Source organism: Girardinichthys multiradiatus, chromosome Y (genome assembly GCF_021462225.1).
Source record: "Girardinichthys multiradiatus isolate DD_20200921_A chromosome Y, DD_fGirMul_XY1, whole genome shotgun sequence".
Taxonomy (NCBI): domain Eukaryota; kingdom Metazoa; phylum Chordata; class Actinopteri; order Cyprinodontiformes; family Goodeidae; genus Girardinichthys; species Girardinichthys multiradiatus.
This window is the reverse complement of record NC_061818.1, coordinates 7300943-7373031: the sequence shown is the minus strand read 5'-3', so window position 1 is coordinate 7373031 and position 72089 is coordinate 7300943. Positions and strand designations below refer to the sequence as shown.

The 72089-nt window shown below is 39.5% G+C and overlaps 1 protein-coding gene across 2 annotated transcripts; it reads left to right on the top strand.

Annotated features, from left to right (window-relative positions):
* The first annotated feature begins 28977 nt into the window (after window positions 1-28977).
* Window positions 28978-59608, top strand: LOC124865009 (SEC14-like protein 1). Of its 2 annotated transcripts, none has more exons than XM_047359995.1 (17): window positions 28978-29187; window positions 29432-29513; window positions 32988-33137; window positions 33250-33381; window positions 33806-33934; window positions 34058-34250; window positions 34917-35026; window positions 38393-38582; window positions 39342-39430; window positions 39506-39576; window positions 41298-41469; window positions 42065-42199; window positions 43807-43941; window positions 44122-44373; window positions 44487-44665; window positions 46260-46361; window positions 57621-59608. In XM_047359995.1, exons 2-17 carry the CDS (start codon window positions 29451-29453, stop codon window positions 57658-57660), a joined length of 2142 nt encoding a protein of 713 aa, XP_047215951.1. In that variant the 5' UTR covers window positions 28978-29187; window positions 29432-29450; the 3' UTR covers window positions 57661-59608. The 2 variants fall into 2 exon arrangements, with proteins under 2 accessions (XP_047215951.1, XP_047215952.1); XM_047359996.1 differs by lacking the exon at window positions 57621-59608 and adding an exon at window positions 48108-48238.
* The last annotated feature ends 12481 nt before the right edge of the window (window positions 59609-72089 follow it).

The following is a 72089-nucleotide window of genomic DNA, read 5'->3' as shown; positions in this document are numbered from 1 at the left end:
CGAGAGGCGGGGTTCACCCTGGACAGGTCGCCAGTCCATCGCAGGGCAACACACAAACAACCACGCACACACTCATTCATACACCTAAGGGAAATTTAGAGTTACCAATTAACCTAACAGGCATGTCTTTGGACTGTGGGAGGAAGCCGGAGTACCCAGTGAGAACCCACGCATGCACGGGGAGAACATGCAAACTCCATGCAGAAAGACCCCAGGCTGGGAATTAAACCAAGGACCTTCTTGCTGCAAGGCAACAGTGCTACCAACTGCGCCACCGTGCAGCCTGTCTTTATATATTATACTGGGCTGCACGGTGACGCAGTTGGTAGCACTGTTGCCTTGCAGCAAGAAGGTCCTTGGTTTAATTCCCAGCCTGGGGTCTTTCTGCATGGAGTTTGCATGTTCTCCCCGTGCATGTGTGGGTTCTCACCAGGTACTCTGGCTTCCTCCCACAGTCCAAAGACATGCCTGTTAGGTTAATTGGTAACTCTAAATTTCCCTTAGGTGTATGAATGAGTGTGTGCATGGTTGTATGTGTGTTGCCCTGCGATGGATTGGTGACCTGTCCATGGTGTACCCTGCCTCTCGCCCATAGACTGCTGGAGATAGGCACCAGCTCCCCTGTGACCCACTATGGAATAAGTGGTAGAAAATGACTGACTGACTATATAAAGACAAAAATGTTCAAAAAGTCTCTGAGAACATCATTGACTAAGGCCTGAAAAACAGCAGGAGTGTTACATAGTCCAAATGGCATTACCAAGTACTCAAAATGACTCAATGGTGTCTTGTGTACCTTCTTCCACTCATCCACCTGGCGGATCCTGACAAGGTGATAAACGTTTCTGAGATCTAGCTTGGTAAATATAGTTGCTCCATGAACCGGTTCAAAAGCAGATGTAATGAGAGGAAGTGGGTATTTATTCTTAACTGTGATTTGATTTAGGCCCCTGTAATCAATGCTGGGAAGTAATGAACCGTCCTTCTTCCCTACAAAGAAAAATGCTGCCCCAAGTGGTGAGGAGGAAGGCCGAATAATACCTGCCGACAGGGGATCATTAATATAATCTTCCATTGACTTTTGTTCTGGACGAGAGATGTTATAAAATCTGCTAGAAGGCAGAGGGGCACATTGAAGTAGATCGATCGCGCAGTCATAGGGTCTGTGAGGTGGTAGCGAAAGGGCTCTGTTCTTACTAAAAACTCCCTTCAAGTCATGATATTCAGATGGCACATGAGATAGATCTATTACTTCATCCTCTTTATTAGCCTGCACGGGAGAACTCGAGGAGAAGGCTGACTGGAGACAAGATGAATGACACTTAATGGACCAGGACTCTACATGACAATTAGACCAATCCAAATGAGGGTTATGTTTCTGTAACCAGGGAAAACCTAGTACTATGGCACCTTGGGACACTGGAAACACAAAAAAAGATATTGTTTCCCTATGATTGCCTGACAACAAAAGTTCTAATGGCTTGGTACGCTGAGTTATTTTCTGCAGTTTCTTCCCGTCTATGGCTAAGATGGCACATGGTGAAGTGAGAGGCTCTACCTCAAATCCTGCCTTGATAACCAACTCAGTCTGTCAAGTTCTGCTCGCATCCTGAATCTATTAAAGCAGACAAGGACAAAGTATGTTGATCTATTATAATAGTTGCAGGTAGGTTGAATTTGGGGGCCTTAATAGTCTGTGACTGGTCCATCAACCCCCCCTTTACAGTTGGTGGACCCTGTCTTTTGAAGGCCTGGGAACAGTTGGACAGTTAGCTACGAAATGATCAGGTGAACCACAGTAAAAGCACTGTCTAGTTGGTCTACGTCTTTGTTTCTCTTCAAAAGTGAGATGGGTACGTCCCACCAACATGGGCTCAGGATCAGATGCAGATTGCTGAGAAGGAGCTCTAGCACAGGGTGAAAAATTTGTTGTTAATAGTGGTTTGAAAACGGACCTCACCGCTTAGGCTCTTCTTCTCTCTCTTAGTCTATTGTCAACTTTAGTAGCTAAGGTAATAACTTCATCTAATGTAGGAGGTTCATCCACCAGGGCTAACTCATCCTTTAAAGCATTGTCTAAGGCATGTAAAAAAGTAGTCTTTAATGCTTCATTATTCCAACCAGAGGTAGCAGCTAGGGTACGAAATTCGATGGAAAACTCATTGAGTGGCCTATTACGTTGTTTTAGTGCTCTCAACTGTCGGTCAGTACCAGATTTATCTTCTACAGGGAAAAAGTCTGTTTAAATTCCTTGACAAAATCCTCAAAAGAACAAGCAAAATCTCTGCAATCAGAGAAACGGGCTTCAGCCCACTGTAAAGCCTTGCCTGACAATAAACCAATAATGTAAGACATTTTTACATCATCATGGGGAAAAGAACAGGGAGAACGGTTGAAAACTAAGTTACACTGGAGCAAAAATCCTTTACAATTACCCACCTCATCAGAAAACGTTTCTGGGTTAGGGGAGGTGACGTCACGAAAATGGGGAAGTTGTTGCGATTCCGGAGGTGGTGCAGTGCCATCTACCTGTACGGTGGACTGAGAGATTAGAGTTTGCTGTAACATGGCGGTAATCAGCTCTAATTGTTGATTTGTTTGACGTTGTTGCTCTGAAAGGGAACGGAGAGAACAATCATGAAATTGGATCTGATTAGCGTGTTCAGAGAGTGTTCGGCGGAGTGCTTCTGCTGGGTCTGGTTGGTGAGAGTGTTCTGTCATTGTTTTCGGAATAGTTCTGACCCACATACAGAAGTACACTCCGGAGAACAGAAATCAGTAAAATAATGTTTTATTGTGTGACAAGCAATCAGGTACAGGAATGAGTGAATCTCCAACTGTATGGAAGGAAGGGGAAGAGATCTGGTGAGACAAGGAACTATAATGAGGCAGAACTATTGAGAAGTAACTAAGTTGAATAAGTGAACAGCTTACTAAGTAGATGCAGTCAGGTCGCCAGGGGTTGAGGGATTCAGTGTCTCAGTTTATGGAGCAGAGTTCGTTCTGATGTTTCCTCTAGTGCTGTTTGAGGTAGATTGGAAAAAACATGTTGTTGTCCAAGATGCGGATGCTTACGTTGGCGGGTGGACAGGGTACGCTTAATGTCTTGATCCAAGAAACAGAGCAACCAGGAAGGCTGCTAGCCAGAGTGAAAACCAGTTGAAGGCAGTAGTTCAGAAAACGAAGTCCTCAAAAACGTAGGAAGTCTTAACCCACAGAACTTCTGAGATTGAAGTCTGTGTTCAGCGAGGTAAATCCAAGAATCAGGGTTTAGCCTGTGAAGGAGCATAAACAAAGTTACTTAGAGCACGAAAACGAAGGTTAGACTAGAGGTGGCTGAGATGGTTACCACTGTAGGCAAACACTCTTGCTTTGAAGTGCTGGCAGCCTCCTGCCTGAGAACTCCAGGACCATCTGGGAATCTGAACACAATGTTGCAAGCACAATATACACAAAACACAACCAAAAACCCCGACAGTTTTGAAGCATATGTGTTGGAGTATCTCAGACCCACCACACATGGACCTCTGAACAAACAACCAAGCACTCTACACAGTCTCCGAGTACCCCCAGGTGGTCAAATAATTATAGGCTGAAAGGATCAGAAGATAAACCCACTGGGCATTTTATTAGGTGTGCAGTTGTGCTGAGGAAAGAGATTTGTTGATGTTAGAGGGAAATTGGCAGGCTGGTTTGAGAAGACAAAAAGACAGCAGCAGCTAAAATGACTCTTGGTAAAACCAAGGTATGCAAAATACCACCGATGAAAATGCAACATGTTGAACCTTGAAGCAGATGGTATACAGCAGCAGAAGACTACACCTGTTGCGCCTTCACTCACAAACCCCGGCGGCACCTTATGGAACATGGTTAGCAGCAGGCACAGCACACAAACACACCCCAGACCCTGACAGTTACAGCCTACCTGAGTATTGTTGCTGACCATGTCCATCCCACTATGACCATAGTGTAGTCATCTTCTGATGACTACTTTCAGCTGAATAACTCACCATGTCATCAAGCTCAAATCATCTTAAAATTGCTTTTGTGTACATAACAATTTTCTTCATCCAATGTTCTGTACTCCAGTGACCTTCAAAGTCACCAGAGCTGAATCCAACAGAGCAGCTTTATGGTGTGATACACTGGTAGATTTTAATCAAATTTTGAGACTAATCCATTATTATCAAGGTGTACCTAATCAAGTCACTACTGAATGAAGGTCAGACTTCCTTGTCGTGACAGCATGCTGAGGTGTACAGACAGAGCATAGCATGGCATAGAATGAGATTAAGAAATAGTATTTTCAGTTGGCAACATTTGTGTAGAACAGATGGTGTTCAAAGTAGTGCCCAGAAGCCATTTATGGCCCTCTAGATGATCTTCTGCAATCCCTGGCTAATTCTATACTGGAGCAAATCAGGCCTACAAGCAGCCGGTTGATGTAGGTAGACTCGTTTTTATCTTTAAGAGTGACTTTTTCACACACAAAATCTTCTTTAAAAAAAAAAAAAAAAATCAAATGTTAGGTACAACACAAATTAGTTCGCATTCATTGATTAGGTTTTTGCCTTCATCTTAACTTAGTAGTAAATACAACCCCAAACATTCATCAACGTTTACTCAGAAGGAGACTTGTATAAGGAAAACAAATCAACCTAAACCTAATACAGTAACTGTATGCCCGACAATGTTTTGTGTTTTGGATCTACAATAAATTACAGATCCTTTTTGCACAAAAATCTGACTATTTTGTTTATTTCAGTATAAAAGCTTGGATTTTTTATTTCTTATTGAGTGGATAAAGACATTTATTTTTTGCATTTTTATTTTAAAAATGAAATTGCATTGCATTTGGTGATTTTGTCCCTCATGGCAAAATATTTGGACACCACTGGTGTAGAACCTCTGTAGTAGTGGATCTTATCTGTGGTATATTTGGAATCACTGAGCTGTAAATTTCTTGACATGTTCAAAACATGTGTGACAACTTGGGTTTGGTGGAGCTCCAATCACATACAGGTCCTTCTCAAAATATTAGCATATTGTGATAAAGTTCATTATTTTCCATAATGTCATGATGAAAATTTAACATTCATATATTTTAGATTCATTGCACACTAACTGAAATATTTCAGGTCTTTTATTGTCTTAATACGGATGATTTTGGCATACAGCTCATGAAAACCCAAAATTCCTATCTCACAAAATTAGCATATTTCATGCTAATATTTTGAGAAGGACCTGTATATACTACAGCATGTAGTATGTGTGACTGTCTCTTCACATTATTTTCGTCACCTTACAAAATGAAGGTCACTATTGCCAAAAAATTATAATAATAATAAAAAGCTGCATATGTTTACACCAAATGCAAGTTAGAAATGCAATAGTGTGTAATTGTGTTGCCTTGAAAAAAATAAGGCATGAGTTTAAACATGACACTTGACACTACCGTAAAATATATTTTAACATAAATTTATTTTTTGCAACAAAGTAATTTTAAAGCGCTTTGGCAATATATAAAATGGTTCACAGATAAATTCAAGGTATACCAACTGTTTTTAAATACATTTTTTAGAAACACAAAGGTGTTCACAGACTATTGAAGTTATACAGCATTGCAGCATTACCCAATGCAGCATTTTTCAATGATTTTGTGTAATCCAGTGTGCACCAACATGCTTCCAAAATAAAGTAGTGTAATATAAAATATCAGTACAATGCCACTCTGTTGTCAGTATTTTACTATCATTTTACTGTCAATTGATTTACAGAGCTTCATCTCATAGGTTCACAGAATAATTGCAGGTTAGATATTTGGAATGGCTTGTCTCTTTGTGAGGTGGCAGCTGCTGCCTAAAATATTGACCGCTTGGATGTAATAATCATGGTGTCATGTTGCTGTCATGTCCTGCTGCTATAATCTTCTACTTTGACTGGTCCAAATCAAAACCATTTTAGGTGGTTACAGCTTCGTCCCCCTGTACTGATAAACACATCTGTTGGCTGATTTGTCAGAACTAAATAACATCTCGCTGTATGGCCCAGAGTTAGCCTTTGCAACATGCGGCAGCATCACAAAATAGAGGGGAAATAGTTTATAATACCACCTCTGACATTTGATGAAGTGATCGTTCTGTAGCTAAAAGCTAAAACTAAACAGTACATCCTCACCAGCACACTCTGCTGCTTTTGTTGGTAAAGAAGATGAAGAATTGAGTGATAAATGGTGATACGGTTGCATGTGCATGTCTTATGCAATAATCTGCTTGGTGATAGTAGAATATGGAGGTGTATAAATATTGAAAGAGGCAGTTAACCCTTTGTGGGTACTTGTGTCTGTGGGAGGGAGCTGGGAAACTAAACAAAGACTGATGAGAAACATGTAGCACATCAATGGTTGAAGTTAAGTTTTTTAATATATCTTTTATGAATTACCAATGTCTTTTTGATAATCAATTTTGTAATGGAGTAAAGACGAAAATTAAATCTGGGAGACTCACCCCTCCTCCAGCTTCACCCAATAGCTTCTCTTTGCATCTCCACACCAATCAATCAGCTTCAAGTCTGCAATAATCCTCAGCCAATGATCCTTCAAGGCTCCGCATTTAAAGTCTCCCATTCATGGATCTCTCTGCTGTCAGTCGAGCTTCGACCCTCCTCCACCCCTTCGCCCCCATCGGACTCTTGGTTCCATTACCATCAGGCCTCCTCTCCATCACCAGTACCAGATCCAGGGGAAGACAATTCTAATTCTAATCCTAAAACGTTCCTGAGTTCATGCATTATCAGCATGCATGTCTTCCTCTGGGGTCTGAGCGCCAAACAAATAAACATCCATTGTGTAACTTCTCTAATCGCATGTTGTGTTTCTTATTGTGAGTCTCTACAGGATTGAAATACTAACATGTTGTTTTTTTTACACATAGCCATTAAAATGAGGATAAATAACTATACTTTTTTCCATAGATCAACGATGCCACCAGTCTGAAATGAAATATCCTCCTTAAATATTCTGAATAATATATTTTATATCTGTCTAGACTGTACAGCTGCACTGTCTTCCTCATTTGAATACAAAAGGCCACTGTAAGCGTATATCAGGATGACTGATCCTGAACAGATTGTAGGAATGGATATTTTTCACCCTGTGTCTCAGAGTCCTGAGTCACCCTTCTTCATACGAGAAAATCTACACATTAAGAGTGTATTAATTATCCGAATCTTGTTACATCATTGCGCATAAGTCACAACAGACTACCCACCAGCTTTGCATAGAAATTAAATGAAGGGACTTAAAATGGCTGGGACCCGTCAATCATCAATGCACGTATTGGGTCAAGCCTGGGTTCCTGTCATGACATATTTCTTCACCACGGAGCTTCTATTTTAATTTCATGTTGCATTCCAGTCAAATCATACACTACATATTAATACAACTCCAAAATAAAGAAATTAATTTGTAGGTCTTATTCAGCACTTCCTAATTAACATCCTTAACCATTTTAAGTAATTTTACTATTGTACAATGGTTTTGTCAAATGATCAAATCTGGTCAAACTCCGGTCACTAGGAGTAAGCTTCTTTTGAAATGCTCCAATGTAGTAAAATCTGATTTTAACTAAAATTGTCAACACAATCTTAATCTAAATCTCTGAGGAAGCAAAATATAAAACCAGGGATGTCTCCATTCACAGTATAGGTAACCACAACTGTCTTTATCATAGTTTAATTTCATTTGATTTTGTTCTACGGTTGGTATTCCTAGTTAAGTGTTTTAATGGCTATCTGTCACTGACCAGGCCAGAGAACGTAAGAGTACCTGAATAAGACTGAACATTGAAGGGATGTACAAATGTCCATCTATGTTGAACACAGTATATTTCCCTCGTAAATAGAATTTAAATTGTTTTTTTAAATGTTCACAAAGGCTAAGTGTGCCTTAGTCTAGAGGCTAGTCTAGAGTAAACATCAGCAGTCTTCCAATCTAGGCCTCTAGGATGCTGTTGTCCATGGTGCTAGACCTTATCATTATTTTTAAAACCTAATATTAAAAGATGTTTATTAGAATAGTTTTACAATAAAACCATGCATGCTTTATTAGCAATTAGTCAAGACTGTGTTAAAGTCTTCTGATAACAACTTGGTTTTATATTTTTCAGTACTTTAAAATTGACCAATACATAAGTAAATGGAGTTTTGGTCAGATTTTTCAATAAAACTAATCTACAGCTTGTAGAGTCGAGTATGTTTTTTTTTTACAGTGTAAAATGCTATAGAGATGTGCAGTGCAGCCCTGCTATCAGGCCATTTCTTAATGATGGACAGCAACCAACAGTCATGTTACTTCTCTTGCATGAGGATACCTTGTAGATTAAAAAGCTCATCAAACTCACTCCTGCTGCCTTGCTGCCAAAGGAATGCTGTCACCTGTTGTTGTACTGGATATAATCAATTACCAAAATATCCACTATCACCAAGATCTCTGTATGTCAACCTTTACTATTTTGTGGATAATTTGTAACCTAAAAATGTATTTTTAGAGCAACAAGGGATCAGAAAAACCTATCAGCATGATGCTTCAAAACCTTGAGCACTTTCTAGAAGCAGCCTTGTTGCCACATCCATTGTCAAGACTACGAATTATTCTTTAATCAGAGGGGTCTGAGCTGTGTCTAGACACACAATCAGCCATGACCATTAACTTGACTTTTAAGGAAAAAAATTGTGAGCAAAGAACAGAACAGGCAGGTCAGTCAGATTTGGTCTAGGTCAGTAGTGCTAAGCTGTCTGTGGAGAAAATGTTAGATGAATCAGGGGTTTCAATCACAGACTCACTAATAGGAAGTAACATTGGTTGGGTATGATGTCATTGTCCACATTTCATCTTTTTCTAAAACTGTCCCAAATAATTTATAAATGTTCTATTTCAATTGTAGGTAAAGGCTAATCAGCAATAAAACTGGTGCTGTGTCCTCATGACAATTTAAGGCTGGAATCTGACTTAAAAAAAACACATATGAACCAAAAGATATACTTGCAATGGACAGAAAAACTAACTCCAAAAATGTAAAATGAAGAAAATGTATAAAATACAAAGTTTTTACCTCTGTGAAATACTGTATAAAAGTAAACATTCACAATATAATAAGATGTAAGTACATTGAAATAAATTTTGATTGGAACTGAAACTTTAGTTACATTTCTTTGTTGTTTTGTGGAAAGAAAAAAGTAGACAAATATACTGATTTTAGATGAAGAACTGATGTTATAACCTTCCTTTAAGAAATATGTGTTCAAAAATAAATTGTCCAGATATATTTAACAATTACAAAAAAAAAAAGGCTTTTATGGAGAGAAAACCAATAACATTAGATGATTTGGGAACAATAAACAAAACTATAAATATTTTTTTATTACTCTCGCACCTGTCTGATATTTTCACTTCACAGAAGCACATTTCAGTTCACTCCAATTTATTTCTGCAGGGTGAACATTGCTGTACAGAAATCTTAGACCATCTTGTTAAAACAGTCTAGATCAATATCACTTTCAAAGTTTTGGGGGGGCTGCTTTTCACTCGCTTTGAGTCTCGTACCAGACCATCTTCAGAGAATTTGTTTTATTTTATTTTATTTGTTTTAATCTTTAAACCATCCATCCATTTTCTATACCCGCTTTTTCCATACAGGATCACGGTGGAGCTGGTGCCTCTCTCCAGCAGTCTACGGGTGAGAGGCGGGGTAACCCTTTGACAGGTCGCCTGTCCATTGCAGGGCAACACAGAGACACACAGGAAAAACTCATTCATACCTACCGGCAATTTGGAGAGACCATTTGACCTAACGGTCATGTTTTTGGACTGTGGGAGTTAGTCTGAGTACCCAGAAAAAACCCACACATGCACGCGGAAAACATGCAAACTCCATGCATAGAGTCAGAGTACCCAGGGTTGAACCCAGGCTCTTCTTGCTGCAAGGCAACAGTGCTTCCAACTGTGCCTCTAAGCAGTCCCATCTTAAAACCATTTAGGCATGAAAAGGCTGTTATCCAACCCAATGAAACATGAGTTAGATCTTTGTCATTAACAATCCAGATTTAAAACTGTTTTACAGATACTAAATTGTGGTTTTAGTTGACATGTGTATAACTACATGAGTCAGTGTTGACTCCATCCGTATAAGTATTCTGGTCAGTGTCAACCATTGCTGACTGCATTCCACCCTCTTTACCCAAATTACTGTATTTTTGATCCTGTATTGGATGCTTTATAAGAAATAAAAATATTTAGACAAACATGGTCATACACACTTCTACATTTGTAACATAATAAAAATAAAAATGTAAGTTTAAATTTTAGAAATGCGTCTAGGTATATTTTGTCCAAATCTAACAATAATGACAAAAAGAGGCTTGGAAAACTGATTTCTAGGTACAGAAGCTTTGGTAAGAGTTACACTATATATGGTTTTTTTGTAGTCTGCTTGCAGGTATTTACTAAATGAGAGCATTGTGGTATTTTTAATGCAATGGGGACAAACATGAAAAATATTTAAATAATACTATACATCTATCACTGCATAAAGTCCAAGCTTTAATAACACATATATTTCTGTAAAATTAAACCCACACACTATTTAAAAGGCAAGTTGCATTTAGTAGTGCAATTTTACTGCTATACTTTAGTAAATAATTGCAATGTTAACTGTAAAAAGCAAATGCAGCTTTTGTCAGAAAATATATCAATTTCAGTCACGGTAAAGGTTTTTGGGTCTTGCAAAGATAATTTAGAGTTTATTATCACAGGAAAATTCATTCTTAACACACCAATAAACAATTCAGTATTACCAATACCAGTACTGTTCAGAAGTCTTGAGCCATTCTTTGTTTCTTTATATTTTGCTTCAACGTATGTAGACTTTCTTTCAATCTTTTAAACAGTCTTAATGAATAGCTCTTTGGATTTTAAGAAGTGCTTTTAAAGTTTTTCTTTTAAAGTTTGGCTGCTTTTCTTACTCATTTAGTCTAGAATCTAACAATTTTTTTATTAATATTGATTTGGTTACTAAACAATAACCCATAGATCATTCATTTCATTTTCATTGTTGTTTTCATTTAAGATGCCATTTTGTTACTCTTTAATTTAAGACAGATGGCATGGGGATTTTCTTTTCACGAAAGACAATAATCCTTTTTTTAACCCTAAACAAGAAGTATACTTACCCAAACCAAGCAAAATAGCCATTAACAATGAAAGAATAACTGAATGAAAGGTGGTTAAACACGTTCTTAGAAAGTCTTTAAATGGTATATGTCACCTATTTACAAATCATCATTTTGTTATCTACCTTTTAGATGTCCAATTGAGAAATATGTTAAAAAAAAAACAATAGTGAAAGAAAAAAGGCAAGGACAAGCAGCCAAGAACGCAGTCGAAGGTTGCCGCACAACGAAGACATTACATTTGGGGTGCCAAAATCAACATTAAGGCATAATGAAACATTTGAGAGCAGGAATTTTTGAACCTAACAAACTGGTACACTTTGATGAGTTTTAATTACACTCTATGATGGTTCTAATCGGTCTGTAATTCACTACAGCTTGTGACAAAAACTATCATGCAAAACACTACTAAGTGTTCTAACTAACATCTTTACTCTGATGTGCACAGTAACATTTTTCCAAACAACTGTAAAACTAGAATACTTTAGTCTAGGAAGCGATGCAGTTATAGTCCAAATCTCACTTTTCTTCACACAGTCAGTCTGACTTGTACCTGTAAGAGCTTAACCCTGGTAACGTAGCAGTCACACATTATTAATAGACACTGTCTGTCAGGCTCTGTAAACTGTATCAGCCAAACAACACTTTGTTTGGCTGATACAGTGGCTGATAATTTTACACTTCAAATTAATGTTATGCACGTGGGTGATGGAAAGGATACACAGATGACTTCCAAGGTTTATGTAGTTCAGTACATAGTCTATTATATAATCAATAAAACTATCATTGAATTGCATCCTGTTTTAGAATGTATGACTCAAAAGGGATCTTTCTGGGACAGAAAAGTGCAGTTTGGGGGAATTATGAAATTTTGGTAAAAAGACCACACCCAATCTACTTCCACCCTAATCCCACCCCTCAGTATAGGAGCTTGTTATTTCAAAGAATTTACACTTAGAATCCTTGCAAATTTCCTTTCCACTTTCACCTCCGATTACCCTTGTTTTTGAACAATATCTAGAGGGGTTCAGGTTTGTCCTGCTTAGGGAGAGACTCTGATCTCCAGCCAAATATTTTCAGAGTTCAGCCTTTTATATTTTTCATCTCATTTTTACTATTATGCGTGGTCTGCATTAGCAAAACATTACTTATTCACTTTGAAATGGAATTCATGGGCAGATTTTGATTTATATTTCATACATTCACTATTTTTAAGGTTTTGTGACCCTTAAACATCAGATTTTTCCCTTTATGTGGGGTCTTATAATTCAAAGTTATGCAAAAAAGTCCCCTTTCTCACAACAGTCAATCAAATCAGAGTATGAAAATCTAAAGAATGAATGTTTTGATGACTAACACTGTTACATTTACCCTTATGAAACAATGATATCCCTACTCCTTTCATGTGGATTTCAATGCCACATAAACCGGTTTGTTGTTTACCATATAATGGTGGGAATACCTCTGATTGTGACTATATCCAGGCTACTTGCAAGGCACATTTAGCCAAAAGAATCAAGAATGTGGCACATAATGTTGTTTTGTGTGTAGAAGCAGTTCTCCCCTCTCATCTCGTCTCACTGCCTGCTGGGTCTGTTTCCTATCCTCCACAGCCTCTTAATCCAATGCTGGAATGCATTCCTCACTGATGTAATTATTTTAGCCCACTGCCAGAATGTAACATAATTTTCTGTCCCAGAGTGATTTTAGACGGCAAATTTCAAGTTTTCCTGCCGTGCTTGATCTTTCTTTGAACGTGCGCGCACTGAAATACTTTGTTTTTTTTCCTCTTAGATGTGGAGCATGGGATTTCATAAATCACTCCTCGCTTCTGCTCCGGTTCAGTTTGTAGCCTGAGGGGTTGTACCAGAAGCTGACCAAGCTTGATGTGAGGTTTTATAGAAGATGGATGTGATGTATTTCATTACCCTTTGTATGTTATAGCACCATGATTATTGGAAAGTGGGACCATGCTGATATTTGGACGGCTGGATGCCTAACACTCTCCTGAAAGAAAACTGACACAACGGCTCCCTCCTGAGAACAAAGTGTAATAGTCTGAGGTGGAATGGATCATGATCCTTTGCCACAGTAACAGAGATTTCTGCTGAAGCTAAAGTTAAATTAAAACTATAATGCAAACAGATTTTTTTTAGTATGACATTTACTTATTCCTCTTCCGTTTTCTTGGCGCATATTAAGACAAAGCAGACCAGAATTGCAGTTGCACAGTATTTACATGAGCCAACACAGTGGGTTTGCAGCCAGTCTTAATTAGGATAAAAATTTCTGCCATAAAAACTTATTTTCATTCCGTATTTGCCACCTCTTTAGTTAATGTTTTCCTCACCCAATCTGTCAGTTTATGCAGATGGACAAGTCTTGGTAGATTTGCAGCTGTGCTACACTCTTTCCATTTTTGTATGATAAATTAAACAGTGCTCTGATATTGTTTTAGGAGCCATCTTAGCTTAAATTTCTCCACAACTTCATGCCTGATCTGTCTGATGGTTTTTCTTTGTTATTCATGATGATGTTTGTTCAACCTCTGAAGCCTTAACAGAGCAGCTGTATTCAAATTGACATTAAATTACACACAGGTGTATTCTACATTCTAATTAGGTGACATCTAAAGAAAGTTAGTAGCACTGAATTTTATTTAAGCATAGAAGAATAGACTAGGCTGAACCCAACGCACATCACATTTTCAGACTTCTATTATGTGCAAACAATTTTGAAACCCTGAAAAATGATTTTCCTTCCACTTCACAATAATGAACTTTTTTGTGCTCCCATAAAAAAACATCATTCTATCCCTGGTTTGGGATAGAATGTCTAAAAGTGTAAAAACGTAAACGACATGTATCATTTCCAGTTTGTTCTAATGCAAATGTTGGGACCCACAGCCATGGATTAAAACATCAATATGCAGTACAGACTTTTCTGGAACTTTCACAATAAATTGCAATAACCGACTTCCAGCAACTTAGGAAGGGGGCAGCGGACTTCCCATGATGCCACTGCTCGTATAAAACCCCCACCTTCCCAAGGAACCGATCTCTTCTACGCGGGTCACCCTGGGGCCTGGACAGAGAGACACAGCGTGCTAATGTCTCTTTGCTGGCAGACATAAACTCTTCAAACTGGATCCAAGGGTGTCATAAGATCACGCGATCATATGCACAAAGTTAAGTACGAATGAATTACTGTCTGTGTATCCAGTATTCATTCATGAACGGGTGATTAAGGTACAAGCGTTGCTTGATTTTCTCTCTGAGATTTACAGACAGCAAACTGTTCCCAGAGTTCCCTGCAGAGACATCGTCTCTACGACCCGAGTGGAGCAGTTTCCCGATCTGAAATAAGGACAACGGCACCGCATCACCGTGGTTATGGCAGTTAACGTGCAGTGTGGTCAGCGGACAGAGCAAGCCGCCCAGCCACTGCTCCGGAGGTTAGTTGGAAGCTAACCCTTTGTTCACAGAGCTTTCTTCAAACTTTGTCGTCACCCGGACAACTCCTCCTCAGCATGGTTCATATGAGGTTCGGGTTTGGGCAGAGAGATTTGGGGTGAAATGATCTGAACGTTTTCATTTTATGAAGTTTTGTTTTGTTTGTGAAACTCTGCTATCTTAGTGCTAGCAGGCTATCTGCAGCACACGTGCTCAGTTTTGTGTTCCGTGTTTGTGTGTTTTTAAAGTTAAGACAAACTTTATTTAAAGGGTAATTTCAAACACAAAAGATCGGCCATAACGCGCCGTCCACACCTATACATTTTAACCCTTTTATTAATGGTATTTTAAAGGTTTGTGTTTGATTCTGGTGCTAAGCTATCAGCTTCTTTTGTTAGCTTTAACTGCTAACAGCTAAGAACACGTGCTTGCCTGCTAAAGAATATTTACCCAGAAAGGTTGTTAGTTTCAATCCAGTAAATTATATTTCCCTAAACATTATTCTGCTAGACTTGATAACTAAGTAACACAATTAAGCCCCATTTCTCCAGAAAGATTTGGCTCTTCTCCAAAATATTTCCTTGAATATCTTACCATTTCCCTAATAATATTTCTTTGAATATTATTTCAATAAGTAAAGGCAGCTAATGAGACCCCGTTGAGAATTAGTCATCCAGAAGGTTGGTTTTATTCAGCAGATCATTCTTTAAAACATTATTTTATTAAAATAATATTTTATCTGATCTTGCATTGTGAATGGTTGTCTAAACGTTTGCTGATTATTGCCTAAGTTAGTTCCAAGACTAACTTCACTTCATTTCCAGATTCTTCAAGATAATCCTTGGTTCTCAAACATAAACATTGCATGGTAATGTTGCATCACTCCTTCAGTCATGATTTCCAATCATCTTTAATCAACTTGTTTATATTGTACATAGCCCATTAGTCTTCCTTATTATTTAATTCTGCTTGGTAGTTTAGTTGGATTGTTTTAGCATAGTAAAGAGTTTGTTGATTGAAATATGTTTGACTTTGAGTTGACTTATTTTTGTTAATAAAGTCTTGTATTTTAAGAAATTGTGTGAATTTATTCCATGTGTGTGCAGAGTTTTGCTGTTCAATAATGTCAGAGCTTGGCTCACCCTTTTGATTTTGTCCTAATACCACCGCCTTATTGGGCTGGTATTCACAGGACAACCCTTAACAGACTGAAATATTATTTGATAAAATATTAATATTAAATAATATTTACAGATTCATAGTCACAACACAAACTTTGTGCAAACCAAATGTTCTACTAGTTGAAGTAATTCAGTTACAGGTTTTACCTTATGGCAGATTGCACGCTGGAACCTCTCTGGCTGTTACATAAAAACTGCAGTGGCTTTGAAAGGGCCTGGAGAAATATTCAAGAGGTCCTATAAATTTTAATGTGACAGCCTGGTGTTTCATCCTAAATCCTAAAGAGCTCTGACTGTTGCTGAGACAGATGGGTTATCTATTCTTAACTGTAAAGATTTCAGATATTACTGATATGTATTTCATGTCATTTTATTTTAAGAAACTGTCTTTCTCTGCTGCAAGACTTGCACTCACAGTAAAAATGCTTTAAAAGCCTTAACTATTTCAACTGGCTGTGCTGGAGAAGCTATATAAGATCTCCCTAGGGAGGTCTGCAGAACATTTTCACCACTTTTGCTACTATAGAAAATACTTTTGTCCCACCAACTTGTGCAGTCAAGGGAAAAAAAGTTTCCACTCGGGATAAGTAAAAAAGCCTTTAACAGATGTAACTCGAAGTAATCTTTTGCTGTACCACTTTGTCAGTCTCTTATATTGTTTTGGAGGAATTTCTGTCCATTGTATTTGACATCCAATCAAACGATTTTTATCAAGTTGAGCTCCAGAGTTCAACTGAGCCATGTTCAATTGTTTTGAATGGTTTTGATAGGGTTTTTTTTTTCAGCCATTCTGTTGTCAGTTTGCTGCTGTGCACTGAATCACTGTTCTGCTGCACGTTGTTCTTGTTTCAATTGTAACAGTCAGACAGATGGCTTCACATTTGACATTAGAATACATTACCGTGGTGTACAGAGGAGCTCAGAGCAGGCTGTGTGCCAGAATGAAAAAATGTAGGGGGTAACTGATATGTGAATAGACGTTTTCAGTGTTAAAATTCCCCCAAAACGAGTTTTAAGTTCAGTTAACACAGGTGAAAACTGAATATATTTATCCTTATGTACTACAGGACTCACAACATAAACAAGCTTAGATCCGTGCACCTTTCTTCAAAATGTAGATAAAGATGTCATAGGCCAATTTTTATATTTTACATGTCATTATGTAGCCTTTGCAACCTGGCCTTTGCCATCCTATTTACATCTGTTTATTTCTCTTTTGCTCTCTTTGATCACATAAACTGTATTTTATTTTGGAGAAATTCTCAAAAAGGTGCTTTTTTCACACATTTCCTTCCTTGGCTATTGGAAAGCAAAATTATTCTGAAATGTTTTTAAAAGTTTGCTCCTTAATTGTGTTGCAGCCACCCTTTTCTAGACAGATAAAGCTTTCTACTGGCAACCTTCCCATTCAAGTTGTACTTGTTTAGTCTCTTTTTTACTTGTTCTGCTACCAACTTTAACGTTTAGCAACATTTAGCACTCCTTACGGAGGGTTGCAGAGTCTGAAATAGAGCATTTTAGGTTTTTCCAATTTCTCTTAACATTGCACAATCTGACCTCAGGGTGAATTTGCTGGGACGTCCACTCCTGGGAAGATTGACAACTGTCTTAAATGTTTTCCACTCAGGTTAGAATGATGGACTTGAAATTATTTGGAAATAGCCTCCTAACCTTTCCCAGACTGATAGGCAGCAACAATTGTAGTAGTTCTCTAAGGTCATGGCTGATGTCTTGCCATCCTGACAATGTGTTAACACACCTTTAAGCTCCAGACCAGCAAACAGACAAAACAGCTCCTTTAACAGAGGTGGCCACACTTGCTGATGATCAGTTAACCAAGTGCATTTGATCAGCAGTATCTGACTGAAACTTTGCGCCTTGAATCACAAGAAAGCAACAAGGGTATTAGTTTGACTTAATGTATCTTTAAGTGGAATTTGTATCTGCCATGTTAATTTAAGACTTTTAATCCCTACCCTCACAATTATCATAAAATTACTCCCTGTACTAAAAAGGTTTTTGTTGTTTAGAAAAAAAACATTTTACATTACATGAACCGAAAATCCACAACAATAAGGTACATAAAAGCATCATTATGCGTACACAATCCTAGCTGGATTTTATAATAAAACCAGTACAGCACCAAAGGACTCATTACAAAGCTTTTCCATCCACTCATGTATATGTACAAGCACCATTTAATAGCTCTTGCACCCATACTAAGCAACCGAGTCCCCTGAGATATACATATGACTTTAAAAATGTGCAAAAAATGTTTTTGCTCTGCTTTTTTAGTTAAGTGAAATGGGTTTTAAAAAAGAAAAAAACAATACATTTAAACTTTGTAATTGAATCTAATAACTGAAAGTGAAAGCAAAGCCTAACAAAGAAACACTTTGAAAATTATCTTGTGTCGTTACTTTAATGATACTGTTTTCTGTGTTTTGTTTTAAAGATCTCTCCTCCCTTAATTAACATTTCTGTTGATACAGATCAAAACAATGACATCTTAAGACATGCCAGCCAAAGGATGACTTTCTACATGAACACCATCATTTATACAACAAACATTGATGTTCCCACAGTATTATGTTTCTTTGTAAGGCTTTGGCAAATTATTGCACTTGCTACATTTTCCAACAGCATGGTTGTTTTTGACGGCTGTTTCGGTTGTTATTGTACTGTATATCTGTCAATAAAATGACACTTCAGAGTGTAGGCTGCTTCCCAGCGTTGAATGTTTGGTTTAAATGAATGGCTACCCTAATTGAAATTGTGAAAGACTGATTTCATGTGTCTAAATAATGAGGCTTTTAGAAAGGTTCTGTGTATATCTAAAACTCTTTTCAGCTTCCCCACAGCTAATTCTGCTCAGTCTTTTTATTTTTCTAGTTGTCTTTACATAGTTCACGTTTTAATTCACCCATTTTCCACCCTCATACCCAGAGACACAAAAAGAGGAAAAGAGCAAAGTTTCAGGATGCAAATCCTGAAAATCTCATCTGCACTACATTCAGCATATTTATTGTAGAAATACAAGGCATATCCCAAGCAGAAACATATGCAAGTACAAGTTTTCCTTTTTTCCATCAGACATTTTTTTAAATGTTGTTACAAATTATAATTTAATGGAAAATTTCTCATTTTCTTTTATTTTAGTTTCTCTTCAGCTCCACTGAGTAAATATTTTGTAGAACCACCTTTTACTGTAACGACAGGCACAAGTCTTTTAGGTATGTTTGTATCAGCTTGAAACATGTAAAGACTGAAATATGTGCCCATTTTAGGGACTTCGCACACCACTGCCTTCAATCCACCTGGCAAATGTCCACTCTCTCAACAACAAGATGGACGAGCTGCTTCTTCTCACCGGTAAAAACACGGACCTCCGCAGATCAACGGTTCTCTGCTTTACCGAGACATGGCTGAGTGAAAACATCCCAGACCGCGCACTGCTGTTGCCGGACTTCCAGCTGTTCAGAGCGGATCGCAGCGCGGAGCTATCGGGGAAGAAGCGAGGAGGCGGAATCTGCTTTTATATAAATGAAGGTTGGTGCAGAGACGTAAAAGTGCTGGGAAAAACATGTAGCCCGGATCTGGAGACATTTTCCATAATCTGTAAACCGTTTTATTCACCGAGAGTTTTCCTCGTTTATAATAATCGGCTCATATTTTCCACCGCATGGCTGCACTTCTGCTGCTGAAAAACATCTTGCTGAGCTGATTACAGACGTGGAGAAAAAATACCTGGACTCTTTCATCATAATACTGGGAGATTTTAACAGAACAAACCTCTCCCATGAACTCCCCAAATACAGACAGCATATTAAGTGTCCCACCAGAGACCAAAACACACTGGACCATTGTTACACAGCAGGATATGAGTCCTGTAAAGGACTCATATCATGCTGTTACCAGGGCTGCTCTGGGTTTTTCGGATCATTATCTAATCCACCTCATCCCAACCTACAGACAGAGACTAAGAGCTTCCAAACCCAAGGTTCACACTGTTAAGAAGTGGACTGAGGAATCAAAGCAGATGCTACAGGCCTGCTTTGAATGCACAGACTGGACTGTTTTTGAAACCTCAGCCACTGACTTAAACCAACTAACTGATGTGGTGACATCATACATCAGTTTCTGTGAGGACATGTGTGTGCAGACCAAGACCTTCTGCACCGTTGGGAACAATAAGCCATGGTTTACTCCACACCTCAGGAATCTGTGCAGGGAAAAGGAAGAAGCTCACAGCAGTGGAGATTGGGTGCGGTACAGACAGGCCAGGAACAAACCAACAAAAGAGATCAAAGCAGCTAAGAGAAGCTATAGTGAGAAGCTTAAGAACAGCCTTTCTACTGGTGACACTTCAGTTGTATGGACTGGTCTGAGAAACCTGACTGCCTACAAGAGCAGTAGAAATACAATACATCCTGAACAGAGTCGTCTCCTGGCCAACCGTCTGAATGGCTTCTGCTGCAGACATGACAAGAAGCTATTCACACCTCAAATCATCCCCTCCACATCCCATTCAGGAACAAATTCCTCCCATAAAGCAACCAACCCCCCACCATCAGATCCTCTGCCTGCACTAAAGATCTCCGAGGAAGATGTAAACAGGCTCTTTCAGCGCATGAAAACAAAGAAAGCTGGAGGACCTGATAACGTCTCCCTATCATGCCTGAAAGCCTGTGCAAATCAACTCGCTCCGATCTTCACAAGGATCTTCAACAAATCACTGGAGAAATGTGAGGTCCCCTCCTGCCTCAAATGATCCACCATCATCCCGGTTCCCAAGAAACCCACCATCCTAGGATTAAATGACTACAGGCCTGTAGCCTACTCTGTGGTCATGAAATCCTTTGAGCGGCTGGTGTTGAAGCACCTGAAAGACATCACAGGCCCCCTGCTGGACCCCCTGCAATTTGCTTACCGAGCAAACAGATCGGCAGATGATGCTGTTAACTTAGGTCTACACTTCATCCTGCAACACCTCGACCGTCCAGGGACGTACGCCAGGATCCTGTCTGTAGACTTCAGCTCGGCCTTCAACACCATCATACCAGACATCCTCCACCAGAAGCTCACACAGCTCAACGTCCCAGCCTCCACCTGTCAGTGGATCAACAGCTTCCTGACGGACCGACAGCAGCAGGTGAGACTGGGGAGCATCTCCCGATCCAGATCAATAAGTACTGGTGCCCCCCAGGGGTGTGTTCTATCCCCACTCCTCTTCTCTCTGTACACAAATGACTGCACCTCATCGGACTCGTCCTTGAAACTCCTTAAGTTTGCAGACGACACCACTGTCATTGGACTGATCCAGGACGGTGATGAGTCTGCATACAGACAGCAGGTGGATCGGCTGGTACACTGGTGCGGTCAGAACTACCTTGAACTGAACCCACTCAAGACTGTGGAAATGGTGGACTTTCGGAGAACACCACCCCCATACACCCCCCTCACCATCCTCAACAACACTGTATCGGCCGTGGACCACTTCAGGTTCTTAGGAACCACCATCTCTGAGGACCTGAGATGGTCTTCGCACATAGACACTGTTCGAAAGAAGGCCCAGCAGAGACTGTATTTCCTGAGGCAACTCAAGACGTTCAACCTTCCACAGGAGCTGTTGGTCATCTTCTACACTGCCATCATTCAATCTGTCCTGTCTTCATCCATCTCAGTGTGGTTTGGCTCATCCACAAAACAGGACAGGTCCAGACTGCAACGAATAATCAGGAATGCAGAGAGAATAATCAGAGCTGACCTTCCCTCCATCCAGGACTTATACAGGTCTAGGGTCAAGAAAAGAGCTGCCAAAATCTCTGCAGACCCCACACACCCTGCACATAAACTGTTTAGAGTTTTACCTTCAGGCCGTTGCTACAGAGCACTATTTACTAAAACCAGCTGCCACAAAGACAGTTTCTTCCCCCAGGCTGTTTCTCTGTTGAACATTCAATAGAGTACAGAACAACAGCATACAGATGTTGCAAATGCACCTTTTCTATTAGATATGTGTATATTGTACACTGTAAATTGTAAATTTGTATATTCTGTAATGCAGAATATTGCATTGTACATTGTATATTGTACATTGTAAATTGTAAATTTGTATATTCTGAAATGCAAAAACAGAACAAAAGAGCAAAGTGTACCGGAGTCAAATTCCTTGTTTGTATGCACGAACTTGGCAATAAAGCTGATTCTGATTCTGATTCTTCTTTGCAAAATAGCTCAAGCCCAGTTGAATTAAAAGCGGGGTTTTTATACATTTTTCTGACAATTCTTGACACAGATTTTCAGTTGTGTTTAGGTCTGGGCTTTTATTCTGCCATTTTAATTTATGAATATTATTTGTCTATCTAAACCATTCCATTGTAGCTGTGGCTTTAGCTGGAATGCCTTAACCTCTGCCCAAGCTCAAGCATGTTGCAGACACTAACAGGCTTTCCTCCAGACTTGGCCAGTATTTAGCCCCATCCATCATCAAATCAACTATTACAATAGTAAAGTGAAGCATCCCTACAGCATGAGGCTGTACGCACCATGTTTCAGTGTAGTAAAGGTGTGTTCAAAAAAGTATTAAAAAAGTATAAAGTATTTTTGAATTGAATTGAATTGAATTGAAGAATGATGTGCATGCAAAGTTTTTTGTCCCACGTAACATTTTGCATGTGGCCATAAATGTCCAGTTATGTTTGCCTCAAGTTAGATCACCTTTGTCGACTTATTTGCTTTGTCCCCTACAAGGAATGTGGCAACTTTAAACAGGACTTCTTATGGCTTACTTTCAACATTGGCCTTCTTCTTGCCACCTCCATAATGGCCAGATTTGTGGAGTGTGGTCCTTTTAACATAGTTTCTCACTTAAGCTGTGGATCTATGCTGCTCCTCCAGGGTCACCATGGCCTCTTGGCTGCTACTCTAATACTTTCCTTGTCTGGTCTTTCAGTTTAGGTGGACAGTCATTTCTTGGTATGTTTGCACTTGTGCCATACCCATCAATTTTTTTGATAATAGACTGAAAAGTGCTTAGTGAGATGTTCAAAGTTTAGGATATCACATAAAATCCTACTAAAATGCATTGGAGTTTGTGGTTGTAGCCTTCATGAACAATATGCAATGGATAAACAATCTCCTTTTGTCACAGATATACAAGGGTTGGACAATGAAACTGAAACACCTGGTTTTAGACCACAATAATTTATTAGTATGGTGTAGGGCCTCCTTTTGCGGCCAATACAGCGTCAATTCGTTTTGGGAATGACATATACAAGTCCTGCACAGTGGTCAGAGGGATTTTAAGCCATTCTTTTTGCAGGATAGTGGCCAGGTCACTACGTGATACTGGTGGAGGAAAACGTTTCCTGACTCGCTCCTCCAAAACACCCCAAAGTGGCTCAATAATATTTAGATCTGGTGACTGTGCAGGCCATGGGAGATGTTCAACTTCACTTTCATGTTCATCAAACCAATCTTTCACCAGTCTTCAATTCAATTCAATTCAGTTTTATTTATATAGCGCCAATTCACAACACATGTTGTCTCAAGGCACTTCACAACAGTCAGGTACATACATTCCAATTAATCCTAACCATTGAACAGTGCAGTCGGAGTTAGCTTTTTATTCAAATTGGATAAAAAGTTTTTTTTTTCTAAGGAAACCCAGCAGATTGCATCCAGTCAGTGACTCGCAGCATTCCCTCCTCCCGGATGAGCATGTAGAGACAGTGGACAGTCACTGGCGTTGACTTTGCAGCAATCCCTCATACTGAGCATGCATGTAGCGACAGTAGAGAGGAAAAACTCCCTTTTAACAGGAAGAAACCTCCAGCAGAACCAGGCTCAGTGTGAGCGGCCATCTGCCACGACCGACTGGGGGTTTGAGAGAACAGAGCAGAGACACAAAAAGAACACAGAAGCACTGATCCAGGAGTACTTTCTATGGTAAGGAAAAGTAAATGTTAATGGATGTAGCTCCTTTAGTCGTTTCACCTAGAAAGAAAGAACAGATAAACTCTGAGCCAGTTTTCAAGGTTAGAGTCTGAAAGAGAGCACATAGAGTTTGTTACAGTTAAGCTCAGTCAATCGCCATGTCTAGGAGAGAGAAAGGGTTAAACACTTACTGTGTGTATTGGTGCATTGTCATCCTGATACACGGCACCGCCTTCAGGATACAATGTTTGAACCATTGGATGCACATGGTCCTCAAGAATGGTTAGGTAGTCCTTGGCAGTGACGCGCCCATCTAGCACAAGTATTGGGCCAAGGGAATGCCACGATATGGCAGCCCAAACCATCACTGATCCACCCCCATGCTTCACTCTGGGCATGCAACAGTCTGGGTGGTACGCTTCTTTGGGACTTCTCCACACCGTAACTCTCCCGGATGTGGGGAAAACAGTAAAGGTGGACTCATCAGAGAACAATACATGTTTCACATTGTCCACAGCCCAAGATTTGCGCTCCTTGCACCATTGAAACCGAAGTTTGGCATTGGCATGAGTGACCAAAGGTTTGGCTATAGCAGCCCGGCTGTGTATATTGACCCTGTGGAGCTCCCGACGGACAGTTCTGGTGGAAACAGGAGAGTTGAGGTGCACATTTAATTCTGCCGTGATTTGGGCAGCCGTGGTTTTATGTTTTTTGGATACAATCTGGGTTAGCACCCGAACATCCCTCTCAGACAGCTTCCTCTTGCGTCTGCAGTTAATCCTGTTGGATGTGGTTCGTCCTTCTTGGTGGTATGCTGACATTACCATGGATACCGTGGCTCTTGATACATCACAAAGACTTGCTGTCTTGGTCACAGATGCGCCAGCAAGACGTGCACCAACAATTTGTCCTCTTTTGAACTCTGGTATGTCACCCATAATGTTGTGTGCATTTCAATATTTTGAGCAAAACTGTGCTCTTACCCTGCTAATTGAACATTCACACTCTGCAATTACTGGTGCAATGTGGAATCAATGAAGACTGGCTACCAGGCTGGTCCAATTTAGCCATGAAATCTCCCACACTAAAATGACAGGTGTTTCAGTTTCATTGTCCAATCCCTGTAAGTTCAGCTGTGTGTGAGTTGTTTGGAGTCACCATAGGACAAGAGTTTTCAAAAGAAAAATAAATGATAAAGTCATAGTTAATTACAAAGAATAGCTAGGAGAATATGATCAGCTCAAATGAGACAGTGAGTAAACTTCAGTGCCCACATTTTTCTCTGCCAAGCAATGATCACCTGAGAGATCCGAGAGTGCATGTGATTATTATAGTCTAAGCAAATAGATGACTCATTGTGTTATTGTGATATTTTTCAGCTATGATGTTGGATACAGGAGACAGGATATGAATTTCAAAGTAATCATCTTTGTCATAATAGAGTCAAGCATGCTTTTTATGGTGCTTGATCATAGCCAGAGCGGAAAAAATGGAAAAGACACACCAAGATTTTTACCCTCAGTGAAAACTCCCACACAGAAAAAAAAAGGAATACAACGTGAGAAATACATTGGGAAAAGCATGCACTGATGGATCTCTTTTGACAGCCCCAATCCACTTTGAACAGTGTTTTTAAAAAGGACCATCTTCTTTTTGGTGTTTTGTGAAAAAGTAATGATTGTGCAAGTGGTATGAATTTAGAGAAGAACCATCTCTATGAACTTAAATTAAAAGGAAAGCTTTCTTGTCATGACTTCATTTCCCCCATTCAGAATGCGCCCTGCTGTACTACAAGAGCCTTTGGAGGCTGCCACATCTATTAGCTTTCAATTTAGCCATGCCAAGGTTGTTTCAGGAGTATCAATATGACCCCAGCTGTATCTCCATGGGATGGCAAATGTGACACTGTTGAGACACAGATGGCTTAAGTCTTTTATACAAACATCAGCGATCATTTCCATGCCATATTAATCTTGTCAAACGTGATACTTTGTTCAAGATTAATGTGCTAAATCCTTTGTGATAGAACAGAAAATCAAAGCTGCCTGGGTCTGATGAGATAATGGCCACACATCATACATATATTTTAAAGTCTTTCTTCCTTCATGTATTTTACCTCTTTTCAGTTAATGCTGCCAAAACCACGAAAGAAAATTACAATTAGGCTTCTATTATGCATCTTCTGATGCTTTGATGGTTCAATCTAATAGATATGATCAATCAGTGAGAAAACAAATTGAACAAAGATGCATCTTCAAAAATGTGTTTTGCAAATACATTCAATTACATTCTAAACAACAAAGCACAAATACAATGAAACTTTGGTCCACATTTTTCACCAAACTGTTCAGGGAAATTTTATTGGGCTCATATACAATCATGAATTCTGACAAATGCAAATTAAAACTATGTCAATAAAACACTTTTGATCTATTTGGGTTTGATCAAAATTTTATGTTTATATATTCTTTTTACCAAACCTTGCACCCCAAAAAATGAGTTTTGTGTTTTCTACTTCTTTTTTCTGCAAAAATGCTTCTTGGCAATAAATTGTATACATTTGGAAAGCCAGTTTGTTTCCCTTTGCATGGTGACACATGGTGACACCAAGAAGGGAAATATCGTCCACATCATCACAGCTGTTTGGCACTGGCACAGACGATTTGTTTCAATGAAAAGAACTCACAAACTCAACGTTGGTGCTCAACCACAAATGCATTTTCCTTACAAATCTGGCATAATTTAAAGGGATATAAAGAAGCTTTGCAACAGATTTATTTCTAAGCATTGTGACAACAAAGAATAAAACTATACTGAGCTTATATTACAGCACTGAGTCAGTTTCTGAATGTGGTAAAAAAAAAAAAAAAAAAAAAAAAAAGCTGATAGCTCCTATTAATAACAAAACTATTTACAAAATACCTGTATCCCTTAAGTTGCCTACAAATATTCAGGGGTGGAGTGTTTAATTTGACTTGACTATGAGGAAAAAATATGTTCTAGTTAGTTAATGACATCTTTCCTTTCGTTGTGTTTGTTACTTTCTTTTTTTCTGTCAGAAATTCCTGTCTAAATCATGTATAAATAATATAAAATCTATATACATAATGAAGCCACCTATCTGTCATTAAACAAAATGTGATAAAATGTGTTGAAGAAGATTTGATCTTTTTTGTCTTCTATACCACTCTATTTATAATAAGTGATTAAGGAAATGCTTTTTGTGTAGAACAGCCATTAACTGCTGATAATTCAACATGATCCCTTTTCTGCTAAAAGGGCTGTCCCTAATCAATGTCCTGCTGGTGCAGTCATATGTGTAACTGATGATCTGATTTGACCAAGCCTGATTTGACCAAGCCTGTATCTCTCAAAAAAGGGAAAAGTTGTCTTTAGCCAAAAGAGAACATAGATTAAAACAGATATTTTGAACAAAACACTTAATAATCAGTTTCACTATTACCATACTAATTCATAATTTCTTTTTTCTTTTACAAGTGTTTTATCAATCTTTTATAATTTCCTCCTCTGAAATGTGACATTTCTCTTAAAATGGTTTTGTCATTTGATTTTGTTTTTCTTTCACTCGTAAAATAAGTCTGTATCAACAGTTTCCATTTAGTTTTATGAAATTATAAACACTAAATAAAAGTATTTCATTGTTAAGCTGCATGTAAAGAAAAATATCAGAATTAGAATCAGCCTAAATGGCCAAGTTTGTGAGTACAAACAAAGAATTTGACTTCAGTTTCCATACATTGCATATAAAACATCAGTTTTATGTACGATGCATAAAACTGACTACTCTGGCTATGAAGTGTTCATTGTGCTACACAGAGAGACATCCTGGGGAAAACAACTGTCTCTGTGATGGGTCGTTTTTGTCATTAGTGCTCTGTAGCGCTGACCTTGAGGTAAAAGTCTAAACAGTTTGTGTCCAGGATGTGAGGGGTTGACAGAGATGTTTGCTGCCTTTTCCCTGACCCTTGACCTGTACAAGTCCTGGATGAAGAAAATGTCTCTGCAGACCTAATTGTTTGTTGCAGTTTGGACCTGTCCTGTTTTGTAGATGAGCCAAACCACACAGTAATGGATGAACAGAGGACAGACTGGATGATGTCAATGTGGAAGACGAGCAGCACCTCTTGTGAAAGATTGTACTTCTTGAGTTGCAGCAGGAAGTAAAGTGTGTCATGGGCCTTTTTTTTCAAACACTGTCAATGTGTGAGGAACACCTCAGGTCTCGAGAAAGGGTAGTTACTAGGAACCGAAGGTGATCCACAGTCAACACAGTCTTGTTGAGAATGGTGAGTGGTGGTCAAAGTAACATCCACATGGATGGCAGGATGGCAAGACAGAGCATTGGATAAATGTCATACTGCCTCTGACAGCTAGCCCTCTATCTATTCTGGTGCCATGTTTTCCTTGGGTAGATGATGAACATGAACCCAGATGATCTAAAAGAAATGCAATTCATCAGAAGAGGGCCACCTTTTTCTGTTGCTCAGTGGTTCAGTTCTGAAACTCACATGCCCATTGCTGGCTTTTTTAGCATTAGAGAAGGGCCAGATGGGCCCCCCTAACTGATCTGTGGCTTTGCAATCCCATATGTGACAAACTGTAGTGTGCACTGTGCATTCACTTTTCTAGTGATACAAACATTGCAAAATGTGTTGTTTTTTACACATGCAAAACACACACACGTGTATACTGTCACATTCAATAAATTAGAATATTATCAAAAAGTTAATTTTATCAGTAACTCAATTCACTAAGTGAAACCCATTAGAAAGATTAGTTAAACAGCCTTTACTTCTTTAAATTATGATGATTTCTCACTTCCAGCTAATAAAAACATGAACTTTAAGATTTGAAAATGTCATCAGGCAAATACAAACCAACCTTTTTAATACACAAATGTTATGCCTGTAATAAATGATTCAGGAGGCCTAACATTAAACAAAGAAATAGCTGTAAATCATTAGCTACTTACATTATATTATCTGTCTATTTCTACCTTTGACGTGTGTCTACTTAATGTTGCTATCTATCACAGTTTATGCTAACTCATTAATTTAATTACAATGTTCTTATATTCACATATTGGTTAAAAAAACATCAGCGAATTGAACAAAGTTTAAAACACTTCCTGTTTGTCTAAAGGGGGCGGAGTTACCTGTCGGTCTCCTTGACGAACAAACTGCTGACCGCACAATGTCCTTCGGTTAGTTGTGTATTCTGCGGTATTTTCTTTTTCAATTTACTACACTTTAACCAACATTATGCAGGACTTTACGTGGTCGGTTGACACTATCGATACGCTTCTAGCCGGATAACTTTACTGAGGCATCAGCGTTTTCCTAGTGAAATTCAAGTTTTGCGTTATTCAGGTTTGTTGTTTTCTACACTATGAAGTCCGTTAAGAGTAACAGTTTGTCTTTTGTCTTAGAATCGAGAACAAGTTGTACTATTGTCCACTTGAATGCCATGAAAAATGATCGTCCTGTAGCTAGCGTGGCTTTTTTGTTTCTCTCATTACAGTGCTGCGTAGCTATTTTGACGTTAACTTTTAGCACGGCTTTTCTAACTGACTGCCATATTTTGATCAAATGTGTCGTGACTGTCCTTCCGCAGAGACCACTGAGCTTCAACCATGGTGCAGCAGTACCAGTCCCCGGTTCGGGTCTACAATCAGCCGTTTGAGTTAATAATGGCGGTGAGTTTTTGGGTTTCAATCAGGACTCAAACACATCACATCTGGAGCTGTGTTCTAGACGTATTAAAACAGGCTAAACAGTTAGAAGGAAATATCTGTAGTCTTTTCTGTCTTCTGGGACATCAACCCTGACCACCAAGTAAACGCATATACTACATTTTTAAACCTTTAGTAAGATGTTAAGCATGTGTGCAGTGGATATTAGTTTAGAAGTACACACGGCTCTGTAAAAACTTAGCACGTAAAGTTTCTGGTGATGCTTCATAACTGGCTAAGATTATTAAACAATAATTTGTTATTATTAGTCAAACAAAAACAAGTCCTTTTGCAATCCCGATGTGAGATCTTGGTTACAGAATGTATCTTTTAAAACTGGGCTTTCCTAATTATGCAGAGCTGGCAAACTGTATGTGACGTAAGGCTAAGATAACAAAAGGTCATAAATCAGTTGATCAGTCCTCTTTTCTCCCATTTATAAAAGAGACAAATTCTGCTGTCTGGAATTATTTCCAGTTTCAAAAACAAAACCAAGTCAAGGCCTGTCATACCTAGATTTACATAAGCAGTTACAGCACTATTGACAAATCTTAGGGTAAAAAAAACTGCTCTCAAACAGGCATGGATCAGTTGCTGGCATTAAGGTACAGCAAGGTTTTACAAGGTTAGGGTTTCTAAACTGTTTTATGGTTTCACGTGTAGCGCCGAAGTAGAAGTTGTGAAAAACATGGACAGATATGATATAGATGCTGAAAGCACGATCTTTCCATTTTATTAAGGTAACTCTTGATTAATTAACCAGCAAATATATATATATATTTTTAATACCTCCGTTACTCTCAGAGCTGGTTCAAGGTTTTATGAAGCTTAAACACACTTTTATTAGGGGCCTTCTAACTGCTTTCAGTTGTCACAACCCGGCTAATATTCCCTCTGGATTATTAATGTTCAAACTTTATGCATTATAAATCTCCTACAGAATTATTATTGTTTATGGCAAGAATATAATATAACCAAATTGTGTGTGTGTGTGTGTGTGTGTGTGTGTGTGGATTGCCAATAATTTCTACTGATGTCGTAATATTTGTTAGTATCTTTGGTGGTACTACCTAGAAAAGTGAAGCATAAAAATAACTAGGATATTTTGAAAATGTAACCTGTTCAGCAAAATACTTCCGTAAAAACACGTCTTTACATACTGACGACATTATGACTACACTTTAAAATTTTAAGAATTTCCATTTTTTTAGTTACACTATTCTGACTGATGTATTACTTGTACAAAAAAAGAGATGTTTCTGTGTGAATTCTGTGAAAATGCTGTTTTTTTATTTACGGTATCATATCACAAGAATCTAAAATCGCTGCACAGTAAAATAGCCACTTGTATTCCAATTTCTCACCTTTATTCCCAAAGGTTGAGCTTGCATTTCTCTCCGTTTTTCTTTTTTTTTTTCTACAAAGCAAAAATATGACAGATGTTACATAAATGTGTATTTTCAACGGAGGCAATTTTGTATATTACCCAATTTTACAGCGTGATCTTTGTGTTTTGTATTTCTTCAGTTATACATTAAGCTAAAAGCTTATGCAATGTCCACTGTTTGGAGCAAAGCCAGTGTTGCTGCAGTGACAGTTTACTGTGCAGCTGCTGCATGACTTCTTTCAAATTAGCCAAACCTAAAAAATGAAATTTTATGGTTAGCATTTGCAAAAAAATATTTATATTTTGATGCCTCATTCTTTAAAGAGTTCACTCTTTCATTTTCTAAAATTTCAGGATGCTGAGAATAGCTTTAATAGAAGCCCTGTAGAAAACTAATAACAGCTCCTATGAGGGGAACATCCAGTCCACCACAGTCCACTGCTCCCATTTATCTCTGAGCTTTCTCATTAGCCCCTGGCTTATCCTGCCTGTGACAGTTATTACTCCAGCTAACAGTCCTAATCAGTGTCCTGGATATTACTGAATGTGCGCTCAGCGACATCCTGGTTGTCCTTTTCATGACACATCTTTATGACTCTACCAGGCTTTTAAAAAAAATAAATCGGGTTATCACAGCTTTTTTTTTTTTTTTTTTTCCACTTCTACAAAGATTCGTACAAAAGGTTGGCACTTGCAGAATTAGATTTAATCAATAACACCTGAGGAATAAAACACTGTTTCTGATCCTCGGTTAAATTCATTAGATTATTGGCCAGCTAGAGGAAACAATAATAGAGTGAAAAATGGAGACTGTTGTTTTCTCACAAAGTTTTTTTGGGTGTGCAGAACTTGAAGCACAGTAGAAGGTTTAAATTTTTGACCTCTATATATTTATGCTTAGATGCCTGAGAGGTATCGATAGAAAAAATTTTGTGAACTTTTCCACAATTTTTCACATCCAAAATTTCTGGTGTATTTTATCATTTAGTGGTTCATATTGTTTTTGTTGCACAGTGTATCTAGTGCACCCAACCAGCCAATTACGGATATTAACATGGATAATATTTTCCACACGTTTTTTCCTGTCATAATTTCCTTCTATTAATATAGATTAAGGCTGAAACAATTAATCAGATCAATCGATTATTGAAATAATCGTCAACTAATTCAGTAATTGAATAATCATTAATTGGAGTATATAGACTCTAAAATTTGCCATTTGCTGATAGTACGACCCAATCAGAGCAGGAATTAGGCCAAAACCGTACAAAAAATAAATACATTTTGCATTTAAGACAAAAAACCTTTGTTGTCTGTAAATATGCTCTTTCCAAAACTTCTCAAGTGACATAGCTTTAGCTTCACCTGGTTCAAATGTATGTAGACAATTTCCTAATTAGCACATTTTGCTATCTGATTATTAATTGGTTAATCAAAAAATAGTCCACAGATTATTTGATTAGCAAAATAATCATTAGTTACATCCATAACATAGATGATACTAAGCTTTTTATCTTCAACATGTATTTCTGAATGGATGACCGAATGGGGAGCTGAAAGAGTGCTCTGAGTCGCCTCCTAGCAGTGAAATATTTTAAGTTATTAAGACTCCACGTAGGAAAGCTGTCCGCTTCATAAAGCTTTAGGGCTCTCTCTCTCCTCTCAGTCACCGGTCAGAACGTTGTCACGAGGAGCTGCATAGACACATGCAGCTGTTATATCAGATCCTGTATCTGCCGTGACTCGATCAGCATCGACAGGTGAGCCCTGCTCCCATCGGTGTGGACAGATGGTCATGTGCTGTAGGCTGTAATGCGTAAAGGAATCATTGCTTGTAAATTCTGGAACAGCTGCAGGTCGTTGCTCTGCACTGTACATACACTTTTATTATGCTTTTGCATAAACTCTTAAATCTGTTAAATGTGTTTGAACCTGACATTCACATGTTACCATGCTGTGCTGTCAGCAAATTGTAGCCCAAAGTGGAACACAGCAGGCATATGTGGGAATGCTCCCTACTGCAAAGATACAAGAGTTTTCTCATGTTTCAGGCTTATGCCAGACGGTTTCCAAAGTGCCCGCTGATCCCTCTGTTCGTGGACAGTGAGATCCTCAACCAAAGCGAAAGCAAAGACGGCTCTGTGGTGGTTACGGAGAGACGCTGCACAATCGACATTGAAGCCCCTCGACTTCTCAAACGAGTATGTCTAATTAAACCCTTAACAGACCAGAAGCCACGAATTAAACACAACAGTTGGTGTTATCAGATTGTTTTTTTCAACAACCCTGTATTTCTGTTTGTTCTGCACGTAGATTGCGGGTGTAGAATATCTGTATTTTATTCAGAAGAACACGCTGAACCGCAGAGACAGGACGCTTCACATCGAGGTCCACAACGAGACCTTTTCCAGCAGAGTCATTGTGCGGGAGTGCTGCAGCTACATGGTAAGGAGAGTGAAACACACATTCAGGTCAACAATAGGTTTATTTCTTTGTTGTTTTACCTTTTCATAGTATTTTCTGTAATGGCTATGCAATAATTCGTGCTTGGTGGAAAACAGGGTCTTTTTAATGGTGAAACTGTTTTGTTTAATGTCCCAATAACAGTTCTGAGCTTTATTGGTAGAATCCCAGACCATGAATTATCTCTGCGGAGTGTGATTATGTTGCTTGCATAATACTCCTGTTATATTTACTGGCTATTATCTAAACCGTGTTCACAAGTCTTTTACTAATTATAATGATTTCTTTATATGGATTACAACACTGTGTGTAAGGTATAAATATGATCTCAGAATGTAATAGCTGATCCTTACATTAGTCAGATGACCCTTTTTCTTGATTTGTTTATTTGATTTGTCCTCCGCAGGCTCATCCAGAGAATCAGGACTGGACTTGCTTTGAACAGACAGCTAGCATGGACATGAAATCCTTCTTTGGTTTTGAGAGCACAGCAGAGAGGATTGCCATGAAACAGTACGCTAGCAGCATTAAAAAGGTTGGTTTATAAAACATGTCTATGAATATTTTATTAGCCTTCAATATTTGCCTCAGTTATGATTTTCTTTTTTTTTTTTTTTTTTGTTCAAACTTAAGCTCTTGTGTCCTTCACTTGTTCAAGGGTAAAGAAATAATTGAGTACTACCTCAGAGAGCTGGAGGGAGAAGGAGTAACTTACATACCACGCTGGGTGCCCCCTGTTGAAGGAGGCCTCCTCTCTGCTGACAGAGCTGTCCCAGTGAGTGGTGCCATTGATGGGCTTCCTGCCAAAGACTTGGCCAATCCCACAGAGCTAATGGTCTGTCCAGCCGATGGTCAGTAACTGTGATCACTTATTACTTCTACGTGAGTGTGTTGGTTGAAATTTACCACCAGCGTTCCTGCTCAGTCAGACAAAGTATGGATCCATCCCTCAATTGGCTTGTCTACATTCCATTCATCCGTTTGTCCGTCGCAGCATCTCTCAGTATTTCTGTCCGTCAATCCTCTTGTCCATCTGCTGTCAGTCTGTTCATCCATCTTTCCAATTCATACATCCATTAGGGTGTCTTTGCCATTCATTCGTCCATCCATCTTTATTTCTGTTCAGACATCCTATTGGTTGTTGCAGGTTCTGTCTTTCCTCTGGCCTCGGTCGAACAGTAAATTCATATTAAATGTTGGTATTTAAATTTGGGGCTGAGAAAGAGGTTGAGTGTCATATAGTTTGAAATGTATACATGAGTAACTCAACACAGTACAATTATGCATTTTCTTTGTAATTGGATGGATTACATTTGAATAAATAAATATTTATGTTAAAGCTACACAGTGAAATAGATCCTCGGTTTATTTAAAAAAATTCTTTATTGTGAAGGCAGGAATTTTAATGAGTCAATAAAACAATTACCCTCAAACTATGTATGCAGAGTGCCTGACATTTCTCTGTGATGCGTACAGTATGTGCTAACCTAGTATTGTAAATGTGTTTTGACTTCTAGACAAGTTGGATGCAGACTACATCAGACGTTACCTTGGTGATTTAACGCCTCTGCAGGAGAGCTGTCTTATCCGACTGCGCCAGTGGCTTCAGGAGACCCACAAGGGCAAGGTCACACAAACACGAGCTGATTAGTTTGTGTACAGTCAACCCTTATAATATAAGGCTATTGCAGAGTATTCCACACTTAAGCCAGCTTTATTTCTGACAGACTTCAGTTAAGCATAACAAATTCAGTCAGTTTTGATTTATATGTTTGTATTTTAACAGTTTGGTTTAATTTTACAGAAATATAGATAAACTAGTATCACAGAATCACTAAGAATGTTACAGAAAAGTCTTAGTTTCAGAAGACCTTGCATCTCTTTGTGTACTTTGGCCTTTGAGGTTGGGAAGTTTCCTTGTTCCCCTCTTTCATTTATTCTCTGCTTTGAAATGTTTTCTTGCTGCTTAATTCAAACTTTGTTTGCAGAGTGTTTTTCTTTTCTATTATGTTGCTGTTTGCCTTGACACAGTTGCTTTCCTTTTTGGATGAGAAGAGGAAAAAGATAAAAGGAGGGAAAAAAGCCATTCAAGTATTAAACTTCCTTCATTATGGATATAACTATATAATATGCTGGTTGATGTTTTGGAGGCTTTATACGTATCTGCTCATCCCTGAAAAATTAATCTTCCAAATAAACGAATTTATGTCAAATCTGATCATATATCTGATGACCAAACATCAGAGAAAACAATAACTAGCTTCATTGAGTTTGGTAAATATCTTTTTTAATATCACTTAGGAGATTAGCATTGGGTTTTCATCTGTAGATATAGGATTCTGGAGAAACGTTCTTGCTGTCAGCAGACAAACCTGATTAGTGGTCTGAGTCCCTCAGACAAAATGCTTATTCTAAACACCTTTTTTTAATCATTTCAGTGTTGAAGTTATGTTTTCCATCAGAATAAAAATAAACGTTCTGCAGGAAACTTGCTTAAGTTGCAAAGCAAGAAGTCTTCCAAGTTCAGAAACTGGAGGCGACTGCTTTAAAGTCCAAATGGAGACATCCAGAGAGGTTTGTCCCAGTGAAATCCTAATCAGGATTATTTAAAAATAGGCATATGGTTCTACTTTAAAATCAGTGGCTTGTATATCCTTTAAAATATAGTAGCTTTAAAGTGCACTTAAAATGTAATGGTGTTCTATTTACCTCCCTCTCCAATGACTTCACAGACGCAGCAGTTGCCGTTTTCTTGACAACAACAGATGTTTTTGTCCCAACAGGATTTTCTCCTGGACATCCTGATGTTTCTTTAATAAAAACACACAGCTTCATTTTTTTTAAAAAGCATCAGTGCTTTCATACTGGCGATCTGCTGAGGGCCTGCAGGGACCAATAAAATCTCTTTTTAACTATGAGCATCATTGTAAGGTGCAAAAACACTTAGATTTTCAGGGAAAACCCAGATTTCTTAGACTCATGAAATTATTTAAATGCTCCTAAATGCATTTTAGCAAACCTGAAACAAAAAAAAGGGCTTAATTAAAAAATGGCATGTGAATTGTTGCTACATGGCTTGCTTACCAGTAGACCTTCAACAGTAGATACCGATAATTTTAAAATGCCCTTATTAGGTTCCCAATCTGATATTTGGCCATTTTTAGAGTGATGTTGTGATGACTTGACCTGTTACCAGTATCTACTAACTGTAGTTCATTTAGTAGAGTAGTTGTCTATTGTATCCTGCATACCTTTGTTGTTATCACCGGTCATTTGATCTACTGTCCCGTCTATCATCGTAACCGGTCGGCTCCTTCTCTTTTGACATCAACAAGGCATTTTTATCCACACAGCAACAGCTCACTGAACATTTTCTCCTTTTTGGACCATTTGTTGCAACCCTGAGAGATCAGCAGCTTCTAAGGCACCAGCAGCCGTGCCTTGTTCAAAATCCCTGAAATCCTCTTCTTTCCCATCCTGATGCTAGTCTGAAATTCAGTAAATTGTGCCCACCATGTATTGATGCCTTAATGTATTAATTTGCTGTCCATGTTCATATGAACATTTCATAAGAAAAAATAAGCTCTAGAGTCCATTAACCAAGTGAGACATGTGAATTAATGTACAGGGGTTGGATAATGAAACTGAAACACCTGTCATTTTAGTGTGGGAGGTTTCATGGCTAAATTGGACCAGCCTGGTAGCCAGTCTTCATTGATTGCACATTGCACCAGTAAGAGCAGAGTGTGAAGGTTCAATTAGCAGGGTAAGAGCACAGTTTTGCTCAAAATATTGAAATGCACACAACATTATGGGTGACATACCAGAGTTCAAAAGAGGACAAATTGTTGGTGCACGTCTTGCTGGCGCATCTGTGACCAAGACAGCAAGTCTTTGTGATGTATCAAGAGCCACGGTATCCAGGGTAATGTCAGCATACCACCAAGAAGGACGAACCACATCCAACAGGATTAACTGTGGACGCAAGAGGAAGCTGTCTGAAAGGGATGTTCGGGTGCTAACCCGGATTGTATCCAAAAAACATAAAACCACGGCTGCCCAAATCACGGCAGAATTAAATGTGCACCTCAACTCTCCTGTTTCCACCAGAACTGTCCGTCAGGAGCTCCACAGGGTCAATATACACGGCCGGGCTGCTATAGCCAAACCTTTGGTCACTCATGCCAATGCCAAACGTCGGTTTCAATGGTGCAAGGAGCGCAAATCTTGGGCTGTGGACAATGTGAAACATGTATTGTTCTCTGATGAGTCCACCTTTACTGTTTTCCCCACATCCGGGAGAGTTACGGTGTGGAGAAGCCCCAAAGAAGCGTACCACCCAGACTGTTGCATGTCCAGAGTGAAGCATGGGGGTGGATCAGTGATGGTTTGGGCTGCCATATCATGGCATTCCCTTGGCCCAATACTTGTGCTAGATGGGCGCGTCACTGCCAAGGACTACCGAACTATTCTTGAGGACCATGTGCATCCAATGGTTCAAACATTGTATCCTGAAGGCGGTGCCGTGTATCAGGATGACAATGCACCAATACACACAGCAAGACTGGTGAAAGATTGGTTTGATGAACATGAAAGTGAAGTTGAACATCTCCCATGGCCTGCACAGTCACCAGATCTAAATATTAATGAGCCACTTTGGGGTGTTTTGGAGGAACGAGTCAGGAAACGTTTTCCTCCACCAGTATCACGTAGTGACCTGGCCACTATCCTGCAAAAAGAATGGCTTAAAATCCCTCTGACCACTGTGCAGGACTTGTATATGTCATTCCCAAGACGAAATGACGCTGTATTGGCCGCAAAAGGAGGCCCTACACCATACTAATAAATTATTGTGGTCTAAAACCAGGTGTTTCAGTTTCATTGTCCAACCCCTGTATATACCAATATAATATAACCTTTTTAAACCAGTTTTTTATCAGTTACTTTACCGCCGTTGTGGTGGTTTGTTTTGACGTCTACTTTCTGTGTACAGATCCCGAAGGATCAGCATGTGCTGCGCTTCCTCAGGGCCAGAGACTTCAACATGGACAAGGCCAGAGAGTTTTTGTGCCAGTCTTTAACCTGGAGGAAGCAGCACCAGGTGGATTTCCTGTTGGACACGTGGGAGCATCCACATCTGCTTCAGGATTACTACACTGGGGGGTGGCACCACCATGACAGAGGTATAGACTGATGTTGTTAATGTAATAATGAGTTTTAATGTAAACTGGAGGTAAAGAGTTGGCAGTTAATATTTAAATAAATGTGTTTTTTTACATTTGTTGAAGCTGGTAACTTAAACCTAAACTGTAAATTATTTTATCATGTATCATTAAGACTGAAAACAAGTTCATCTTGGAACAGATCTGCTGATAACTAAGTTGTAGTTGCCCTTATTTATTAGCTAAGAGAACTTCCTGACATCCTATTTAAACCTTTTATTCATTTTTGTTTGTGTCCTGTCACGGCATTTCAGGCTTAGCATATAGAGAAGCCGGTTGCTTACATGTGCCAGGGCAGATTTGCTCTACAAAAGAATCTTAGTTGCATGATTGACTTTATTAAATCAAGACTGGAGGCTGCATCTATCTGGACGCGCTCACACACCACGCTTACACACACCAACATCTAAAGGCAATTTTCTAGAGAAATCGGTTACCCTAACATGCATGTTTTTGGACCATGTGAGAAAGCCAGAGCGTTTGCATAAACAATCATTTTTATTTACATAATTTGGTAATTAGTTCAGGCAGGGAGGGGAGATTACTTTTCCTTCACCTGCAGTTCATCTGTGCTTGAAATGCATTCTGGGCAAAACAAATCCTTTAGATGTTTATTCCTAAACAAACATTACTCTTGTTTTCCCAGCCTATGCCACTGTTTATGTATAGATATTACATTTCTGAGTGTTCACCCTTATCTGTGTGAAATGTGTTGTTTAGATGGCCGTCCTCTGTATGTTTTGCGTTTTGGTCAAATGGACACAAAGGGCTTGGTGCGAGCTTTGGGAGAAGAGGTTCTGCTGAGAAAGGTAACAGCACATACAAGATTTAAACGTCAAAATTTCTACCAACCATTTAACAAGATCTCTTCACTGCGAAAACAGGTGCTTTCTATTAACGAGGAGGGTCTGAAGCGCTGCGAGGAAAACACCAGAGTCTTTGGTCGACCCATCAGGTGTCCAAATAATCATTTACAGGTCCTTCTCAAACAATTTGCATATTGTGATAAAGTTCATTATTTTCCATAATGTCATGATGAAAATTTAACATTCATATATTTTAGATTCATTGCACACTAACTGAAATATTTCAGGTCTTTTATTGTCTTAATACGAATGATTTTGGCATACAGGTCATGAAAACCCAAAATTCCTATCTCACAAAATTAACATATTTCATCCGACCAATAAAAGAAAAGTGTTTTTAATACAAAAAACGTCAACCTTCAAATAATCATGTACAGTTATGCACTCAATACTTGGTCGGGAATCCTTTTACAGAAATGACTGCTTCAATGCGGCGTGGCATGGAGGCAATCAGCCTGTGGCACTGCTGAGGTCTTATGGAGGTCCAGGATGCTTCGATAGCGGCCTTTAGCTCATCCAGAGTGTTGGGTCTTGAGTCTCTCAACGTTCTCTTCACAATATCCCACAGATTCTCTATGGGGTTCAGGTCAGGAGAGTTGGCAGGCCAATTGAGCACAGTGATACCATGGTCAGTAAACCATTTACCAGTGGTTTTGGCACCGTGAGCAGGTGCCAGGTCGTGCTGAAAAATGAAATCTTCATCTCCATAAAGCTTTTCAGCAGATGGAAGCATGAAGTGCTCCAAAATCTCCTGATAGCTAGCTGCATTGACCCTGCCCTTGATAAAACACAGTGGACCAACACCAGCAGCTGACACGGCACCCCAGACCATCACTGACTGTGGGTACTTGACACTGGACTTCTGGCATTTTGGCATTTCCTTCTCCCCAGTCTTCCTCCGGACTCTGGCACCTTGATTTCCGAATGACATGCAGAATTTGCTTTCATCTGAAAAAAGTACTTTGGACCACTGAGCAACAGTCCAGTGCTGCTTCTCTGTAGCCCAGGTCAGGCGCTTCTGCCGCTGTTTCTGGTTCAAAGGTGTCTTGACCTGGGGAATGCGGCACCTGTAGCCCATTTCCTGCACATGCCTGTGCACGGTGGCTCTGGATGTTTCTACTCCAGACTCAGTCCACTGCTTCCGCAGGTCCCCCAAGGTCTGGAATCGGCCCTTCTCCACAATCTTCCTCAGGGTCCGGTCACCTCTTCTCGTTGTGCAGCGTTTTCTGCCACACTTTTTCCTTCCCACAGACTTCCCACTGAGGTGTCTTGATACAGCACTCTGGGAACAGCCTATTTGTTCAGAAATTTCTTTCTGTGTCTTACCCTCTTGCTTGAGGGTGTCAATAGTGGCCTTCTGGACAGCAGTCAGGTCGGCAGTCTTACCCATGATTGGGGTTTTGAGTGATGAACCAGGCTGGGAGTTTTAAAGGCCTCAGGAATCTTTTGCAGGTGTTTAGAGTTAACTCGTTGATTCAGATGATTAGTTTCATAGCTCGTTTAGAGACCCTTTTAATGATATGCTAATTTTGTGAGATAGGAATTTTGGGTTTTCATGAGCTGTATGCCAAAATCATCCGTATTAAGACAATAAAAGACCTGAAATATTTCAGTTAGTGTGCAATGAATCTAAAATATATGAATGTTAAATTTTCATCATGACATTATGGAAAATAATGAACTTTATCACAATATGCTAATATTTTGAGAAGGACCTGTATATTCATATGTTAGTGTTTCGTTTCTTGAGGATCTACTGGGTGGACTCTAGCCTGAATAGAGTTGCTCACTTCCATGTGTCTTTTCCAAGATGCTGGACATGCCTGGTGGATCTGGAGGGTCTAAACATGCGTCACCTCTGGAGACCAGGAGTTAAGGCCCTGCTGAGAATCATTGAGGTGGTTGAGGCTAACTACCCCGAGACTCTGGGCTGCTTGCTCATATTGCGTGCACCCAGGGTGTTTCCAGTTCTATGGACCTTGGTGAGGAATAAAATGTCATAACTTGCCTTTGTTGTGACCCCATTGATGCAGTTCTGATTTGAGTGTATGTATGAAGTTGTGTATTGAATTTTTGTGAGTTGAAATCCTCAATAGTTGGGTAGTTCACAGCAGATAGAAGAAAGTGACATAAAAGAGGGAGAACCAAAAATAAAATATCATCCAATGAAGATAATTATAGCTGCAGAATATGCCGGGACCGATGCCTTATTTGATCATTGCCAAAGCAATATGCAGTTGAGCTGGATAATAATAGCACTAAACAAAAGAAGTCCCCATGAATATAACATTACACAAGACAGCTCTTTGATAATGTAGCACTGTAACACTTGCTTCTGGTTCATGTAAATGATGCATCCAGTTATTGATGATCAGATTATGAAATTATAAATGAGTATAGAGAATGTGCTATGATACAGACGTGGTGGCCTAGTAACACCATCATCCAGCCAACTCATTTATTCCTCATACATGAATAATTCATTGCTTATTGATTGCTTGTTTTCATCCTGAGTTCATAATGAAGGATTCTGCTGTGTCCTGCATTTCCCAATACCTGTTGTCTTCTCGTTTCCAGATCAGACCCCTGATTCATGAGAACACTCGTAAGAAGTTTCTTATTTATGCTGGGAGAGACTACCAGGGTCCCGGAGGCTTACTGGACTACATAGACACAGACATCGTTCCTGACTTTCTGGGAGGGGACTGTATGGTAAGTTTCTCTCCGAAACTAAATGGAGCTCACAGTTTTATCTTTCATTTAGTCTGATGATAATTTAAGATTTCACCAGTTTTTTGTCAGAAAGGAATTAATAACGGAATATTTTACAATAATAATGGGATTTTCTGTGGTAAACCAGGACAAAGTAGCTCATAATTGTAAAGTGGAATAAAAATGATGCATCATTCTTAAAAGGTATTTTAAGTTAATACTTTTGCCCAGTCTTCTTTGCAAAATAGCTTAAACCCAGTTAGGCTGGATGGCGTGTCTAGACACGGCAGTATTCACTTTGTGCCACAGATTCTCAATCAAAATTTCTGTCCAGACTTTGACTTGGCCATGCTTATTTGCTTTGATCTAAAATATTTTATTATAGCTCTGGCTACATGTTTAGGGTCTTTGTCCAGCTGAAAGGTCCCTTGCACAGCCTCTTAACAGGTTTTCTTTCAGGATTATGTTGGATTTAGCTCCCCACCATGATGCTGCCACCACCATGTTTCACAGTATCCTGCAACTTTTAGATGTCCTTGGTCCATACACACCTGAATTAAAAGGCTGAATTACCTCCTTGCTATGCAGTCAAGTCAACTTCTGCACAGGCCTGGTAATGAGCCATACATTTGATTCCAATTTGCTAAATCAGAGACGCATCTAAAACCAGCAGGACACCAACCCTCTGAGGACTAAATTTGCCCACTTCTGTTTTAGAAGATGTTCTCCTGACTAGTTATGTTCTTTGATCCACATCATTACTTGTTCTTCATATGTTGTTGGAACTGAACATACAGTGTCCTGCAATCGTATTCATACCCCTTGAACATTTTTACATTTTGTCACATAGCAACCACAAAATGTATTGGATTTGTTGCAGATATTATGTGACAGACCAACACAACACGTTGCATATTTGGGAAGTGAAAGGACAAGGATTGGTTGAAGTCAAAAATGTTTAAAAGTAATATGAAAAGTGTGATGCACATTCGTATTCAGCCCCCTTACTCCAATACCCTGAAATAAAATGTATTGTGACCCTTCAGAAGTCAATAAAATTTGCAGATTTGGTGCTTATCTCAGTATAAGTATAGCTGTGATTTAACCTAACATTTCAGATGTTGGGAGCACCTTTTCACATTACACCTCTACTTTATACAAACTATAGACCTGCAGCCATGAAAGTGATTTTAACACTAGAATTCATTGATTTGGTGGCCTGACCCAATAGTTCTGTTTGTGTGTGTGCATATTTTTTTTTGTCCTCGCCTGCTATTAAATCAACCTTCTAAAACCTGCAAGTTTTTTTTTTTTTTTTCTGTGAAAAGCTCAATTGAATTGCCATGTACCTGAGCCTGTTTTTGTCAGCAGCAGCATTAGCCTGAAATTATCTTGTGACTATTGCTTACTGTAATTCTGGGGCAGGGAGAGCAGCCTTGAACCACTAAAACCTGCTGGGGTTTTTTTTTTTTTTTGGGGGGGGGGGGGGGGGGTTGTTGGATTGTGTGAACAACATTTATTTTCCACTAAATGTTTTACTTGCACACAAGCCACCACATCTGCACTGTGTATCTATTGGGTTTTTATTTTTTTTATCTGTTGTCTAGTGCGACATCCCTGAGGGCATTGCAGTCCCCAAGTCTCTGTACAGGACCGCAGAGGAACTGGAGAACGAAGAAAACTGCCTTTTGTCTGACTCCATCTATAAGAGCGCCAGCATCTTTAAAGGAGCTCCTTATGAGGTCCAGTGCCAACTTTCATCATGTGTTTGAATCTTGTACATTAAATTAGAAAATATTTTGTTCATTTGATAGATTTTACTACTGAGCTAGACTGCCACCAAGTGGAAGATAAATTACACTGCATCATTGCAAACAAAACAAATCTCCTGTTTCTCATTCATCTTCTTGATCCTTTTTTAGGTGCTGATCGAGATCACAGAGGCCTCCTCTGTGATCACCTGGGATTTTGATGTGTCTAAAGGAGATGTGCTCTTCAACATTTATCATTCTAAGAGGGCTCCTCAGCCTCCAAAGAAAGACTCCCTCGGAGCGCATGGCATCACCACCCTTGGGGCAGTGAATGCTCAGCTGATTGATAAGAGCTGGGTGCTGGGAAAAGATTACGGCATGGTGGAAAAAGCACTAACCTGCAGAGAGGGAGAAAGTGTCCAGGTAACAGCAGACGTTTAATTAATTTGAATTTAACTGTCCTGAAATGCAATTCTACAAACAAAATTGTCCGCTGCGTTGCATCAAAACGCTTCATCGTCCTTCTGCTAAAACAGGGCTCCCACATAACCTGTTGGCCTGGCTTCTACATCCTTCAGTGGCGCTTCCATAGCTCTGCAGCCTCTGCCACCTCCAGCCTGCCTCGGGTGGATGATGTTTTGGCCAACCTTCAAGTATCCTCCCACAAGTGCAAGATCATGTATTACACTGAGGTGCTGGGCTCCCATGACTTCAGGTCAGCATATTTTAAGTACAGTGCTTTGTGGCCTTATTGTTTTTCTTTAAGGGCTGCACGGTGGCACAGTTGGTAGCACTGTTGCCTTGCAGCAAGACGGTCCTGGGTTCAATTCCCGCCCGGGGGTCTTATTGCATGGAGTTTGCATGTTCTCCCCGTGCATGCTTGGGTTGTCTCCGGGTACTCCGGCTTCATCCCACGGTCCAAAAGCATGTCTGTTAGGACCTGTCCAGCGTGTACCCTGCTTATCTGCCGTAGGCTGCTGGAGATAGGCACCAGCTCCACCATGACCCACTATGGAATAAGCAGTATAGAAGATGAATGAATTTCTTTATATTTTTCAGCATTTATAAGATATATAAGACTGGTGTGCATAAATAAATCTGGCTCACATGTATTAAAAGGTAAATGTGAAGAATGTATTCCTTCCTGATCAATTCAATTCAATTTAAAGATACTTTATTGATCCCCGATGGGAAATTAGAAAATGATGTGTGCTTTATTGGAAGTTCAAAGAAGCAATGATGTTTCTGGAGATTTCTAAGATTAAGGAAAAGAGGATTATAATAATTATAAGATTATATGAACTCTATCAATATAATGAAGGAATAATTTAATCATTAATTATTCTAAGGTCTATTAATTAATTTAGTAAAAAGAAAGGAGAAAACATGAACTTGACTACAAATGACTTGTTACAGGCTAAAAGGGTTACAGGCTGGTGGTAACAACACTACCTTCTCCTGGCTTGACTCACTGGGAAATCTGGCCGTGACAGCTGTTCTTCCGCCAAGGAAGTCATTCAAACTGGAATGCTCGTGGTTCTCATCCAGTTCATTGGATGTCTTGATGGTTTCTTACTTTGGATTGAGAACCAGGTGACACGCTTAAAGAAAGTGGCTACTGATCCTGAGCACATCCAAGGCATGGGAGAAAAAAAAAATCTAGCAGGATTGCGATGCAGACAAAAACCTTTTCAAAACCAAATCTTGACGGGGGGATCAGTCCTCTCGTCGTCCAGTAGTACCAGATCTCAAGCTGGTTCAAGTTTTGTTTCCAAATCTGATTCTTAAAACCCAGCAGCTCACAGCGAGCCAGATCTTCTACCAAGAGTCGTCGTCACAGAGAATTTGTGATTCACATCCAGCATCCAGGATTCAGTTATATAATCAGTATTTTACGTTCTGTGTAATTATGGATTGTTTTAAAAGCTTTCTGGATTACCAAAATATGATTGATCATATTTAAAGAACTTTGCCATGCATTGACAGGAATTAAACAAAACCTTTTAGGCTGAAGTTATAGAAACATTTCAGTTTTAAAGATTTACTGAAGGTTATTTTAGCTCGATCTAAGAGGTCTTTTAGGGATATTTTGAAGGGCCTTAAAGGAAAGCAGTTCCTGTGTGTAAAAGGTCAGGTCCCAGGTGTTCTGTACAGTTGTACAATAACTGTACAGAACACCTGTAAGTTGTGATAATATTTCTGTTCATCACACTTTCTGCTGCACATGCAGCTGTAGTATTTAAGGTGTTTCATTGGTACATGTGAGAATGAACTCTTCTTTTTGTTTTTTGCTGTTTTTTGTGTTCTAGGGGCTCCATGACTAGTCTGAAGTCTTGTCAGAGTGGCTTCTCGCAGCTCAGTGCAGCCACCACTTCCTCTAGCCAATCCCGTGCCAGCTCAACCGTTTCAAGGTAGCATTCATCCGAAGGCGACAGTCCCAAAAACAATGGGTTTTTTTTGTTTGTTTTTTACATTACAGGTCCTTCTCACAAAATTAGCATATCATTAAAAGGGTCTCTAAATGAGCTATGAACCTAATCATCTGAATCAACGAGTTAACTCTAAACACCTGCAAAAGATTCCTGAGGCCTTTAAAACTCCCAGCCTGGTTCATCACTCAAAACCCCAATCATGGGTAAGACTGCCAACCTGACTGCTGTCCAGAAGGCCACTATTGACACTCTCAAGCAAGAGGGTAAGACACAGAAAGACATTTCTGAACAAATAGGCTGTTCCCAGAGTGCTGTATCAAGGCACCTCAGTGGGAAGTCTGTGGGAAGGAAAAAGTGTGGCAGAAAACGCTGCACAACGAGAAGAGGTGACCGGACCCTGAGGAAGATTGTGGAGAAGGGCCGATTCCAGACCTTGGGGGACCTGCGGAAGCAGTGGACTGAGTCTGGAGTAGAAACATCCAGAGCCACCGTGCACAGGCGTGTGCAGGAAATGGGCTACAGGTGCCGCATTCCCCAGGTCAAGACACCTTTGAACCAGAAACAGCGGCAGAAGCGCCTGACCTGGGCTACAGAGAAGCAGCACTGGACTGTTGCTCAGTGGTCCAAAGTACTTTTTTCGGATGAAAGCAAATTTTGCATGTCATTCGGAAATCAAGGTGCCAGAGTCTGGAGGAAGACTGGGGAGAAGGAAATGCCAAAATGCCAGAAGTCCAGTGTCAAGTACCCACAGTCAGTGATGGTCTGGGGTGCCGTGTCAGCTGCTGGTGTTGGTCCACTGTGTTTTATCAAGGGCAGGGTCAATGCAGCTAGCTATCAGGAGATTTTGGAGCACTTCATGCTTCCATCTGCTGAAAAGCTTTATGGAGATGAAGATTTCATTTTTCAGCACGACCTGGTACCTGCTCACAGTGCCAAAACCACTGGTAAATGGTTTACTGACCATGGTATCACTGTGCTCAATTGGCCTGCCAACTCTCCTGACCTGAACCCCATAGAGAATCTGTGGGATATTGTGAAGAGAACGTTGAGAGACTCAAGACCCAACACTCTGGATGAGCTAAAGGCCACTATCGAAGCATCCTGGACCTCCATAAGACCTCAGCAGTGCCACAGGCTGATTGCCTCCATGCCACGCCGCATTGAAGCAGTCATTTATGCAAAAGGATTCCCGACCAAGTATTGAGTGCATAACTGTACATGATTATTTGAAGGTTGACGTTTTTTGTATTAAAAACACTTTTCTTTTATTGGTCAGATGAAATATGCTAATTTTGTGAGATAGGAATTTTGGGTTTTCATGAGCTGTCTGCCAAAATCATCTGTATTAAGACAATAAAAGACCTGAAATATTTCAGTTAGTGTGCAATGAATCTAAAATATATGAATGTTAAATTTTCATCATGACATTATGGAAAATAATGAACTTTATCACAATATGCTAATATTTTGAGAAGGACCTGTATTAATAAACACTTGAATGTGTTCAGGGGTAAAGTTTCACTTTTTTCGTCCTCAGTATTAGTCTATTTGACTGTAAAGTTTATAGACGCTTTTGTGTAATAATTATGAGATGAGTTTAATATTTTAGACGATGTGAGTCTTTGTAATATGACACTACAGGAAATAATTACATGAGTTTTAGAGAAGATTACATGACACATAAAAAGGTTATTAGAGCTGCTGTCTCCTTTTGTGACTCTGCAGTTCCACCACAAGATGGTGTTGTTGTCTCTGACTTGACCTGCCCTCCCATCTGCAACGTGACAGCATTGCCTTTGCATTTAATGTAAAATGTTATAACTGTTGGAATAAAGCAAATCTTCATTCCCAATGCACTAAACAGTGTCCGATTGTTATGCTGTGTTGGTCTCATAATGTGAGAACAAGAGTGAGTTTGTTTTTCAGATTTCATGTAACATGTTTCTATGCTGGTGAGTGTTCCTAGGCAGCTCATTTAAATTCAGTCTTGCACAGTCCCCTGTGATCTGGCACTGGGCCAGGCAGTCGACTGATTTACATAAAACGTTAATTTCCATAAACTTATGAGATGCTTCCAGCTAAAACTTAATTGAATTTCCTTGCGTTCTGTTTTTTTCCCCACTTTCTCGATTTGCAACAATGTGTCATGTATCCACTCACACACAGGTGGTTTAAGCTTTCTAACCACCCACTTAAATCACAGGAGATTAAGAAATGGAAATAACTCATTAACAATTATTTTTTTCTGAAATTTTATAAAAAGGTATCCCTTAAATTTTTATCTCATTACAACTGAAAAACATCAACATATTTTAGTGAAATTTTATGTGATGGACCAACACAACTTCTATATATTTGTGAAAGTTAGAGAAAAATTATGTATAGTTTTCTAAATGTTTCCTGCCCACTTTACTCTGTTACCACTTGATAAAATCCATTGTATCAAATGTTAAACGTACCATTTTCCTTCCACGTCACAATAATGTACCAACTTGTGTTGGTGTGTCCCTAAGTAAATCCTAATAAAATACGATAAAGTTCATGATTGTTAGGTGAATAAATGTAAAGAAACGTTCAAGTGGTAGGAATATCTTCGCAAGGCACTGTATACTCTTTAATTTTTAGCTCTGTGGTGCAGTCTTAGTAGCTTTACTGGATACATGTTTATAAAGGAATGCTTGCAGACCTACATTATTCATATCAAGCACTGAGTCATTTGATTATAGCTTTACTCAGTGTGAATAGCAGTTCAGGTTTTGCTTGCAGGCTGAGCTTTAGTATAGATATGCCTTGAGCAACAGCATCATTAACAATGTTTACAAGTCTTTCTAGTTTGTGTTGACATGGAAACACTAATTAGGGAGAGTTAAGATGTCGAAGTTACAATGACGAACTGATCTGGTGATGAGCATTGGATAGATTGGAAGTTCCTATTGCTGTTCATGATGTCTTTACTACATCGAAATAAGGTCAATTTTTTTAAAGGGGGTGTTATATCCTTTGACAGATAACCTATGAAAGTTTGGAGCAGGGAGGCATTGAAAGCAATGCAATTTGAGACTGGGTAAAAATGGCATCCATAGGAGAGTTCCATGTGCCAAAGTACATCTTCATGATTCCATAAAACCTTTGTGAAAATACTGTTTAGGACTGAAATTTGCACCAGCAAAAAAAAAAAAAAAAAACTCATACAACAGTCAAAAATGGGAGGAGGCAATAGTGTGTCGGTCTGGGGCTGCTTTGCTTTGTCAGGGATTTTGAAACTAATGTCATCATTTAAAATCTGTATTTCTCAATTCTTCTGGTTCTCTTTGACTCATTATCTGAAAACAGTGACGAAAAGCAAAAAAGGAGAAATCTAAGTGGAAAATCCTTTTAGAACTGCATAGACGCAGGTCGTCAGAATATATGCTGGGTCATTTGAGCAATAAGTCATGTAGAAATATCTCAGAATAGCTCCTCAACATCTTACCACTGTTACTCTCACTTACATTAGCATTCCTCATAAGCTCCTAACTGAATAAACTTTCCCACCAAAATGGGGAAAGTGAGTGTGTGGTGGAGCAAATTAAAATCCGCATTGAATAATACGGCTGTTGAGAAGGCTAGATCTCTTAATTCACTGCTCAGCATAGCAGTCAGAAAGAAGCCCCCACTGAAAACATGCTGCCGATATATTCTCAGGCTTCTTGTTTCAGATATAACCATCCCTGGAAATATGGAAGTGATGTTTTCTCATATAATTCATACTTTAGTATGGGGATTTTGCAACATAGGGTTTGTTTACAGTTTTATTTTTTTACATTTACATCAAATACATAGAAAAGAAATAAGTAAATAGAACTGATGGCTGTACTTTTGTTGGACCACTTGTCTGCTGAATATTGGACCATTTGCACGTTGCTGATTGCCACTATGCCTTTCCAACGTCATCGGCCATTTTGTACCGCAGGATAGTCTGTCCTACAAAACCCAGCGGCCACTGCAGCTGATATGACGGGGCCGTCCCAGGTCTGACATCCCAGGACGGGATATAGGAAGGCGAACATTTGAAAGAAGCGCTTTTCACGTTGGATACCGGACCAACATCTGAAGCATCTCTCTCTGGAGAAGAAGAGGTCCCACAAACAACAAAAAATTCATGAAAGAGGTTTCTGGAATAAGAAGGCCAGAAATTTCACTTTGCCAATCGAAGACGTGGGTTTAACACGTAACCAAAAAACCACAGAGTTTCAAGGAGACGCAACTTTCCCTCCTTGTTTTGTACCAGTCGACTAGTGACGGTCCATCATAATTTTTCTACCTTTCTGCCGTGGAGGCCACCAAGGAAGAAAACGGACTGCTTCGCTGAGTATCTGCGGACGCGTGGAACTCTTCATCCCCCCCCCCCCCCCCCCCCTTCTCTCCCTTCCTCTACTCAGAGGAGACAACAAGTAAAATCCACCTTTTATTTTTATTTCTGTATTAGTAATAGCTTGGGCAGGATAGAGGAGGTTTTAGTGCGATGTAGAATTGCCACTTAGTCTAATGTGTTCTGAATTGTATGTGCATGCAACGTTTTTTTGAAACTTGACTGCTGTTGAATTTCGGAGGCCGCTGAGTCTCGCAAGTTGTGTTTTTACTGTGTGAACACTTTATGGTGAAAATCAACCATTTTCTTTGTCTTCAACTTTACTGCTTACTGGCTTGCCGCCAAAAGTTTTATCATCCTTTGTCCTCGGGGTTTACAACTTTGCTTGAAGGAAGGTTTATGACATCTCACTGAGCTACACCATATTTCCTTGTCATATTATAATTTTTGCCATATCTGCTGGTTGATTCCATACACACCCACTGCTGTTTTGTTTAGTTAGATATTTTACCCTTTTGTGTAGAACTTTGCATGTTTGAGTAGGTGAAGATTATCGGATCGAAGAGTTGATTGTATCAGGCTGATTGGGTTAATAAATTTTCACGTAGATAAAGAAGGCATTTTGTGCTTATTTTGTGCAAGAGTGATTCGTCAGTCAAAATAAGGTTAAAAGTTCCACACGTTTCGGCAGAAACGGTTGATTAAACAGTGACATCTCTGGTAATAGTTATCAATTATTACTGAGTATTTAACGGTTGTAATTATCAAAGGCGTTGAGCTGCAATTACAACACCAGAAGACATCTCTGGTCTCGATTCATAAATGAGGATTTTTGGTTAAGAAATTAATTTTCTCAAATTATGATTTTTTATTATAATTACTGATAAATATTAATTAATCAATCATCCTAACACTTTATTAAATAACAACTTATGCTTATTACACTGTAATCCATTGGAAAGAGGTGTTAAGTGAATGGAAGCTGCGGTTGACCGATGGTTGCAATTAAAGCACAAAAGGTCAAAATCAAGTTCCAGCTGAAAATCACTTGTCGACTACTTATCTGTCTACTAGATCCCTTCATCCATCAAATGTTGTGGGACAAATGGCATTCTATCCATATTCGGTAATGGAAAAGAAAGTCCTGTTGGCCATGAGGTTGTAGAGTCTCATTGTAGTGTTGGGATTATGATTATTGATTAATTAATATTTATCAATACTTATAATTGAAAATCATAATTTGACAAAAATTATTTCTTAACCAAAAATCCTTACTTATGAATTGAAACCAGAGATGTCCTCTGGTGTTGTCATTGTGGCTCAAAGCCCTTGATAATTACAATTAGTAAATTCTCAGTAATAGTTGATAACTATTTACTAGATGTCACTGTTTAATCAACTGTTTCTGCCAAAACGTGGGGAACTTTGACCTTATTTTGAATGACAAATCACTCTTGCACAAAATAAACACAAATGCCTTCTCTTTATCTATGTGAATATTTATTAAATCAACAGCCCTGATCCAATTCGCTCTTTCAATTCAATAATCTTCACCTAATCAAACATGCAAAGTTCTACTAACAATGGTAAAATATCTAACTAACAAACAGCAGTGGGTGTGTATGGAATCAAACCAGCAGTTATGGCAAAATTACAAAAGAAATATGGTTGAACGAAGCTCGGGGAGGCCACTCCCCAAAGTGTAGCTCAGCGGGACACAGGCAGTCATAAACTTTCTCCAAGCAAAGTTATAAACCCAGAGGACAAAGGATCATAAACTCTTGGCGGCAAGCTAGTAAAGCACGAAGTTGAAGACAAAGAAAATGGTTGATTTTCACCGTAAAGTTATTATAGCAGTCCAGTTTCACAGCGCACCTGCGCTCGGATGTTCGCATAGTAAAAACACAACTTGCGAGACTCGGCGGCCTCCGAAATTCAACAGCAATCAAGTTTTAAAAAAAAAATGTCGCATGCACATACAATTCAGAACACATTAGACTCCATGTGGCAATTCTACATCGCACTAAAACCTCCTCTATCCCGCCCACGCTATTTCTAATAAAGAAATAAAAATAAAAGGATGGATTTTACCTGATGTTGTCTCCTCTGAGTAGAGGGAGAGGGGGTGGGGGAGGGAAGAGTTCCACGCGTCCATGGATACTCAGCAAAGCAGTCTGTTTTTCGTCCTTGTGGCCTACTTGGCAGAAAGGTGAAAAATATGACGGACCGTCACTTGTTGCCTGGAACAAAAAAAAAAAACGAGGAAAAATTGCGTCTCCTTGAAACTCTGTGGTTTTTTGGTTACGTGTTAAACCCACGTCTTCCATTGGTAAAGTTGAAAACTTACAAGCCTTCTTATTCCTGTAAGCTTAATTCGCTTAGTTTTCTCGTTGGCCAACAGGGAGACTGAATGAAAGTCCATGTGGGATTCCTTCTCCAGAATTGATGCTCCAGTTGCGTGATAACTGCGTCTCGGTTTCAGCTGGAAAGCAATGGTGGGCCGTCTCATACTCTGTTATATAGTTGACTGTGGCATCAGAGCTGCGACGCCCCGTCCTATCAGCCGCAGTGCTCGCTGGGATTTGTAGTAGCGGACTGTCCTGGGATACAAAATGGCCGAAACGCCGAAAGGCCTGGTGGTGTCCAGCAACGTGCAAATGGTCCAATGTACATGGTCCAACAGTAGTGTGCAGCCTTAATAAAACTTAAGCCATGTTTCATTTTCTGCCTTCTGACAACCTTGACCTTCCCACTAATTGAAAAGGAGAGCCCTGGATTAGTGCACTAAATTATTTTTTCCTAGCTTGATACACTAGAGCAGAAAGTCTGTGCCCCTGAATTTATATTCAGTTTAAATGCAATGTGTGCAACAACAGCAAATGTGTGAGCCTCCTCTGAGGTCCTGTCTGTTTAACTAATCTCACATTGCCCAGGCTGGAATTCATTTTCTGACTTGATGCACGGCAGCTTTTATTAATATGTCCACAAACAAATAGATACAGTCACATCTTTTTATCTCTGATGCTTTAAGCATTCCTCAAATCATTTTTTGTTTTTCAACAAGAAACATCATCAATGTACCTTCAATTTAGGGCAATTTGTCTGCTGGCCTACTTTGCAAAGATCTGCTGGAACTCTACATAACTTGTTTTGATTTCATCTAAAAAAAAAAAAAAAATCAAACCCGGTTTTATTTCTGTGGTATTTTCTCAGATCACTGACCTCCATGGTTGACATTTCCATTGCTCTCTCTTTCTCTAAGTGGGCGCTGAGCTGTGCAGGTCACAGTGGGCCCTGGCCTCTTTAAATGTTACAGTGGGAACACACTCATTTATCCACTTGCTTGTTCCGACAGAATATTGAGTGTTGACAGCTAGTTTTGTGCCTTGGGTAATATTACAAAATGTTTTGCTTGGAAAGATGTTTGTTCAATCAATCTAAAAACCATTCTGGATCTATTATGTGAAATGAAAGCCAGAAAAACTGCCTCTGGGGAGGCTGCAGTTTTGGAGACTGGTTACATTAATAAATGCGATTTAATTTCCTGCAAATTCAGCTCTCTCTTTCAATCAGAGGTTTTCTTGAAAATTTTAATCGCTGACTTACCTTCTGGAGAAAACCCTTTAACTAAGCTAAAATGCATGACTTTGACCCAAATACAAACATAGATGTAAGTATAATAAATCTGTATACTATGAAAAAGTTTATTTATTTCAAAACGTTAATTAAAAACGTGTAGTCCATATGTTTGTAAGGATTATGATTCTTGATTAATTAATATATATCAAAAATTACAATTAAAAATCATAATTTAGAAAAAATATTTCTTAATCAAAAATCATTGCTTACAAATAGAAATCAGAGATGCACTCTGGTGTTGTGATTATGGGCTGAGAAGCACTTAACTACAATTAGTTAACTATAATTAATAATTGATAATCATTAATGAAAACCATGCTACATGTCACTGTTCAATCAGCCGCTTCACTGATCAGTGGGGGACCGTTGACCTTACTTTGACACATAAATCACTTTTGCACGAAATAAACACAAATGCTTCTCTTTATATATGTTTATTGACCATATAGCCCTTATATAATTACTACTATGGTCCAAAAACCTTCACCTAACCAACAAGCACTATTCTACACAAAGGGGAAAACATAACTACCTAACAATAATAATAAAAGAAATATATGCGCATTGAGTGTCTATGAAGATCAAACCAGCAGTTTTATGGACAAAATGTGCAGTTTGGGTTAATTTGGAAAGAGAAGCCCTCCTGGTGTACTGATGCGTCTTGGTGGTAGACGGTGGGCTGCGCCCTTAGCCACTAGCGACTGATTGCCCCGAATCTCGAACAAAGAGTCATAAAACTCTGGGGAACTCAGTGGAAAAACTCCAGTAATAAAACCGGGACAAAAGAGTGGTTAGGACACAAGGCCCAGGCCGCAACTGCTTTGAATGAAAAACTTTAAAAGTCCAACTTCTAAATAAATCTCACCCTGCCCAGACCTCTACATACACCTATGCGATTTAATATTTAAAAAAAAAACAACGAAATTACTTTTATGTTGATTTCTTCTCCAGTTGAGGATAGGTGGGTCTGAAGAAAAAAAACGAGTGACTTGCGCCCGTGATCAACCCTAAAACGGTAAACTTCTCATCTGTCCAAAACAGGGAAAATATGAGGAACCGTTGCAGTTGACCAAATCAACAAGGAGTCTCCTTGAAAAGTTGGGTTTTGACCTGCGCCGGAGTGTCGGCGTGGTCTTCGAACCGTATATGAATCTTCTGACCTTCTTGTATCAGAGAGAATTCCAGCTTTCAAGCTCTTCTGGGAATGGATGTGTGGAGGAAAAATGTAACTCGTCTGCAAGTTTCTGTCGCTCCAGATATGCGCCTCCATTGCGTAGTCCCGTGAGACACGCTGGAAATGACAACTAAAGTTTATTTTCCTGCGGGTTTTATAATCCCGAGTGATGTCAGAGTCTGTCGAACTGCACAGCTCAGCCGTCTATCCCCCCAAAATGGATGACCCCATTATTTTTTACAGATTTATCACAGAGCAATGTTTCAACAAGCACTATTCTACACAAGCTTTTAGTTTTCATAATTTTCACAATTATTACACACAGTTTATGAAACCTCCCAAATTCAGAATTCAAATCAGAAAATTACATAAGACCAGTATTTTAAATACTGGGATTTTGTAAACAGAAATGTAATTTTATGGTCTGCACAATCCCAGGAAAGTCTTCTTTGCAGATAAAAGCACATTTTGCTTTTCATTTGGATATCAAGGTCCTAGAGTCTAGAGGAATACAGGTCCTTCTCAAAATATTAGCATATTGTGATAAAGTTCATTATTTTCCATAATGTCATGATGAAAATTTAACATTCATATATTTTAGATTCATTGCACACTAACTGAAATATTTCAGGTCTTTTATTGTCTTAATACGGATGATTTTGGCATACAGCTCATGAAAACCCAAAATTCCTATCTCACAAAATTAGCATATCATTAAAAGGGTCTCTAAACGAGCTATGAACCTAATCATCTGAATCAACGAGTTAACTCTAAACACCTGCAAAAGATTCCTGATGCCTTTAAAACTCCCAGCCTGGTTCATCACTCAAAACCCCAATCATGGGTAAGACTGCCGACCTGACTGCTGTCCAGAAGGCCACTATTGACACCCTCAAGCAAGAGGGTAAGACACAGAAGATTGTGGAGAAGGGCCGATTCCAGACCTTGGGGGACCTGCGGAAGCAGTGGACTGAGTCTGGAGTAGAAACATCCAGAGCCACCGTGCACAGGCGTGTGCAGGAAATGGGCTACAGGTGCCGCATTCCCCAGGTCAAGCCACTTTTGAACCAGAAACAGCGGCAGAAGCGCCTGACCTGGGCTACAGAGAAGCAGCACTGGACTGTTGCTCAGTGGTCCAAAGTACTTTTTTCGGATGAAAGCAAATTCTGCATGTCATTCGGAAATCAAGGTGCCAGAGTCTGGAGGAAGACTGGGGAGAAGGAAATGCCAAAATGCCAGAAGTCCAGTGTCAAGTACCCACAGTCAGTGATGGTCTGGGGTGCCATGTCAGCTGCTGGTGTTGGTCCACTGTGTTTTATCAAGGGCAGGGTCAATGCAGCTAGCTATCAGGAGATTTTGGAGCACTTCATGCTTCCATCTGCTTTATGGAGATGAAGATTTCATTTTTCAGCACGACCTGGCACCTGCTCACAGTGCCAAAACCACTGGTAAATGGTTTACTGACCATGGTATCACTGTGCTCAATTGGCCTGCCAACTTTCCTGACCTGAACCCCATAGAGAATCTGTGGGATATTGTGAAGAGAACGTTGAGAGACTCAAGACCCAACACTCTGGATGAGCTAAAGGCCGCTATCGAAGCATCCTGGGCCTCCATAAGACCTCAGCAGTGCCACAGGCTGATTGCCTCCATGCCACGCCGCATTGAAGCAGTCATTTCTGCAAAAGGATTCCCGACCAAGTATTGAGTGCATAACTGTACATGATTATTTGAAGGTTGACGTTTTTTGTATTAAAAACACTTTTCTTTTATTGGTCGGATGAAATATGCTAATTTTGTGAGATAGGAATTTTGGGTTTTCATGAGCTGTATGCCACAATCATCATCATTAAGACAATAAAAGACCTGAAATATTTCAGTTAGTGTGCAATGAATCTAAAATATATGAATGTTAAATTTTCATCATGACATTATGGAAAATAATGAACTTTATCACAATATGCTAATATTTTGAGAAGGACCTGTAGTGGAGAGGCACAGAATCTAAGTTGGCAGAAGTTTGCTTTTATAACTCTTACATCCATCCATCATCTGTACCCACTTGTCCTTGCAGGGTCACTGAGGGGCAGGTGCTTATCTCCAGCAGCCATTGAACAGGGGTCTCAGGTCACCACAGAGACGCACAGGACAAACAGCAATGTCTAAGGGCATTTTAGAGAGAGAGACCCTAACAATCATGTTTTTGGACTGTCGGAGGAACCTGGAGTACCCCGAGAGAACCCAAACATGCATGGGGAGAGTTTGCAAACTCCATGCAAAAACTTTTCAATGATGTTCTAATTTATTTAGATGTACAAATAACATGTTATAACACGTTATTCTCCAAGTTACAGTGAAAACCTTATTTCTGTCCACCACAGGTGTTCCATGTAAGGAAGTTGGTTCTTAGTACCTGGATAACTGTGTTTCTTTCATCGGAGGTGTGAAAAGTGTTGTTTGAGGCATCTATGTTTGGTCCTCTCACCTGTCAAGCCTTACCACCCCTCAATGAACACAGGCTTGACTTGCTGGGAGGCAGTGTTGTTGGCAGTATTCCCAGTGAGGTGGGCATGGACTGAATAAAGAATAGTTTAATGGCGAGGAAGGAAAAACAGAAGATTTAGATTTTGGACAGCTTTGTTGCCCACTTGATTGCCAGTCCCTTTTATAGCCATTCAAACTTTGAAGAAGAGTGACTGTGCTCAAGTGTAATGCAACTTGTTTTATGTTGGTGTTGTGTAAGACCCCTGTGCAGACTGTTTGGAGTCAGCTGCCAGTCACATCCTGCAAAATACACACGCAAGCTGCACAAAGTCATGTGGATATGACACCCACGTGTGTGCACCGGGTTGGTGCACACACATTGAAGGATACTTACCAATTCTTAATTCATTCATTCAAATTGTTCATTTGTTTGTGCGTAAAAAGCTGAGGTGAGACAGGGCTTGGCGCCTAGGGAGGAGAAGAAGTCTTTCCAAACTTGTGAGATACACTGGGGACCACAGTCTGAGAGGATCTCGACTGGGATACCATGAAGTCTGAATGCATGATGGATGAGAAGTTTGGCAGTTTCTGCAGTGAATGAAAATTTGAAAAGAGTGATGAGATGGCAAGCCTTGAAGAACCGGCCGATGATGACGAGAATAAGAGATTTATTTTTGGAGATGGGGAGACCAGTGACTGTATCTAGGGCAATGTGGGGATGGAAGAAAGGTTGGAGGAGATCATATGGAGGACAACGAGAGCTCTTATTCTTAGCACAGATTGTGCAAGCAGATAATGTAGTCTTGCACATCTTTGTTAAGTGATGGCCATCAGAAGTAGCGACGGAGAAGACCAACATTAAAGTTGTGGCAGGAGAAACGTGAAGTAGGGTCCCAATGGATGACTTTAGAATGGATGGATGATGGAATGTAGAGACGACCGGGAACTGGTTCATTCTGGAGGGCTTGTTAAACTTGATTCTCCAGATAGTGCATGACTGAAGAAGAATGATTTCTGATTCACCTGTGGTTTCGTTATCAGAGAACTGTCTGGAGAGGGCATTAGGCTTTATAGTATGGGAACCAGGGTGGTGGGCAATAGTAAAGTTGAAATGGGAGAAGAATAATGACCAATGTGACTGTTGAGGGTAGAGGTGTTTCGCTGACTGCAGGTAAGCAAAGTTCTTGTGATCCAACCAAACAATAACTGGTAGTTCTGTACCCTTCAGCCAGTGTCTCAATTCCTCAAGTGCCAACTTGATCACCATTAGGGGGTTCAACAGGTTTTTTACCAAAAACCTGCTGAAGGTCATGATATTCGGAAGGAACACCTGAGAGATCAGGAAGTGAAACGGCCTTAGGAGGCACGGGGAGAACTGATGGAACAGCTGAGAGTAAGCGGGTGGATGAACAATGGGGACTCCAAGATTCAATGACTGATTCAGACCAGTTTATATAGGGGTTGTGTAGTTTGAACCAAGGATGACCTAACACGACTGGGGTGTCTTTGGTGGGGAAAACAAAGAAAATGATTTTCTCCTGATGAGTTCCTGACTCAATAAAGGTGTAGTGGTTTGGTCTAAAGAGTAATCATTTCCAGAGAGCGGCCATTGGCTACAACAAACTGCATACAGGTGAAGTGAGGTTCTGAACTGGGATGCTACTGTATACTGCTTGAATAAATCGGGGTTTATAAGGTTTTCTTCTGAATCAATGAGTGCTTCAAAGGAATTAATCTTGGTTGATGCAGATTTATGAGTGAATTTTGAAATGGAAGACAATAGTCTTTACTGTATCCCCTTTTTTACTGGCAGACCCCAGCTTTTGGGCCAACAGGACAGGAAATGATGCAATGACCAGGACTGCCACAGTAAAGGCAAGGCCCTGAGACCACTCGACATCCTGCCGATTTGCATTGGGGCCAGTGGAAAAATTGTCTTTCCCTCTGATGTCACACTAGGTTCTGGGACAGGGGCCCTGGAACGGAGTTGAATCGTTATGATTTTTTTTGAGGTGATTATCTATATGAATGGATAAATACATTTTTTTATCCAGTGTTTTGGGTTTATTCCTGCACGTGAGTTTATCTTTAAGCTTCTCATTAAGGGCATTAAGGAAACCTCCTTTAAGAGCTGGAGAATTCCACCCTGATTCCACTGCTAGAATGTTAAACACTATAACCATTTCTGGCACAGACCTGTTTCCTTGTTTTAAACGCCACAGTCTCTTGGCTGACTGATTGTGAGGACCTCTTGACCACAACTCTCTTCAGGTAACCTCAGAAATGTTCTATCAGATGTACTTATGGACCCTTGTATGGCCATTCCAAAATACCATTTTGGCATCTGAATCGTTTCATAATTTCATCTAAATTGATAAAACTCCAGATCCAACTGCATAGAAGAACCCCAGATCCTGCTGCTGCCACTTTGTTTCATTGTGGACGTTGTGTTGTTTTGGTGACGGACAGGGTTAGGGAACAAATTTCTTGGCAAAAGCATATCTGGAGAAGTCAGGAAAATTAAACTATCCAACATTATTTCAGGTAAATCAGATTCAGTATAATTGGTGGTAGCCTACCACCAATTAGCTTACCACTGGCAGGTGTGAATTAAAGAAGAATGAAAGCTGAACTGACTCACAAGGCAGTTCTGCAAAGTAGTACCGTACATCAAAACTATAAACTCTTTTTTCTTCCCATCTGTTTTGCATTGCTGCAGGTTTAGTCTGTTGGCTTTACTTTAGCAAACTTTAGAAACAAGATGCAGAGTATTTTATTGCAGAATATTATTATATTCTGAATAGAGGTAGAATGGCTTTGATGGGCATCACAGGATATAAAACCTGACAGCTTTGCCTGTTGTATTTGCCTGAGGCAAACTCATCGCCTGTCAGAGCCAAAATGACTTCGACTGGTGTATTTCCCATGTTTGCATCCTTTGAATTCCTAAATCAGACACAGAAAATTAACAGTCTTCCAATGCAGCAGTCACTACAGGCTGCAATGGAGTGCAGCCCTGTCACGACGACTGCTTCGGCCATCACTTCTCTCTTTGCTCCTCCTTTCTGCTTGTCTTCTTTGAGGATTGTGAAGGCATTGTGGTAGTGATTGCCTACAAGACTGGCTCAGGCTCCAGACCGACGATCTTTCAGCTGTGATCTGTTAAGCCTATTACATACTTGTTGAAGGAAAACACACGATCCTGTATGTGTGTAAAAGCCTGAATGTGAGAGCCAATTTGTGCCACTTGCTCTGGCATCCACACATTTGCTCTGTGTTGAAATTTAGTTAAGCCTTTGTTCTGTACATTATTAGCACTTCAAAACAAAATAGCAATAAATTCAGACAACTGTGACTCCTAAAGCCCACTGTCTGTGGCCAAATGAGCAAACCATTTGGACCTGTTTCCAATTTGATTTAAAATGATGCACTTTGATGTTCATTTACAATCATACTTCAGTTAAAACAGGAACTGTAGATTTAATAGACTGACTAATGTTTTTTTTTTTTAAATAAAGTCATCCTATAATAGTGTTCTAACCCCATATTAAGGTTGTTAATGCAATTTGTTTTTACCATTTTCATCAAAATTAATGGCCTTTTCATTTGATGAAGTTTATAGTTGAAGCAGGCAACATGCAGAATCCATTAAATACAATTTACAGAGTAAACTGTATTTAGAAGAGTCCGCAGAATAAAAAACAAACAAACTCGGGGGCAGAACATATATAGACCTTTATTTAAGGTTTTGGACTGCATTATTGTGCAAGAGGATGGCAGTTTTTTAATTGACACACCAAAGTATTTCAATTTGTCCAGAATTGCCAAGGACTGATTTACTCTGAAATTGATCATGGTGCACATACAGCTGCCTGAATGCTAAAAAGTAATCATTTCATAAAATTTTAAATAATTTTATTTCACTGTAAATTTTCTATCCGGATGCGTAAATTGTTTTAATTGACAAAATTAAGTTTTTTTTTGTCTGATGTTGTTGTGATTGGTTTGAAGCCTTGGCATAACACTAGCACGACAACAACATTGGTTTAAACAACACAGTAAGGTAAGTTTATTTATATAGCGCTTTTCAGCAACGAGACACTCAAAGACATGTGATCAGAACATACAGGTCCTTCTCAAAAAATTAGCATATTGTGATAAAGTTCATTATTTTCCATAATGTCATGATGAAAATTTAACATTCATATATTTTAGATTCATTGCACACTAACTGAAATATTTCAGGTCTTTTATTGTCTTAATACAGATGATTTTGGCATACAGCTCATGAAAACCCAAAATTCCTATCTCACAAAATTAGCATATCATTAAAAGGGTCTCTAAACGAGCTATGAACCTAATCATCTGAATCAACGAGTTAACTCTAAACACCTGCAAAAGATTCCTGAGGCCTTTAAAGCTCCCAGCCTGGTTCATCACTCAAAACCCCAATCATGGGTAAGACTGCCGACCTGACTGCTGTCCAGAAGGCCACTATTGACACCCTCAAGCAAGAGGGTAAGACACAGAAAGAAATTTCTGAACGAATAGGCTGTTCCCAGAGTGCTGTATCAAGGCACCTCAGTGGGAAGTCTGTGGGAAGGAAAAAGTGTGGCAGAAAACGCTGCACAACGAGAAGAGGTGACCGGACCCTGAGGAAGATTGTGGAGAAGGGCCGATTCCAGACCTTGGGGGACCTGCGGAAGCAGTGGACTGAGTCTGGAGTAGAAACATCGAGAGCCACCGTGCACAGGCGTGTGCAGGAAATGGGCTACAGGTGCCGCATTCCCCAGGTCAAGCCACTTTTGAACCAGAAACAGCGGCAGAAGCGCCTGACCTGGGCTACAGAGAAGCAGCACTGGACTGTTGCTCAGTGGTCCAAAGTACTTTTTTCGGATGAAAGCAAATTCTGCATGTCATTCGGAAATCAAGGTGCCAGAGTCTGGCGGAAGACTGGGGAGAAGGAAATGCCAGAAGTCCAGTGTCAAGTACCCACAGTCAGTGATGGTCTGGGGTGCCGTGTCAGCTGCTGGTGTTGGTCCACTGTGTTTTATCAAGGGCAGGGTCAATGCAGCTAGCTATCAGGAGATTTTGGAGCACTTCATGCTTCCATCTGCTGAAAAACTTTATGGAGATGAAGATTTCATTTTTCAGCACGATCTGGCACCTGCTCACAGTGCCAAAACCACTGGTAAATGGTTTACTGACCATGGTATCACTGTGCTCAATTGGCCTGCCAACTCTCCTGACCTGAACCCCATAGAGAATCTGTGGGATATTGTGAAGAGAACGTTGAGAGACTCAAGACCCAACACTCTGGATGAGCTAAAGGCCACTATTGAAGCATCCTGGACCTCCATAAGACCTCAGCAGTGCCACAGGCTGATTGCCTCCATGCCACGCCGCATTGAAGCAGTCATTTCTGCAAAAGGATTCCCGACCAAGTATTGAGTGCATAACTGTACATGATTATATGAAGGTTGACGTTGTTTGTATTAAAAACACTTTTCTTTTATTGGTCGGATGAAATATGCTAATTTTGTGAGATAGGAATTTTGGGTTTTCATGAGCTGTATGCCAAAATCATCCATATTAAGACAATAAAAGACCTGAAATATTTCATTTAGTGTGCAATGAATCTAAAATATATGAATGTTAAATTTTCATCATGACATTATGGAAAATAATGAACTTTATCACAATATGCTAATTTTTTGAGAAGGACCTGTATTTACCCTGACACTTTCATTGATTAGACACCGTTTGATTATTTCACACTCTACACCGCATGTCTTAATTGTGAAATGATTCCAATAAATGTGTTGCGTTAATAATAACTCGAGATGGAAAATGTGTGCCGACCTTAAATAAATAAGAGGAGCAGAATTAGTTTACATTTTCCTTGTGTACCTTATTGAACAATAATCACGATCCTTCCTGCTGTTTTTTATAATCAAAGCAGCACAGAGATTTGTCATGCCTCATGGCCACATCTACATGATAAGCTGGGAAGTTGTTTTCACAAAGTATACTAAAGCTTTCTCTTTTGCTGTTACTATGTCAACATAGGCATAAAGAAACTGTTAGAAAATGAATGAACATGTTAACAAATTCAGTGAGAGTATATTGTACATATTTCAGGCTCACACTAAGCCCCAGATGATAGAGTGTGCTACAAGGGGCCTGCACAGTAAATGTTTCTTAATAGTAATATTTATATAATGTGCCTCCATTAGCTTGCTGTGTTTTTCCATGTGGGTGGTGCAGGTGGTGGTAGCCATATGTGAAGTAGGCACTGTTGTATGCATGTTTGGACCCATATCATATGATTAAACAAGGACTCCTGCAGAGTCTGGCATCAGCTTTGGCTTTTATTTAATTCAGAATGCAGTCTGCAGTTTAGCAGTAAAGTTTTAGCCTGCAGTTCATTTATTATGAATAAGGACAAGTAGCATGTTCAGATGTTTGAGTTGCAAATATGTTTATGTAAATATGTGTCTATGTGAAGAGAGATGAACTACTTTAAATTCTGTCCTTTACTTACAAACATTGTTTTTACTGGACCCATGGTGCCCTGAAGAAATATAATACACTGCTCAAAAAAATAAAGGGAACACTTAAACAACACAATATAACTCCAAGTAAATCAAACTTCTGTGAAATCAAACTGTCCACTTAGGAAGCAACACTGATTGACAATCAATTTCACATGTTGTTGTGTAAATGGAATAGACAACAGGGGGAAATCTTTGGCGATTAGCAAGACACTCAATAAAGGAGTGGTTCTGCAGGTGGGGACCACAGACCACTTCTCAGTACCTATGCTTTCTGGCTGATGTTTTGGTCTCTTTTGAATGTTGGTGGTGCTTTCACACTCGTGGTAGCATGAGACGGACTCTACAACTCACACAAGCGGCTCGGGTAGTGCAGCTCATCCAGGATGGCACATCAATGCCAGCTGTGGCAAGAAGGTTTGCTGTGTCTGTCAGCGTAGTGTCCAGAGCCTGGAGGCGCTACCAGGAGACAGGCTAGTACACCAGGAGACGTGGAGGAGGTCGTAGGAGGGCAACAACCCAGCAGCACGACCGCTACCTCCATCTTTGTGCAAGGAGGAAGAGGAGGAGCACTGCCAGAGCCCTGCAAAATGATCTCCAGCAGGCCACAAATGTGCATGTGTCTGCACAAATGGTTAGAAACCGACTCCATGAGGATGGTATGAGGGCCCAACGTCCACAAATGGGGGTTGTGCTCACAGCCCAACACCGTGAAGGATGCTTGGCATTTGCCAGAGAACAACAGGATTGGCAAATTCGTCACTGGTGCCCTGTGCTCTTCACAGATGAAAGCAGGTTCACACTGAGCACATGTGACAGACATGATGGAGTCTGGAGACACCGTGGAGAGAGATCTGCTGCCTGCAACATCCTTCAGCATGACCGGTTTGGCAGTGGGTTAGTAATTGGGTTGGCATTTCTTTGGAGGGCCGCATGGCCAGAGGTAGCCTGACTGCCATTAGGTACCAAGATGAGATCCTCAGACCCCTTGTGAGACCATATGCTGGTGCGGTTGGCCCTGGGTTCCTCCTAATGCAGGACAATGCTAGACCTCATGTGGCTGGAGTGTGTCAGCAGTTCCTGCAAGATGAAGACATTGAAGCTATGGACTGGCCTGCCCGTTCCCCAGACCTGAATCCGATTGAGCACATCTGGGACATCATGTCTCGCTCCATCCACCAACGTCACGTTGCACCACAGACTGTCCAGGAGTTGGCGGATGCTTTAGTCCAGGTCTGGGAGGAGATCCCTCAGGAGACCATCCACCGTCTCATCAGGAGCATGCCCAGGCGTTGTAGGGAGGTCATACAGACACGTGGAGGCCACACACAATACTGAGCCTCATTTTGACTTGTTTTAAGGACATTACATCAAAGTTGCATCAGCCTGTAGTGTGTTTTTCCACTTTAATTTTGTGTATGACTCCAAATCCAGGCCTCCATTGGTTAATAAATTTGATTTCCATTGATGATTTTTGTGTGATTTTGTTGTCAGCACATTCAACTTTGTACAGAACAAAGTATTCAATGAGAATATTTCATTCATTCAGATCTAGAATGTGTTATTTGAGTTCCCTTTGTGTTCCCTTTATTTTGTTTGAGCAGTGTACATCTGAAGAAATTCCAGTGCAAACAACTTTTTTCATATGAAAACCACCTGTGTTCAAGTCAATCTCAGTTTAAATACAGCTGACCTGCAAAGGCCATTATTAGACATCAAAACTTTCTGGTCCATATGTAAAATACTATGTGCCAGGAAACACTGTACATCACCCTAAAACTACCCTCCATTAAACATGGTGCAGGCAGCATCATGCTGTGACAATGTTTTTCTTCAGCAGGGACAGGGAAGCTGGTGAGAGTTGATGGGAAGATGGATGCAGGACAATCTTGAAAGAAAGCCTGAATCTGCAAATGAGTTGAAACGAGGCAAAGTGTTACTTCTTAGCAAGAACACGACCTTAAACACACAGCCAGAACTACAATAAAATCTGTTTTCTGTTGGAAGACTTGAAAATTACAGTTTACATGTGCAATTCATACTATGTTAAAAAGCCAGAGCTGGAATACAAAGAAGGATAGGTAAAAATGTGAAAATCTAATTTGTCATAACCTTGGAAATTATTGCTGGTAATGTCCTGAATGTCAACCAAGAAATACACATGTTTTAGCTCAATAAATGTGTTTCTTTAATTGATGGCAAGCTACGGGAATAACCTTATCAGAAACTCATAAGTTATTCTAAGCTCTGAAATTTATGCAAGCAAGCTAACAAGAGCAGGATGGGGGAATTGGTGCTTACCACAGGGAAGTAATGTCCCTATTTGTAAAGCTTATTGGAAGCTGAGTTGATGTGGATTTAATATGACAAATGCCTCTAAATAAATGCATCGGATTGTTGAAACACCCTGTACACCCCACAGCTGGAATGACATTTTGTAAACCACTTGTTATCTTATTGTGTCACAAGATGATCGGCCTTGTTCCACCTTTCGGTTGTATCTGATCAGATAGATGGTTGTGTCAGCTCCAATCCTGATCAAACCAAGTCCTGATCAAACACTTTCTCACATCTGAATTCAGATTGCCTTGCTGCCTGTGGATCAAAGGTTTCAGCCTGAGCCAGGATTATGCAGCAGGAGAAGGTGAAAAGAACCCAAAGCCTTGAACCATAGCAGAGACAGATTTTCATTTCAAACTGATTACAATCATGAAGACAGACTTTATAGTATTAAATTGCAATCCCTTGTTAAATTAATTTCTGCCTCGCCATTTAATGTACATCTCGTTGTCATTCATTTTTTAATAGTTTTTTGCAAAGTAACATCGCTTAAGTATGCAGTCTAGCCACTGAGATGTGATATATTCAATCCTGCTGTGATCCCTGTGATTATTCGGGCTGCACTGCCTTTCTTTCACCTTTCCAATTTCAATGACACGTGAAACTTTTTTATCAGCTCCTTAATGGGTTATATCTTCTCTGAAATCTGCACTCGTTACCTGTACAACAATAGAAATTCATTGTAGTGTATTGCCTTAGGTGAGAGCTGGATATGTTCAGAAATTAATTCTCATGCTCTCTGGGACTTCAATACAATGAAAACATTTCATTTTCACTGGTTTTCCAAAGGTCTGCGAGGTTTCTCTGTATGCTGAGAGATGTGTCAGGCCGTACTCCTTAATTGTGTCTTGGTTTATTTTGTTGGCTTGTACTGCAATGTTGTGTTTACAACGTGTGTGTGGTAACCCCGATGCCATGTATACTGCTGGGAATGGTGAACCTACACTCAGGTACAAGAATACCTTTTTGGTTATTTGCTGTTTAAGAGAATGTCTGCAACAACAGTTTAGCACAAGGTGCCATTTCCATTGTACACACTGCAGAATAAAAAATAAATCAATGTTAATGTAGAAATGTAGTTCAAATGTAAAAATAAGCACTTTGTTGGTGTAACTTCAGTTATAAGTAAAAAATAAAAACTCTGCATAAAGATCTCATGAAGGTTATATAATTGCTTGAGGTACAGTGACTTGCCTCAGTATTCATACCAGTTGAACCTTTTCCCATTTTGTTACGTCATTTTTTCTGTTGTCTTTTTATGAGGCAGACCAACACAAAGTATTATGTTATTGAGAAGTGAAGGGAAAACAGTACATAGCTTTTTAGCTGCACGATGCATAGGACAAGAAGTTCGCACAGGAGATATGTTTCATTTTAACTGAACATTTCTTAGTTGGATGAATAAAATATTTGCAAAGTATTGATTAATCTACAAGACGATTTTATTAACAGCCTTGCTTTCTTCTACTGCATTTCTTAGATTTAAACCATGTAATATTTATTTGGATTCTGAAATTTGTTTAATCGGACAGGGGTAATTACACTTTAAAGAGCAAACTATGTGGGGGATATTACCGTCCTTGTCAAACTACATTTGTACCTTGTAGACTGAGCCGTCACTCTGAGACAGTCAGTTGAACTGTCAGAGCAAGAAACAGAGGAAAGGAGATTAGTGGGTTTCTGCCACTTTGTCACAAATGAGCAGGGCTGAGATAGATTATGCATAGTGATGGACCGGAGTGCTGTTATAATGGGGGTCAGCTGGAAAACAATGGGACAGAGGACAAAGGTAAACTCAGCCTTCTGGATTGCTGAGCACTGCTGGTCGCTAAGCTTCAACAAAGGAAACAAAGGTTGACATTGTTGATGTAACACTGATTGACCATGCAAACCTTAACCTTCACCAGTGTACTGTAAATTGAAGTTTGTATAATAGAACTGTCAGTCAGACTTGTCGGGCTGTTCTTCTCCTTGGTAGTATTTTTCATTTTAATGTTGGTATATGGTTGCAATATATCAAAGATTTGAATCTAAAGAATTTCTGCACACACACAAACACAGCTCAGATTTCACCTTTCACCTACAAGAGCTCTGGCTTCACCTGACTTTAGATCCCGCATGGGTGTCGCACCTATGTGGGACGTGGACAGCACTTCCAGTCTGTTTCCTCCTTATTGCTCTAACTGTATTTGCCCCCCACTATATTGTAGGAAATACAGTGCAATCCATTTATTAGTGGCTGTATAATATGGCATAGTTCCGACATTACCCCAAGTCTGCTTCTGATTGGTTGATTAGTTCCTCGTGATGACTCCTGTCTTCACAGTCCATGCTTCAGAGCAGCTGAGTTACTTAAAATGTCTTTGATATCTTTAGTATACATTTTCTTCAAGTGAGTTTCCCTTCATATCAGCATTCCAGCTGAAGTGAAGAAAAGTGTAGAACCTCTAGAAAATCAAATGAGATCAATATAATTTAATGTAGTCTAATACTTTTTTACAGCAAACCATTTGATCAATAGTATGTCTAAAATGCTTCTCTACCCCAGTGCTTTGAAAAGCAGGTAAAAAGTATTTTAGACTGCCAGATCTTTTCTTGCACATTCTGCTGTACCTTGCTGCCACTGTGCTGTGTTTTATTAATTGATATCTTTCCTGAGCAAAGAAAGAAAACAACTCTAGCCACCTTCCTAACACATGAACCCATTCTTGTCCACCTACCAACTCAAGTAATTGGTCCAGATTGAGTACACTGGTTCATTTATTTTACATTGTCGGTATCATTAGAGGTAAATCGTTTTTGAAGCCTGGAGGCAGCAGGCAGCAACTGGAGAGTTAAAAGAAGGATAGTTTATTAAAAGAAGCGGAGGTCCAGGTATGCAATAAAAAGGATTTCTTAGAGACTAAGGCTCAGTCTAGTCGACCTACACAGGAGGCCCTCTTCAACCACTTGTCCCTTGCTCTTTCGAATGATATGATCCAATGAGATGATCCATATCTCATGACTAATGGTGAAGGTTGAATGACTAGTAGGTCAAGCTATGCTCTTTCAATACTACAACAGACACGAGCATTGCTTGCAATATTATTCAAATGCCCAGCAAAGAGCCAAAATCTCTACCACATCAACAAAAGGTTGATGTGCACTGGCATTCAAGCAATGAAATGTGTCTTTGGCACAGTAAGATGAATAATTTACTCACTTACTGTGCTGTGAGTTGCTACTGTTGTGACATATTTAAACCAGTGACAAAATGCCACAAAATAGTAAAACAAAGACTTTTAAGTTTAATTGACAATCTAATTCACCATCATAAAGGGACACCATTGTGTGCCATATTAAGTTTCTAATTTGATGGGAAGTTTTAATACTTTCCATATGTATTTCTTAATGTATCTGGTAAAGTTTTTTGGTAACATGTGTCATGGGTGTCTCAAATACTATCCATGGCATGTGTTGACTTTAATGAGCACATACTGTATTTGTCTTCCTGAGTGACAACATACAGTACGTGTGTTGTACCTGTTATTGTGTGATTTCTTTCCTTACATTCCATAGCATTAGCAAGAGGGAGATCAAAGTGCAAATGTCATTAGGTGTTGTCAGTTTAGTGCTGTCGTTTATTTTTCCGTTCATATTTGACGCACCCTACTGAAACCCAGTGAAACACTGATGTGTTTTAGCTCTTGTATGAAAAGCGAATCGAGCTTCCAAGATGAAAACTAACCTTTGTAACTTTGTCTTCCAGCGATCCTTGAAAGAAATGTGCATCAGAGCTTTTTGTGAGAAAAGAACAATCATTCCAAGTCTCATTGGACTTTGAATGAGATGACAGCGCCAACAAAAAAAGAGGCCACTACAATCCTACTGAAGCCACAATGTGAAGAATTAAAGAAAATCAGGTTTGTGTAAATGAAAACTAAACTCTTAAAACAACAAATGTTTTATTGATTAATAACAAATCTATTATTTCACTAATAAACAAAATCCTGTCATATTTTCTACTAAATTAAATATCTATATTTAAGAAAATGGGTTACATTTTCCCAAATGAGAAGATTTTAAGATTTGTTCAGATGCAAAGCTGACTAGGAACAGGTTTGTTGAATAAAATGTCAACTGTATTCCAATTTAAATACAGGACTGTGATATATGGATAGATTCGTTTCTATCTGTTTTGTGCTCTTTACGATGTTGGGAAAGGTAGGAACCACCTAAATGTCTGAATATTTATCAGTGTCCGTAATTATACTACTTTGACGTTGCTGAGACACGCACAACCATATTGATGCTATTTTTAGGTCTGTTTAACCAGTTTACCACAGTCCTCATCATACATTACTGGACATGTCAGAAAAAGCTGTAATTTACACAAAATATACACACCACTGTGGTATTTAAATGTACAGGACAGTTTAGAACGCTTTATCTAGTTACGCTTCATGCAGGAGGATCAGTATTGCCCATAACATGTTCCAGCTGCATGTCAGAAAACTAGTGGGATTTATGTGCTAATTGTTGTGCTCATTCACCAGGCTAATAACTAGCCAGTTATCAATACATGCTAATAACGTGTTCAAACACAAAAGGAAAGCTGAGCTCAGATTCATTAGCCACACCCTTTTACAATGTTTTTTCTGGTTTTTTTTATAGTTATTTAAATTAAACCTGAAGTGTAAAAAACTAAAAAATCCACACTGCTGTTTATTACACAAAAATAAAAACAACATAGAAGGCTGTATATGATCCAGCAACTTGTAGAAGAAAAACCTGTGTGATCTGTTTCGTTACTGTGGAGGAATTGTGTTTCACTTCTTTTTCCAGTGTTGCCTCAGCTCATTGAAATTTACAGACATCAGTTTCTCCACCCCTAGGTAAAATCCCACCAAGGCATTTCTATCAGGTTGAGGTCTGAACTTTGATGGAGAAATTGTAACAGCTTTGTAAAATGATCAACTTCCGCACCACTTAAACTGGAAAAAGTGCTGCTTTAATAAAGGTGGTCATACTGTTGATCCATAAATCAAGGGGCTTTATTTCCTTCATTGAGTCCTGTCTTCCTTCCTTCACTAATTCCTTCCTTCCTTCTGATTTTTTTCAGGTATTATATTTACAGCCTGCCCACAGTAGGTACATTATATCTGCCATAAATTGATAGTGAACAT

What these genes read in the sequence shown, in the direction of transcription:
- LOC124865009 (XM_047359995.1), top strand. Translation starts at nt 29,451, where the DNA reads ATGGTGCAGCAGTACCAGTCCCCGGTTCGGGTCTACAATCAGCCGTTT. An exon ending in AATGGTCTGTCCAGCCGATG is followed by an intron (nt 34,251 to 34,916) that starts GTCAGTAACTGT and finishes TTTGACTTCTAG; the next exon opens with ACAAGTTGGATGCAGACTAC. An exon ending in GTCTTTGGTCGACCCATCAG is followed by an intron (nt 39,577 to 41,297) that starts GTGTCCAAATAA and finishes GTCTTTTCCAAG; the next exon opens with ATGCTGGACATGCCTGGTGG.